Genomic DNA, 62,098 nt, shown 5'->3' with positions numbered 1-62,098 from the left:
AAATGGATCAATGTAATTATTTTGATACCTAACTCAGTCCAAATATTTAACTGTGTTGTTCAATCTAACTTAACTTAATGTCATTTAACACTTGTCAAATTGACGGGCTTGTACTCAATTATCCAGTCTCACTTGTGTCTAATTAATATTTCGAATCAACGATGGCTCCCCCCCCCTTTCAATAGCAATTCCTCTAGAGAGGGATGGTTTTTATTCTCTACAGTTACAAAAATAATATTATACAAGGAATGTGCACCTTTGAAAGAGAATATATCTTTAATTTGATATAGTTTGATACTCTATCATAGTTTTAATTTCTACCCATACAACTTCTCAATATCTTAAATTCTGAAAGTGACTCAAGACAGCCAATATATTAAAAATATTCATCAAAACTTAAGAACATTTTGAGATTAATCTCAAAAATTTCAATTTATCACAAGTCATTTAAATTTCTAGGATTCATATAATAATTTGATATTCTAAGAAACGTCTAAATCTAATATTTAATGTCTGATTGTGTTTCGAACAATATTGCATTAGACAAGATAATGCTTGTAAGAAATAAAATAGAAAAATCAAAAAAAATCTTAGGATGATATCTAAGACTTTTTAATCTTCACACAACATAAATAAATGAGAGTGGTGCTAAGGCAACCCCCAAATTCATGTGCCTTTTCATGACGTGCATGTCTTATATGTATCAAAATGGTAAATGATATTTATCTATCAGTATTTTGAAAACTGAAAAAATAGCTTGATCCAATCAGTTGGACCAATCTAGCAGTTGAATTTGATTAAACCAAACGATTTTGAAAGAATCAAATCTGGCCTAAAAATCATAATGGGTCAACCCGGTTTAAAGGGGAAAAAAAATTAGACTCAATCTTTGATCTCTCATCCAACTCTAGTGATCCAGTATTTGGCATCGGAATCGAAAGTCCGTGAGTTGTGACATAATGGCATGCCTCCAGCTCCAACATTTTACTTTAAGATCGCAAGTTTGTGCCAACATGTCTCTGTCTGTAGCTCCAACGGTTCGGATGTCTAGCCTTTGACATTAAAATCCCAAGCACCATCAACAAATTAATATTTTATTTTTATATTTGTGTATATAAATATAATTTTTATTTAATTTTTATGTCAATGTTTCAACAATTGGTTTAATCGATTAAACTATAAAAATCATAACCTGTGGTTCTTTTTAGTTCAATGTCCGACTCTGATTTTAAAACATTGCCATCTATCTATCTACGAAGTCAGAAAAAATTGGCCTTTCCACTCGACAGCGAGAGGAGGAAAAAGGTCGCACCAGTAGTAACAACACCACGTTACGTACGATATACAATCTATATATTCTCGACTTCAGAGTTAAACGTAAACTTTATTCAATAAACAACTTGTATATATCTTCAAGCAACACAATATAATAAATCACACCAGTGACGAAACAATATTAGCGTGACAATCCCACAACCAAAGATGAAAAACTACAAGGAAGACAAAATCATGATAGGAATGACAAGTTATATATGTGAACCAGTTTAAGAGTTAACAACCCAACATTTCTTCCTAACTTCTCCACTGGTGCCGGTGAGAACCTCAATGTTTCCGAGCCTCTTCATGGCCTGCGCGAACTCGGTGAAGAAACCGCTTTGGTCAATCAGTTCATTGACAGTCTTCCTGGCCTGCTTGTCGGTCAGAAGCGCAGCATCAGACTGGAACAATCCCTTGTTCTGAACAAGGTTGGAGTAATAGCTAGAGTCAAACGAGGTAGAGCTGTTGGGGTCCATTTCCACGGTGGTGGTAGTGTCACTGATGCTCTTGCATTTGGACTTGAGGAACTCCGCGTAGGTAGGGTCCAGAGAAGGGTCCTGGTCGCCTTTTCCGGTGAAGTTGAAGAGCCTCGTGCTGAAGGAGTTGCAGTGAGCTATTCCGATGGTGTGAGAGCCCGACAACACCACCAGCTCGTGCAACGTCAGGCCTTTTCTGGCGAAGCTGGCTCTGAGTTGAGTGAAGTTGAAGAACGGTGCCGGAATGTTGACCAATGCTTCTTGGCTTATCGACACCCTCCCATCTCTCCTACCAGTAAGCACTTCCCATAGAGGTTTCTTAAACTGCGCAAACAGAGAGAAAGAGACAGATATTACACATCACAGAACTAATTAAACCAACTTCAGCATTTCTTTACCGAATGGATCAGAAGGTTGAGATTATTTAGTTACTTACTGGGATGGAAACGGAGTCCCTAGCGGCCAAAGCGAGAATGTCAGCGCAGGAAACAACACCTGGGCATTGAGCCTCGACGGTGGATTTTAAGTTATCGATGGCATCAAAGCCTTTCAAAGTTAGGTTCGGGATGGAGTCCCTTTCTGCAGTATTATCAGCAGTGGAGTTCAACAAGACTGATGCATCACAACCCTGAAATTGTACATGTTTTACAAACAGGTTATATATAGCTAAAAGCAAACCATAAGAGAACACAGAACAGTAGTGAATAGTACTCATATATACACACAAAAAGTTGTTAGAGATAATATATGATACGTGCCCTGACAAAGCAGTCATGAAAGTGCATTCTCAGCAACTGGGCGGGCAAACCAGGATTAGCAGAGACAAGTTGAGAGGTTCTCGTTTTAATGATGTCCTCTGCTTTAGGGCAAGAACTTCGGTAGAAGTTCTTCCTGAGGCTGTCTCCTTGTCCAACCACAAGAGAAGCAAAGATTACCACACAACCTAGCAAGAGGAATAATGCAGACCTCATATTGGAAAACCCTCCAAATAACGATCTATCTTAGCTTCTCTCCTTCACTAGATAGACTTTTTGACTGTCACAAAATGGAGAGAACTTGATCAGGATGCACTGGCTGATTGGCCAATTGTGATCTCCTTTTATAGGCATTATTGTCTTCTTTTCTAAGTCAAATACAGTTCAGCATTGCATATTTGATTGTCCAGTTAGACAGATTCAATACTGTTATTTTACTTTACCGTGTTAAGTACTACGTGCCATAATCATGTATACGTAATTATACATCTCCAGTTAAGCTGCAATTGATAATTGGACGGAAAAGAGGTGATCAGATTTGGAATAACACTAGAAAATGGGTATTACTATCTAAAGAATAATCACCGATTATGTACAAGAAAATTGCAACCAACTTATGGGATGAATATATATTTTTTATATGCATACAAAATAAAGGTTGTTTGAAATGAATTAATGAGTTGCTGATCTGGATAGTTGTTAGAATGACCTTGCTTCCTTCGGTCATAACCTCAGCAGGCCACACTTCTTTTAGAGTTTTATATATGTCTTTAATTTTGACTTGGTAATTCCTCTGCCAGCTAATTATTAATTGATTATGAATTAATGCTATATATATATATATATATCTTGGTAAGATGCAAATGCGATCGATAGACCAGTCTAAGAGCCTATAGGTTAGTTAATAACTTAATACTAAACGTTAATATTTTTTTTTTAGCAAATTAAAAGCAAGCTTGAACGTGTACATATTCAAAGTTACTGCCTAGGTAGTAACTTTTCTTGCCTAGGCCCAGTTATATTCCAGCGTTAGTTGTTACTAGTGCAATTTATATCATGATATTTTCATCCATATTTAGCTCCTTAATTATAATGAAAATAACAAATGTAAAATGATAATGAGAGGTTCGAATTTGGAGCCGAGTGCTCTTCTATTACCTAAAACATAAGTCACTTTGATAAATTGACCGATCATTAAATATATTTTCCTTACCATTGATCATTAAATTGTTTGACATTACGAAACAATTTTTTAGAAATATGTGTTTCAACAGAAATTTAATTAGTTAACCATCTTTAACTAATTTGTTTAATATGTATGATGAGGTAAAGATATTGGTAACTTATAAGGGACTGATTGCAAACCAAAAAGAAATTAAAATACCATATATAGAAGAACAAGAACCAATGACGCTTTTGTGTGCGCTTAAAGCATCGCAATGGCCTCCCAAGTTGTGTTATAGTAAAGGTACTTTGACCCAACGTGTTGCCCGGATCCCTGTTGAAAATGTATATATTAATGGCGTTACTTTAATTGACCAATTATATATAGTATATAAATATTTTCGCCGTTAATTGATTAATTAAATTAAAGTAATTTTAATGTATAAACATGTTGCTGAAGGAGGGCATGTGTAAGGTGGGCGGTGAATTACTTAGACAAGAAGATGCGTTGATAATCGCCTGCACACATGCATGTGAAATACGGACAAAAATCGGAACAAAGTCATTGGTGGTAGCTAGGGCTTCTTCTGAACGCCATCTGGATAATCAAATTCTCCATAATTGGTGCCATGTTCCATTGCTTCGGATAATAATTATTACTCTAATACTTTTACCAGATACAACTATAATAATCATAATTGTGTAGGTTACGCTAATGGCTACCTTGAGGTATGAAGAGGCAAGTTCCTGCGCTAGCTGAGTAAAACTAGGAAATGTGATGAATTTTTGAATTGACTGGCCTTTAATTAGCAATATCGTCAATGGTTCTTGTAGGGTAATAAAATATTCAATTACTACTCATCGTCAACAATATTAATGAAGGACAAATAAACTCCACAACGTGTCAACAAATGTTGATTCGATATAATAACAATATTCAACTCTTGCACATCTCATAAGCATGGATATGAATTTGAATCCGTGGACCACGAGCAAAAACTTTTTTATACCTAGAGTGCCCAGAAAAAAAAAGGGAGAAGGAGAAGAAGAAGAATTCAAGAGTCATGGAATTATACTTGATGGAGAAGAGGGTGCTTCCATTTATGCGCCTACTCATCATGCGGGTTTGTTTGCTATACATACATGATGCATATATGCATATGATTTTGTCGTATATTTTGAATGAAATAAACACCCCCTATAATCACCCAGACATACATGAACTTTAAAATAATAAGATTGTTTAATATCAGTTGTAGAGCCATGCTAGAGTGAAAATCTACAAATGCACCCCTCACTTAAAAAAAAAAATTTAAGTAAAATGTATTGTATCATCATTTGGACTAGATAAAACATATTTGGATTCAAAAGCTAATTAGATACATAATATTTTGATGATATATCAAAAATAAAATAGAGATCATACTTACATGAAATAACATATCAACATGTTGAATATAATTTTCCAAAAATTGGTGTTCAATCTAGTAATAAAAATTCTAGTCCCAGTATAATTAATTAATTATTATTATATTAAATTATTATTTTTTAAAAAATATTAATTTTTAAATTAAATCATCTTGCATCCCTAGCTTTAGTTCTTTGCCGCACCACTGATTCATATAATCTATCCATGATTCTTGAGCTTGAGCTATGAGAGATATATGAGCATTTTTCTGATGATTTTGTCCAACGGGATGAAACACTTATTCCCCCCATTCCCCCAGTCCCCTACCACACAAAGGAAAAACATGTTTTTAACTTTGAAATAACTATATTTTGAGTTAATATTCGAGCTAATTAGTCGTGGCCTCATACAACACAAAATTTGTATAAATATGTCCAAAGCAAGAGCAATTAATCTCGTCGGCATCCAAACAACGTCATTATCCTTGTTCTTTACGAATTCCGCTGTATTCCTCGGTATAGGTCCATCCAGCAGCATATATGCTTCCTGAATCACCAACCAAGACAATTCAAACCAGTAACTACTATCCAACCTTGCATCCAATACCATTCCTCTGAATCGATTCACACGAGATTACAAACCTGCGAAATGTGGCCTCGGTGAAGTACTCTATTTGCAATGTAACGGTATGTTTGGTATATTTAAATGATTAATGACACAGACATATTGTATGTAGGATTTAAAAGCATATACCTCTCTTTTCCTAGCACCGAATCACTCCGGACTTGATTTGGGTTTTCACAGCAAATGGTATGAGAGAGGAGAGAGAAAACCGTATGAAAATTCTTTGCATAAAATGATCTGAGTGTTGAGTTATTCTCCAGTGCACATCCTACATATATACCCCCACTGTCGTTCTCGTGCACGCAACATGTGGGAATAACTGTACCCAAGACATTTAATGTGGGTTTGGACCAATATAATCCACCAAGATGGACAAAATTCTACAACCCAACAAAACATTATGTGAATATTTTTGTATTGCTATATATTTGGAAGAATATAAAAATGATAGAGATGGAAAAGTTATGATGGAAAATTATTTATTACTACTTTCATTAAATATTCAATATATACACGTTGCCCCCTAAACTCCATACCTAAATTAATATATAGTGCATTAACTTTAATACGCACACACATGTGAGACGTGGTACCAACAAGACAATTTACTTTTTTTTTTTTAAAAAAAGTTGACTTCTCGCATACTAATACATAATTATTATTTGATTTGTGAAAAATGAAGTAGCTAGAACGTGATGCATGGTCGTCCAAACATACAGTATATATATATATATATATATATAAGACGTTGAGAGTTCCCATGCAATATAATCGATCATACGGGTAATTTGGACTTTATGCAATCCATTCCAAAGATCCACGGTACCATTCCTTGTGCTTTTAGAGAGAATGCGATATATGATCTAGAATTATGATAGAAAAGGAATGAGCAAAGTTATAAAACTCCTGCAAACTTAACATGGATGCATATATATGAGATGCTAAACATGTTGTTAGTGTTGAAATAATTATAAGCTGCTAGCTCACAACGATTGACCATTGATATATGCACCTTATTCCGCTTGTGTTTCACTTGGTCTTCATGACGAGCCCTCTGTCTTTGAGATGTGTTTCCTCACCATCTGGCTGCCATATTGGGCACTAAACCTCTGAGATGCAGTAGGTATTCACCCAACACTTAGGGCGTGAGACCCACAGTACAACATTTTATCAGGATTGATTTAAGATGGCAATAGACTACAGGGAACGTTTTCAAAATCACAATGCAATCAATGAAGACTCGCTAAAACGTTAGTTTTCTTTCAATAAACAAGATATCGTAGATGCCCAAAAAGTAAACAACATGTCTCTTCGAGCAAAGATGATAGATCTATGTATTATCCGCTTTTGGGTCAAGCACGGACTTTATTCGATAAACAACGACCATAAATGACTCTCCGAGCAACACGATAAATCAAATCAGCGACACAATAATAGTTTGACAATCCCACCTTTTCAACCGAAGGTTGAAAACAAAAAAGCAAAGACAAAATCATCAAGGAATAAAATAAAAGAATTTTAAGAGTTAACAACCCAGCATTTCTTCCTAATTTCTCCACTGGTGCCGGCGAGGACCTCAATGTTTCCGAGCCTCTTCATGGCCTGCGCGAACTCGGTGAAGAAATCCTCTTGGTCAACCAGTTCATGGACAGTCTTTCTGGCCTGCTTGTCGGTCAGAAGCGCAGCATCAGATTCGAACAATCCCTTGTTCTGAACAAGGTTGGAGTAATAGCTAGAGTCAAACGAGGTAGAGCTGTTTGGGTCCATTTCCACGGTGGTGGTAGTGTCACTGAGGCTCTTGCATTTGGACTTGAGGAACTTGGCGTAGGTGGGGTCCAGAGAAGGGTCCTGGTCGCCTTTTCCAGTGAAGTTGAAGAGCCTCGTGCTGAAGGAGTTGCAGTGAGCTATTCCGATGGTGTGAGAGCCTGACAACACCACTAGCTCGTGCAACGTCAGGCCTTTTCTGGCGAAGCTGGCTCTGAGTTGAGTGAAGTTGAAGAACGGTGCCGGAATGTTGACCAATGCTTCTTGGCTTATCGACACCCTCCCATCTCTCCTACCAGTAAGCACTTCCCATAGAGGTTTCTTAAACTGCGCAAACAGAGAGAAAGAGACGGATATTACTCATCACAGAACTAAACCGATCGACTTCATCATTTTCCCTCCTTAAACGTACTGTGTGTGTGTGTGTGCGCGCGCGCGCGCGCGCATCACTTTTGTGGATGGATCAGTAGGTCGAGATTGTTTAGTTACTTACAGGGATAGAAACGGCGTCCCTAGCGGCCAATGCGAGGATGTCAGCGCAGGAAACAACACCTGGGCATTGGGCCTCGACGGTGGCTTTTATATCATCGATGGCATCAAAGCCTTTCAAAGTTAGGTTTGGGATTGAGTCCTTTTCTGCAGCATTATTAGCAGTGGAGTTCAGCAGGACTGATGCATCACAACCCTGAAATGTGTTTAGCAAACATGATTATAGCCAAAAAAAATGGGGGGGGGGGGGAAGCCATGAAGAGAACACTGAGGATATATACTGTATATATACAAGATGTTACAAATAATATGATAAGTACCCTAACAAAGCAGTCATGAAAGTGCATTCTCAGCAACTGGGCTGGCAAACCAGGAATAGAAGAGACAAGCTGAGTAGTTCTTATTTTGATGATGTCCTCAGCTTTAGGGCAAGAAGTTCTTCGGTAGAAGTTCTTCCTGAGTTTGCCACCTTGTCCAACATTAAGAGAAGCAAAAAGGACCACGCAACACAGTAAGAAGAATGCAGGCCTCATACTGGAAACTGATGGAAAACTGATTATAGGAATGCATTGCAGCAAGGCCATTGATCTCTTTTTTATAGCCACTATTGTCTTCTTTGCCAAGTCAGATACAGTTCAGCATTTGCATATATTAATTGTCCAACACAGACTCAATGCTGTTATTTACCGCGTTACACATCCTCATATATCTTCTTCAATTCAGTTGCTATGATTGGATGAAGAGAGACATACATTTGGAATAACAATTTAATATGGAAATTTCCATCTGAAGAAGAATCAATATAATCATTTAAGAAAACTCCCACCAGAGCTATTCGGAGTGAATATATATTATGTGTATATTTGTGTATGAATATAGACGGTGATACATATAGACACACACACTATTGTATACGAAACTATATCGAAAAAGTTGAATAATTATGTGGCTAATCTGGTTAGTGGCTTGAACAGACCTTGCTTCCTTCGGCCATAACCTTGTAACAGGCCATTGATCCCTCTTTTAAAGTTCTATATGTATTTAATTTGACCTGGCAATTCCTGTGCCAGCTAATTGATTGATAAATATATCATTAATGTAAGATGCATATGCGATAAACCAGTCTTAATAAAGCCTTTTGGTTAATAATTAGTCTCGAACATATGTATATATATTCAAAGCTACATTTTTATATTGGGTTCAGTTTTTTCTTGCCTAGCTTAGCTAGCTATTCCAGAGTGTTATATATATATATATATATATATGTAGATATCAGAATACTTTCCTCCATTTGGCACCTTGTCCATATATAATTACCATCACTGCATTACAAATGATTAAAGCACGAAAAGTTTATAATACGGGTAAAGAATGATTTGAAAGGGTTATTATAATTAAAATATCAAATGTCTGCACACAAAGAGATCCGAAGTTACACTTAATTTAGAGGTTTGGCTTTGGAGCCTAATGCTCGTCTACTACCTACAATGAATTGAAAGCCTATAAATAAGTGATCAATTACAGCTGTACGTAACTTTTTCTAGGTTGACATATACATAGTGATTGAAGGCAAGGGTGTTCAACTTGCAGCCATATCAATTGCTGTAATATCATCTCAATTATATTGAAATAGATCTTGTCCTAACTCAAAAATAATTAGGATGAGATTTTATAGGACAGGATAGAAAAGGGATCGGAATAAGACGGGACACTGAATTACCATCAAGACGTCCCTCCTGAATATTATATATATTAATTTTTATTTTAAAAATATATATTAAATATATTAATTATATTAATATAATTTATACTTTATTAATTATATCAATTATAATTTCAATACTTGCAATTCTTATATAAAATTAAAGTTTTTTTATATTGATAATTTTAATGGCATAGAGTAAATAGGACGATATCTTTCTTTATAATATATTAATTATATTAATATAATTTATTTTTTTATCCATCTATTTTAAAAATTTTATTTATATCATATTTCTTGTTTTATTTTCAAAAGAGTCATTAGCCTAGCACATCTTAGCTAAAATAAAAGAACAATGATTTGATATTGTACTTGGCTTGTCTATTCTTGTTGCTTTTATAACCTAGAGATCACTTGTAATTGCTATCATAATGTGTAGTTGTGATTAATGTAATTTAATTATTAACTTTAAATTGTTATGATTTATGTAATCGCATTGTTTTGATTCAAAATTTAATAAATTATATTATTTAAAATTTTAAAGAATATTATTATCTAATTTTTTCTGACATTGCCTGATTTATCGGGACAACATGACGTCTCGATTCATAATAGGATAGGACGAAACACGGGACAAAAATTTAGTCCCAATCTCTTTTCAAAATGGAACAGGGAACAGAGGGATCCTAGTCCCGTCCCGTAAACACTCCTAATTGAAGGTCACCAAAAATATTTGCAAATAGGAAAGGGAGAATGGTTATTAATGAAAGAAGAATAAGAGGGCTAGGAGCCACTAATGTGCCCTTCTCCAATACCTCTTACAATGTCCCAACTTTTCAATTTTATTTTTATTTTTTTAGATCATTGGCTTCTACATAAAATAAGAGACACTTGGATATCTTGATGTCTCAAAATGGTGAATATTTGTATTTTTTATGATTTTTTAAAGAAAAATATCACAAATACACTCTTTTATTTTTGAAAATCATAAAAAATATAAATCTTCACCATTTTGGGATGTCAAGATATTTAAATGTCTCTTACTTTATGTAGAAGCTAATGATTCAAAAAAATAAAAAATAAAATTGAGATATTAGAGAATTACAAGAGATAATGAAGAAGGGTATATTAGATGTCTCTAACCCAGAATAAGAACCCAATGACAAAAGTCAATGCTTCTATACGCGCGCGTAAAGCATCGCAAACGCCTCCTGAATAATGGATATGTTTATTCATGGAGCTAGTTACGTTAATTAATTTAATATCAATAATCAATAATTTAATTATTAATTGACTGTTATATAGATAATGATAAAGAAAACTTCAAACATGATCCGGAATGCCAGCTGTGCCGGTGCGCGTTGAAACTTAGACATGAAGATGCTTGATCGCTTGCTGACAAAAAATGGAAGAATGTTATTGGTGTGGCAGGGCCTGATGAGAGCACGATCTGGAGAATCAAATTTCTCCATAACTAGTGCCCATGTTCTTTGCTACTTCGGATAATTTCTAATATTACTCGTACTAATATTATAATCATAGTATAATTATTAAATGGATGCGTTATTCTAACGAGGTACGCAAGAGGCAAAACGAAGTTTGATTTCCTGCATGTGTTAAGTAGAACTGAAGGAGTCGTGATCATAGTTAATTCCCTAATGGTCGCAGCAGTATGTGAAATTTTATATCACCTGGTAATTAAATTTTTAACAATTTTGGTTGCGAGATCGGTTCAGTTAATTGCTCACAATTTGTAAGGGATAAATATCTTTTATAATGCTTCAATGAATAGTAGTCGGGTTTATAAGAATGTGAATCGTGTAAAACTGTAAAGTAATCCGCCAGAACTTTTATACTATACCTGTAAATAAATGAATTCCACAGCATATGGAATAATTGACAGAGGGTATACGTAGTTCCATTTATACTGATCATCATGGCACAATGCATAGGTCTGTTTGATGTATAAATATGTAGCATTTTTCTGATAATTTTGTCCAAATGGATGAAATTAACACTTCCCTCCAAATATACACAAATATAAAAGGAAAAATAGCATCCAAAAATTACTGTGTATAATTTATATCACACAAGGATCAAATAATTTGCTATTTACTCTATAATCCCCTAGTTCTTCTTTTATATTAATTCTATAAGCAAAATAACAAAACTGCCCCTCAAGTAATTAAAGAAAAAAGAAAAAAAAATCCCACCAACGCCAGCAAGGTTGGCAAAGCCCTTGCTGTCGGCAAGGGTCGTCAGAGACAAGTCACCGGAGCTCTGGTTGATATTTTATTTGAAAAATAAGCTTCTTAAATGGTTAAGGGAGGGTTTGATTCCATGACCTTTGGCCACGTAAAAAGCTTCTTTAATAACACGTAGAATAAAAAATATAAGTAGTAAATCAAGCTTATAACAACATTCATGTAATAACATAATGGTGTGTTGTTATACAAATGTTACTTGCTAATCTGACATGAACAATTACAAATTGAAAGCTTTAAAACTCATGCATTTTACTTGTTAAACATTCTAATGTATTATTGTCAATCACAAATAGGTTGTTGTCAAAATCAAATGAATATTTATTAATGAATGACTAATGTGTACAACTAAACTCTTCTTATTGTTTTTTTAACTCGTTAAAACCATAATAAATTATTGTTAATTTTAAATGAATTGTTGTTATTTTATAAATATTATTTATTAATCTGACATGGACAATTACAAATTAAAGGCTTTAAAACTTCATGCATTTTAACACCAATCTATTCGTGATTGATTAATATTTGTAAAATAACAACAATTTATTATAATTTTAACAAGTTAAAAAAATTAATAAGAAGTAGTTAGAAGCTTGGTTTATTACTTATGTTTTTTTTTGCTATATATTAGTAAAAGGCTTGGTGGCCAAGCCACTAAGTTTTTTAGGTGGCTAAGTGTCATGAGATCAAATTCTCTCTTAACTACCTAAAAAGCTTATTTTTTAAATAAAATGTCGCCGGTGTTGGAGCTCCAGTGACCTGCCGCTGAAGACCCCTGCTAGTAGCAAGGGCTTCGGCAACCTCACTGTCAATGTGGTTTGACGGCCGAGCGATAGTGAGATTTCTTTTCTTTTTTGTTTCTTAACTACATAGAAGGCAATTTTGTCGTTTTGCTTACAAAATTAATTTAAAAAGAAGGACCAAAGGACTGTAGGGTAAATAGCAAATCATTTGTCTCTTGTATACTATAAATTTTACACAATAGTCCTTCGATGCTATTTTCCCAATATAAAATCAACAATCATGTTCTTAATTTCAGATAACCAAGCCTTTTGTGTAAATTGCACACAATTTAAAATGAATCGCATGGTTTAATGTTGATGAAAGATTGACTGATTGAGTATGGTAAAATGGCAACTAAAATGTCCAGTTGTTAGTGATATTTAATTGTGTTGTGGAGATTTGGATGTTATTTTCTTTGAAGTTTATAGATTTCTATAATATAATTTTTTTTGGTAATATTCTATAATATAAATTGATATTAATGCTAATGTTAAAAGAAATTGAGTGTTTTGGGTTAAGGCCCAACTTGTTAAGCACTATGAACAAACTGTAAGGCTCGAGTTTTGATGTAAATTATAGTCCACATGACTGCAAGCCTGTCTTTGTTAAACAAAACAACAGATGACTACCCCTTGCGATCCTCTCGTGTCTCAATAATCTATACCCACTCACAAACATGAGATAAAATCCAAAATTATTTAACCATGTTTGCCCACAAAAAAAGCAACTCATTCTAGGATTTAAATTTACTAATGTTGGAATTGGTAAATTTAGGTAAAATTTTCTTTTTAATGAAAATTTTACAGAAATTCACCATTCTCAACTTCAAAAAAGATTCAAATTCGTCATTCAGATTTAAACCTGTGCAAGATGTGAGATACATATTTAGGGCATGTTTAGTTTTTATTCTAATTTTTTATTTTTAAAAATTATTTTGTAATATAGTTTTTTTAAAAAAATTCAAAACAAAATAAAATGAAAATTTGTTTGGTTATATTAATTCAAAAATAATTTTAAAATTAAAAAATAAGTTGATAAAGATGATTACAGGCAATTAATGGTTATGATTTATGATAAAAATTGATCAAGTTAATTATAATTTACAATAATCAAATGAAATGTATCTTGAAAACAAAAAAAAATTAAAATTGTTTCTATTTTTTGTTTTTAAAACAAAAAATAAAACGGTTTTAAAAATAATTAAATTAAAAATACTTATCCAAATATATTTTTTATTTTTTTTACTTTCAAAAACAAAAAATAATTTTTAAAAATAAAAAACAAATAAGCCCTTGATAATTATATTATAGCTACATTGATAGTTCCCAGTAGTTGTATGATGGGATGGTATAAAGTTTTATACTTTTATATACTTGTCCCGAGTTTTTTAAGAAATATCAAGTGATATATAATCGATCTGATCTTAAATTGTTTTTACCCAAAAAATTATGACCAAGTCTTAATACGGTAAATTATCGTTTTAAGTTGTAGCCAGAATTTGCAAAAATCTTTGTTGCATGAAAGACTGGAGTTAGCCTCGTTTTGTATTTATAGTTTGAGAGAGTTTGTTGGGAATTTTATTATTCTAAGGTCCTTAATTACATCTCTTGTGATGATAGTGTTAACATACAAAACTGAACAGAAGTAAAAAAAAAAAAGAAGATAAATAACATCCAAGAATGATAATGATTGAAGGTTACAAGAAGATGATTCTTTACTTGAAGGATTTACAACACACTATTCATCCCTTAACTCAAGGGTGAGGAAAACTAACTCCACATGAGGTGAGATGAGGTTACACGCAATATACCTTCTTACTTCAACACAATGATACATGACCTTTTTATATAGATTTTAGGGATGTCAATTAACAAATGTATGATTAACACTGATCACACGCCAGTACTAAAATATACCAACAAACAGGATTAGCAAAGGGAGGCTCCTAGGCCTAGAAGGAGTGGAGGGGCAACTTGTTTGAATGTTGAATAAATCCAAGTTGAATTTGAGGTTTTAATTTTGGAATGGGGCCGTGGGGGATATACGAGGTTGTGAAGATTGCAAGAGCTCATTAATTAATGAAAAATTTTCACTTGACAACTAGAAGTGACATTGTTTGTAAGTGATGAAATGAGGGGGAAAGGCTTGTTAATTACACAGGGGCAGAGCTAAAACCCAGAAAAATATTCCAGATAAGAAAACTTTGTAGAAGTTGTGGGCAACAATTAATAATTAATGGAATATAATATGAAAACCGTGAGACGCTGGACAAGTCATGAATGATAGGATATTTGTTTCTTAAATCAACGCAGGAAAGTGGATGGGGGAACAACAGAATCCTGAAAAGTGAAAGGAAAAAATACTATAAAACAGTTAACGTTTGGGCCATAGATGGGCCTGTGTGTTGATTTTGGAGGAAATGGGTCCACCTCAGCAGACAACCTCCTCTCCACAGATTCTCGCTTTTCTTCTGGGAATTCATGTCAAACTGATGATTCGATTCTCTCAAGCCACGCTGTGAGAGGGAGAGAGCCACTCGTACGATCCACACATTTGAAATCTGCAATAGAGAGACACAACAATTGAAGTGAACGGAAATGTGGTTGAGCCAGGAGCACGTACCCGATCTCTTATTGGATTCCTCCAGTGTGGTCCCTGCATCAAAAAACATCCAACATAATGTCCATTTAGCCCTCCCTGTTTTTCGTTTCTAACTTTCTATTCAATCCGGACGCTCATTTCACATGATGTACAGCCCCTCCTCACCCCTCAGGTTCTTGCTTCCGCATCGTCTCATGCTATTCCCCCCATGTTCCCTATTCTACCCTTATCCCCTTTGTCTACATATAATATTTAACAACACACGCTCCCTCCGCTCATGTTTGTGAACTGGAGAGGAAACAATTTTGTTGTCTTATTTATACAAGTCACGTCAATGACTTTTGATCATAAAAATAATAACAATAAAATTTCAAAAAAAATAAATTAATGACAACTAAATTTTTAATTAGACTTTTTGTGAAAAAATTGTAACTATCAATTCAAGTAATTATAAATAAAAATTTAAATTATAAATTAATTGTTATATTTAAAATTTAAATATCATATTTACAATTAAAACTTTTAAATTTATAATTAATTATTTTAAAAAATTATTAGAACCTAACCAATGATGAATTTAAGAGGGTGCTAGCAAGGGATGTGGCTCCCCACACTCCAAATTTTTTTAAAAAAATATAATTTTATTTATAAAAAATGTAAAAATTATTGTTAGCTCTTTACATTTGAATAAAATTTTAGTTGTGGCTTCTCACATTTAAAAAAAAATTCAATTTTAGCCCACCCATTTGATGAATTCTAGATTCATCTTTGGACCTAATTGGCATTAATTTTTTCTTTTAGAACTTAACAGTCATCCCCCCTTTATCATAAGTTTTTTGTACTCAGATTTAAAATGAGAATCTATCTCAAATGACTATTTTGTTGGATGTAAAAGTTTCTTAAACTTATTAATTTCACTTCATTTACGAGGTTCCTTAATATAAGACTCATAACATTTTTCTTTTTATTTTCTATTAAATATTAGGAAAAAAAATATATTATTAAAATATTATACTTAATAAGAACATGTTGAAAATTATTAAATTTTTAGATAATATATGTTAATGTTTTTTTTTTGTTGTAATATGATGAAATATATTGAAAGATTGGAGTATAATAATTCTCAGACCTCGCAAGACACTCCTACGCTGCACATAGCCATGAAACCTCAACATCAAAAGCTTGATTTTTTGAACATAGAGTTTAGTCATCGTAATAGTTGGAATAGGACTGCTCTCTGGATAATTCTAAGCACGAATTTGCAGACATTTATGTCGAAGTCAAAATTCAGAAAACATGATTTTGGAGTGACAAACACGTCCTCACGTGCCCCATCCCACTGGGAAGTAGCCTGAGACGGGGCTAAAAAGAATAAAATTGTATTGGACTTCTAGACAGTAGTAGACCGAGATTGTGTTCGGTCGAGCCGTAATGGTATGTTTAATATAATCTCATTTAATTTGACGCTGAATTCCAATCCGCCTCCACTCTCCTGCTATGGCATGTTCATAATTTGTCTCTAAAAATATTTGAAGAACACGAAATTATGATATAGTTGACTAATGGCGATTAACAACATCGGAGACAAATAGGGAAAATTGTGCGATGAGGGAAGGGGCATGGGATCCGAATGGCGACGGGATACAAGACAATAAAAAAGGGATAAAATAAGAAGGGAGCGGTATTTCCTATCATCACGCGAATGACATAAAAGGGACCCACAGTTGTTGGGGTCGGGGCTCAAAAGATGTCTCCATTCTCAGACCCTAACCAGAAAAAGCATTGCTCACAGTGATGAGGGACTTCCATCAACATCGTCCTGTTTATTGGTCAACCACACCTTCGCCTTTTCCCAACGGTCTTCCTCCATTTCGATTCCTAATCCCTTTTTCCAACCAACCTTCTTTTTTCTTGGAATTTGTTTTTACTCCTTATTTAGTTCTTCTCCTCCTCCATCCCTCCCCAAATGAACCAAAGCAGTCCATGTCACCCCCCTGTTTTCATTTTAACTCATTCAAATATTGTGTATCGGTGTCCGGTGAGGCAATCTGTTGAACAGATTTTTTACGAATGATAATGACAGGATGATAGTTAAATCTTTACAAGGAACGCACTTGAGCTTGACATTTTCGCCTGAGAGGACGAAAACTGACATATTTCCCTGCATGCCGCCATGCAAGACTCATAAAAACGCTAATCCATGGATCTTAGCGTACAAGATCACATGCCTGAGTAAATTATAATTATAATGACACTGCGGGGCAAAATCACATGTAATCTTTTTCCTCCATTGTAATTATACTTGCTGTATTGGCTATGAATCATGTGCAGTGACAATGATAAAGTGAATGGAAAGTGGGCTCTATCTTGTTGTCTTATCCCATCTAATAGTTAGGACGGGAGATGTACACAAAAAACTTTATTATCTACAAAGCATACAATTTTTTTTTCCTTACAATAAAAAGTTAATTCATGATTTAAATACTAAAGATATGAAAAATCTTAACAATTTATTTTAATAATTCTGCAAAAATCGTACATATATTCTGCCTAATACAAAATCGTTTTCATTTTTCTATTTTAACAGCCAAAAACTTACTTCTCAATTTAAATCCTAAAAAATTATCATAAATCTAAAAAATTTTATTTTAAATAATTTGAAAAAATCATACCATGTAAAATTATTTTTTGAATTTTTTGAATTATTAAAAGTTTACTTTACAATTTAAATCCTAAAAAATTATGAAAAATCTATAAAATTCATTGTAAATATTTTGCAAAAATCGTACCTATTCTAATTAATGAAATAATCTTTTTAGAAAAATATCATAAGCCCATTATCAAGAATTATAGGGGCAAGAACCTTTTTTATTGAATTTTGTCAAGGGTCACCAACATCAATGATTTATATATAAAAAAAGCTTGAGATAATCTCTTTAATTTTATGATTAAAAAAAGGGAAGTATAGTGCGAGATGGCAAAACTGAATTTTGTCAAGAGTCACAAACATCAATGAGTTACGTAAATAAAAAAACTTGAGATCATTCCTTCTATACTCTATAGAATTACTTTGTGTCTACAAACATACCTTTTCTAGAGATGGTGGAACTAAACTTTCCATGTCGACTAGAATTGAGGCATAATTTCCAGCAACAATTGCAGCTATTTCAACTTTAGCTTTCCTCCTAGGCGTGATGGTGAAGTGTTTTGAATGCCCAACAACTAGGGTCTGGATGCTCCATCCAGTTGCAGTGAAGTATAGAGAAAAAGAAGAGGTTGCAGAACATGCAAGAAGAAGATGAAACAAATGAAATAGCATCAAAAAAAGTTTGTGCGCCTTGCAGATGATAAAGTTTTATGTGCACTACTCTCTTCTCATTTCTCAAACATTAGATAGAATGAATGAATGGATAAGATGAACTGACTTTCCATCTACTTTACCATAATCACTGCACATGATCTACATCCTCCCATAGCATAAATTAATACATGGCACATGATAATATATATTTTTTCGAACAGTTAACCTCCAAGACGTGGAATAATCTTAAGATAAAAACGCACTCGTAGGTTCCGGCAAGTCATCCATAACATTCTGCTCCACAAATTTGACAAAATTTACTAAATGAACGTGTTATAAAACACTGGGATAATAATTGTTAATTAATTATGGAAACAAAGACCATCCATGATTGGTTTATGAATTTATGAAGAGCCAACCTTTCTTTCACCTGAGATAATAAATTATCATGCTTTTTACGGGCAGCAATCATAACACACTTGCTGTGGTCCATATTCAAGAATAAAGAATTCCTGTTTTGTAAATTAAAATGCCATCCGTTCAAATTCAAAATTATAAAATAAACAACATTATAGGGGTAAAGCGTATCCATTGAGCGTTAGCTAAGGCTAATCGAATCCTTGATTTTTTACTTTGGGGCCAATATTCTAGCACCAGAAACAGTAATGACAATTTGTGAAAGACAGTTTGAGTTAGTTGGAACTAGTTGAGTGGCAATTTGGTAATTCAGGCCTGCGCCAAAGGACATGAGTGTCAAGACACGGCACACTGTAGATAAAGTTGAGCCCTGAAGGAGAATTTGAAATGAATGGCCGTTTGAAGTTCAAAACTCTCGAATGCAACCCAACAAAACTCATAAATCCTCACCCATCCCTCAAATTTAAAATCTCTGCAGTTCTCACTCCTGAAGAAGAGAGAGAGAGAGAAAGAGAGAGAGAGGAATGACGGGGCTCGTGATGGTGACGAAGGGCGGAGGGTGCGGCGGAGGGAAGGGAGCCAAGAGAGGAAGAACTGCCACCGAAGAAGAGCAGAACCAGCTGTCCCTCGTCGCATTCCTTCTGGCGGCTCTGAGGAAGTCCATGGTGGCGTGTCGGGTGGATCGACCCGACGAGGTTATCCCCTCTGTTCATCACATGGAAATAGGTTGGCCCACCGATGTTCAGCACATCACTCATGTCACTTTCGATCGCTTCAATGGTTTTCTGGGTCTTCCCGTTGAGTTCGAGATCGAGATCCCGGGTCGGGTTCCCAGCGCTAGGTACTTCAGCTAGTTCGGTTTGCTTCATTTTATTCAAAGATTACACATGGGTTTTGCCTCACATCCTTTGTAAGTTCAGCTCTTTGGCGTGGAAAAAGGAAAGCTTTGGTTATTGGTGGGTTTGAATGTGTGAGTTAGAGGGAGGAAGAAGGTGACTTTCGTACTTCAAGGAACTTTAGGGCTTGTAAAGAACGCACCTCAGTGGTTAGAAATACAAGCTCTACCAGATTCTTAATGGCCTAACAGGATAATGCGTCAAATGACATTAGGCTGTGCATTATGCCATTATCCTTCAATGCTATTGCTTATATTAAAAAAAATAAAGGTTTGGAATGTGTTCTAAAGGAGGAAGCTTGCACCGGTTTTGGGTTTGAGGCATATGTCCATTATGTGCTTCATTGTTTTTTCCCCCCTCTTCCCGCTGTGTGTATAAAAGAGAAGGCTTCATTAATCAATTAATCAATTACACATGTCTGAGGACATTGTCCCCTAGTGCTTCGTTGCTTTTTGATAGCCGCAAAATTAGCTTATCATGAATGTCTGGGCAGTATTAACATTACACATTGTCTTGCATAAATTCAAGTGTGTACTGATCAATGCCATTTACTGTTTCCCATCAGGAACTTGCTTTTGCATTTTCTAAATTGAATTGCAGTCTTTTTCTAATTTATGATTTCAACCATCAAAACTTGCAGTGTAAGTGTGTTTGGCGTGTCAGCAGATTCTATGCAGTGTTCTTATGATTCAAAAGGAAACAGTGTGCCCACTATTCTCTTACATATGCAGGAGCGTTTATACTCACAGGGAGGCCTAAAGGTACGAATTTCATAATACATATTGGCTATTCATAGCACTAAAATGTTTCAATTGCAAGCATTCAACATGAGATAAAGTATCTCTATTTGACTTCAATGATTTTTCAGCGGGAAGGAATATTTCGCATAAACCCAGAAAATAGTCAAGAAGAACATGTGAGAGACCAGTTGAATCGGGGGATTGTGCCGGATGACATTGATGTCCACTGTTTGGCGGGCTTAATTAAAGCCTGGTTTCGAGAGCTTCCTTCAGGAGTACTGGATGGACTTTCACCTGAACAGGTTCTTCAGTGCAACACAGAAGAAGAATCTGTTGAGCTCGTGAAACAGCTCAAACCAACTGAGGCTGCCTTGCTCAACTGGGCTATTGATCTCATGGCTGATGTTGTAGAGGAGGAAGAATTCAACAAAATGAATGCAAGAAATATTGCAATGGTCTTTGCTCCAAACATGACGCAGGTATGTCTGTGCACGCACACCTTTGTCTTCCTAATCAATAAAACACACTCCCCTCCTTCTACATACTAGCAGACTTGTGATTCTTCTCCTACATGCATGTTTGAACTACTATGAAGCATGAACACTTGGAAATCACCTGTTCTTAATTTGCCTGTTTGATTTTGACCATCTGTGACAGATGTCTGATCCATTAACTGCTCTGATGCACGCGGTCCAAGTGATGAACTTGCTGAAGACCTTGATAATGAAAGCACTTAGAGAGCGTGAAGAAACAACAACAGGAGGATATTCACCCATGTCATTCCGTTCATCAGAGCGCCAGTCTGAGGATGGATATGACAGCCAGCAAGAAATGGAGACCAGCGGAGAATTAAGAGGAACCAAGTCAGATTATGATGAACATGCTCACTACAGCCACAGCAGCGAAGAAGAAGAAGGTGGTGCCGAATCTTTAAGTGACATAGAGGAATGCTTCTTGAAGCAGTTGGATGAGCACCCAAAAGAATACTCAGAAGAACCTGCAGGAGATGTGCTGGAGGACTGTGCTAGCCCCATAAGTCACTCTGGCAGTAACATAGGAACTGCTATGTCATTTAGTGATACCAAAACCGAGAATTCTTGCTTGAGTTGCTTTCATGGTGAAAAATCAAGGACAACCCAGACTGCCGGGGGATCAAAAGTTACAAACAGTCCATCACTAGGATGTACAGGCAGCAATGATGTGGAGATTATGGTTACATTTACAGGTTCTGTTTCACCTGTGCCAATGTTTACCTCCAATTAGGAACTTTAAATTTTTGTTTAGTAGTGTCTGAGGACCTTGTTTCAGATTTTGTCTTTACAAGCAGCAGGGCTTGCTTGTGTAAATTAATACAAGGGGGTAGGAAATGTCTGGTTGATGTGGATTGTGTGAAGGGTCGTGTTCAGTTCAGGGCTGAACCTGACTTCTGTATGTTCCAGTTCTCAAGTATTCTAACCATGACAGATTAAGTTGAGATGGGGATAGGCTGCACTATTTAAGGGGTAGCAACATCTTCATATTTGAGAAAGGTGAAAGCTGGGTTTCAGCCTGAGATGGATGTGCTATGTACGCTACGTATAATTATAATTTAATGGATTCCACTTCATGTTTAAGCATACCACGGTTAGAATTTGGGAATCATATACCATCCCTCCCTTTCTCCTAAGTAAATTTATCGTTTGGGGCATCCCCACTTTTATTCCCATTAAAAAGATCCTGTATTTTAATACAAGTCCAACCAAACCATAAGTCGTCATAGCTCCCTAATTTTCTTCTCAATAATCAAGCAGTGGCATGTGAGACCTACATGGCTAGTAGGAACTGACTTGCTGTTTCAATCGTACCATCTGCGACTGGTAGGAACTAACTTGACTGAAACACGTAATTTCTTCCCATATTTTCTTTTTAATTGGCAGCGACAAATTCGACTCGATGCCTTACGAGAGAGCCGAAAAGGGAGAAAAGGATAAGGAGTTGGAAAGAAAAATAGAAATTACACACTATTCTTTCCCCTACTCCAATCCTTTGAACAGATCATCTATATTTCATTTGAACAATTTGAATAAAATATAGGGTAAAGTAGTAAATTTAGTCACAAATTATTTTTCGACGAGCATTTGGTAGCCTAAACTATCAAATGATACAAAATAAATTATGAACTTTTAAAAACGGAATATCCAGTAGTCTGCCATTAACTTAAGCTAACGGACGTTATGTGAGACCTACAATAACATGTGGCATGACACGGGCGCGACACATCAGCATGGTAAAGGTTCAAATTTAGCCACGAACTATGTTTTTAGGAGCATGGGTAGCCTTTACTATAAAAAATGAATTATCCAACATTTCTCCCTCAATTTTGATTAAACACCATTTATTTTCATACTTATGAGGCCCATAAAGCATTAATCTCTCCAACATTCTTGCCTTCGTTCTCAATATAAACTCCAGAAGAAGAGGTTTAATGAGTTTTTATCTGAAGACATTTACAAGGACGATGTCAATGAAGTAGAAGCTTGATTTTACTATGCATGAGAAAAGCTTGATTTTAGCTTAATTTAGTTATGAATTATTTTTTCTACTTTGTTAGCGTCGTTTTTGTGAATATCTTCAAATAAGAACTCTTTAAACATTTTCTTCTCAAGTTGAAATTGAGAACGAAGGCAAGAAGATGAAGAGATTAATGCTTTGAGAGTCTCATTAATATGAAAATAAATAGGGTTTGGTCAAAATTGAGAGGAAGGTGTTAGATGATCTGCTTTTTTATAATAGAGGTTAGCTAGCGTTCCTCGAAAAATAATTCGTAACTAAATTTGCACATTTACCATGCTGACGTGCGCGCCCATATTGTGTCACGTGTCATTGTGAGTCCCACATAACGTCCGTTAGTTGAAATTAACGGTGGGCTACTGAATGCTCTATTTTTTAAAATTCGTAATTTATTTTGCATCATTTAATAGTTTAGGTTACCAGATACTTCTCAAAAAATAATTTATAACTAAATTTACACTTTTATTCTAAAATATGTCACCTATGCAGAATTTAAAATATTAGCACGTTTTACTTTACTGGCTTGGGATACAAATTTCTAAAGTTGTACCTCCATTTAAGTTGGTGTCGGTGGGTGGTCGGACACTCGGAGGTTGTAATTTCTGATGTGGAAACTCCTGGGGCCATTGAAGTGAACACACACACAGTATTTATCTTTTTAAATGCTTAAATTATAAAATATAAAAACGTTAAATCAAAAAACAATCGACATACTTCTACAATTATGTATGTTTAATAAAAAATTCATTATCAGATAGTGCGAGGTACAAATTACAAATATACCCTTTTAAACTCAAAAAAGTCATTTCTTTAAATATATATATATATATATAATCTATTAGGCCAAACAATTTATCAAAATAAATCATATTCAAAACAAAGTCAGACACTAAATATAAATTCAAGCAGGATTTAAATTTTAATTCATCACTTTGTAAGGGGCTGATCCTTCCATAAACTCAATCTCCATTAATTATATAGGGAGAATAATAAATAAGTCTAAGGGGATCAATTAATTTAAATTAAGTTTTAATCAATTTTAAAGTGTCAAACTTTAAGAATTTATAAGTTCAACTCTCAATTTTAAAATTTTTTTGTGATAAATTTGAAAATTGTATTTTAAATTTTAACAAGAAAAATAAATTTATTTATTCTTCAACCATGTTAAAATTTAAAAAATAAATTAAAAATTCATCATAATAAAGTTACAAAATTAAGAGCTAAACTTGCAAATCTCTAAAATTTGACTCTTTGAAATTGATTGTAACTTAATTTAAATTAATTCATCCCCTTGGAAACTATAGGTCATCCTCGCAATTATATAAAGTAAAAATTACATATAGGTATCATGGAAATAACTTATTTAAAAATAAGTCTCGCAAAATTCAAAAAATACAGCTAAGTTTTTTAAGATTTAAGTGTAATTCATAATTATAATTGAAAGACAACATTGCCTTTATTAAAATAATCAAACTGTTTCAGGAAAAAACTCTATCTCTCCCTCTCCCGTTATTACTCTGCCCTAGCCATCGCACATTGTTCGCTCATTACTGAAGGTGGAGTCACGAACCTCAAATGAGAGGAAGATGAACGGTGCGTGATGAACCTTGCAAGCAACAGAGGCGAAGGTGATGAAAGTGAAGGCAAGCGAGGAATCTTGCAGAACAAGGACGAACTGATGAACGAGAAGAACAATAGCAATGAACAAAGTAGAACAGATGGACTAATGAAGGAGAAGAACGATAGCAACAGAGCAATCATGGATGGGAGAGAGTGAGCATAATGTTTAATTAAGTAGAGGGATATCTTTGTTATTGTAATCTAATAAGCATGGATAATATTGTATTTGCACGTAAATTGCAAATTACACTTAGGTTTCAAAAAATTTAACTGTAATTTCAAAAATTTTTAAGATTTATCTTTAAATAAGTTTTTTTTATGGGATCTATGTGTAATTTTCCCTTATATCAATAGCTTTTTTTAAAAAAAATTTTTGAAGGATAGTATAAATTTCTGGTGCGATTGAGTAAATCAGAGACATCTGAATTAAAAAAATAAAAGAAACATCCTTAATCTTAATTTTTTTTTTGCTAAAGTTGTCTGGACAAGAAAAAAAATAATTAAAAATAAACTAAGCCAATAAAAAATAGTAAAAAACCTGTTTAACATATAATTGATAAAAAATCAACCAAATGAAAGAAGCCCAGGGCTGTTATTAATTATCTCCATCAAATATATACAGTTGGGTTGCATTTGTTCAGAAAATTACATAAAATTGAGGGATCTTACCGATTACTCCCATAGATTCAATCCACCAAACGCCTTCTTGAAAGAGCCCATGAACCAATTATACAATACAAGCCACAAACACGTGTCAGATGATCGGGTGGAGTTTAAGATGCCAAGCAAGCTTCCCAGAAGAGTCTGTTCTTTTCCATCTCATCCACCTTCTCTGCACCTGAATCCACACACACGCTTACCTTTTTCTGTTCTTGCATCTCACTATCTTCATCATCATCTTCTTCTTCACGTGTTGCTTCATGAACACAAACCTCCAACTCATCTTCATGTTCATCTTCTTTCTTCACTTCATCATTGAAGAGTTCGTCAGAACTGAGACTCTCAGATGCATCGTAGCAGCAAGACTGAGCATCATCATCATCATCATAATCATCATCACATATGGGAATTCGACAAGCAATATTAGGATCCTTGATGGGGTCACTGGGGGCTTCAGAATCCCCTGTGGCTTCAAAACACAGGTAACAAGATACATCTACCGTGCCGTTCATGCCCATCTTGCACAAGACTTAGAAATGGAAGGGAACGAGAACGATTATGCAGAGTTCTGCAGATTTTGTATGCACATAAAGTGCATCGTAAGGGGACGCTTTTAGCGAAAGAGACGAAGCTGTGTCGAAACGAGACTTTCCGTTGTTAAAAGGAGGAGATACGCCTCAAGATTGTTGTGGGCGTCTTCTAGAAGGATAATCATATGATTAGCTCATGCCATGCCCATTTGCGATACGGATTTTTACCCACCCTTCTAGAAGATCATCCATCCCCACCCATCAAACGGAACGAGTTATTTTACTATCTTGAGGGAAAAATACGGAGACAAACTTAGACACGCTGATGAATAGACGTGTGACAATAAATCAAATCTATCTTTACTTTTAAACCATGGAAAAAAGAATTTTTTTATTCCCGAAAAAAAAAATTAAAAAAGAATCAGCTAGTACAACCTTATCTCAACCAGGGAGTTTCAAGTAGCCGGTGAACTTCGTTTACGTCGTTACACATAAGGCGCCCACGAAATATTCTCACGTAGTTTTTGACTTAAATTTTTTTATTGCTTGTGCACATGATACTTAATTACTTATGCCTATCCCACATTAAGTTGAGAGAATTTAATAGAGATCTAGACTAATTTAGATCGAGCATTGCAGGCCCTATCATAAGGCTCGAATTTAAGATCACTTACTAAGTTAAAACAATTCCTTACCAGTTTGATAGGCACTGGGTTGTTTTTTTTTTTTTTTACTTGAATTTATGAGTCACTTTTACAGCTGAAGCCTCCAATTCGAAGAGGCCAAAAAAGTCCGATAAGCCAAAACTTCAAGTAATGAATAATGACGAAAGCCAATAAAACAAAATACAGAGAACACGTTAAGGGCATGTCTTGGACAAGTATGCGCCCACATATAATTGAGCAGAGAGTAGGTAAATTGTAAGAAGCAAATTGATGGGATAAGAAATGGGCCCACCATAACGCCGGTGGGGGCCCCTATATTCTTCACAAATATTTGGTTTTGTGATAATAATACTAACCGCACGCCTCACTTTTTTGCTCCCAAAAAAAAAAAAAAACAGCACGCCTTACTTTTGTTAGTGGCAGGCTTCATTTCTGAATGTGTGGGATTGCCAATTGCATAAACCTAACTTTTTTGAAACAAGTTACTTATGATTATGATGTTAGAATGTGTAGTGTTCTTTCTCAAAAAGAAATTATATTAATGGCTTATATTCTATTATAAAGATGCAAAATTGCAGTAATACATCTGATCTCACGATGAATTGTAACCTTTGTTTGGCCGAATCATGATGAACTGTGTCGACCAAAACAGAATAATGATGAATTGTGGTCAGCGCTTGGCCAACGAAACCTTAGGCCTCACGTGACCCGTCCAACGGAACATTAGGGTGCCAATAGGCCATTTGACAAAACATTGAAACCTCGACCTCCTTTTAACTAAAAGCGAAATTCCAACTCAACCCTGGGTCGTGTATTGTGAAAAGTTCAATTTTCTTTTTGAACATTTAGAAATCTATTCGTAAAATTTCAACTTTTTACATAAGGATGATAATAGGATGGCTAGCCACCTTGCTAAGTTAGGCCATAAATTATTCAATAACTTTAGTATTTTTGATACCCCACCCTTTAACTGATTAAGGGTGGTTGGTTTGTTTTTCTTTTTGTTTGTTTTAACTTCTGTATTTGTTTTCACATTCTGTTGAATGAGTATTTCATGTTCATATTAAAAAAAAAAAATCTATTCGTAAGATATTTTAACATTAAGCTATGACACTTCAACATCCACGCTTTTTCACTCGTCCTCTACCACGTGAAAGTTAGGCTTTCCTGATATGCTTAAACCATGGGAATCACGTTTTTTTGTCGTAAATGTAATACCCCGGACTAGCTTCAACCCAATGCCTTGAACGAAAATACATATATTTCTTTAAAAAAAACAAATTATATTGGAAAAATATAGCTCAAGACAAATGAAATTCAGAGTTACGACTTATGTCAATGATTTATAAAATAATAATATTTACTGATTACTCATCTTGTACAAAAATATGAAAAATAAATTACCCTATTATTATCATTTATGCTGTGAACATACACTTGACTAAAATTTCTATATATTAATATATTGACATTGATGATCAGGACTACACCGAACAGTCTTGAACCACATTACTAATCACAAAAATCCAATGTCCACTAAACCCACTTGCAAGAAAGCATCCTATCCCCTCTCCCATGATCCTGCTGAGAAATAATTGCTTGCGTCAATCTGACCAAGAAAAATGGTCCCAGGCTCATTGCATCAATTGAGACCACGCAGAGGCTAAAACGTTCAACAGGTGGCACTAGCAGAAGCAAGTAAGTGGATAACAATTTCTCACAACTACATGTAAGCAATGAGAAAGGAAACAGCAAAACTGTAATATAAATTCAAAAACTAACTATTCGGTGGCTGAACCATTGGTGCCAAAGAAAGAAGTGCCATCCTTTTTCATGGTTGGAACCATGCAACTTAAAAATACAATAAATAGGCGTGGAGGGAAAAATCAATCAATTAATAATCAATGTCTAAATGAACTTTCATGTTACAGAAATTACAAATCGTATAAACATCAGATGGATCATGAATTACAATGTGGATTCTACAATGTTTTGCTTCAGTAGGGCTTATTCTGCTTGTTGTCCCTCTTAAGTTGAACCTTTAATTTCTTACCACTTAATTGGAATCCATTCATCATATTTATGGCGCCTTGAGCAGCGTCTGGAGAGTCATAACTTACAAACCCTGTAAATTGTAGTACATAAGACACCAAAATCTCCGTGCAAACAAATTCATTAATAAACCGTACTGGGCTTACCAAAACATTTGCTTACACCAGTTGCTTTATCAACAAACACTTTAGCACTCAAAACCCTACCAAACGGTTGAAACGCATTTGCCAGCTCTTGATCTCCATATTCAGGAGGTATGTGATAAATAAAGAGATTAGCCCCAGGTGGTCCTGAGTCCGAGAAAGACAACGAAACAATGGACAGACTTGTCACCAAGTAAATATTCAAGTCTTTTCAGAAATAAAGAATATAACGGAAGAACGTAGGTGGTAGATGCATAAACACAGAGACAACAGACCTTCAACCTGACTACTGGAATTTTTATTGGCACCTGAAGATGTAGCAGAGTTGCTACTCCCACCTGCAGGTGAAACTGAACCAGGAGAGCTGCTCACAGGCCTAGGACTTACCACTCCTCCAGGATATGCCATTGGATGCTGCATACCTGGAACTGCAGGATAAGAGCCATAATAACTTCCAGAAGGCACGGGATAATTTCTAGGGTTCATATTTAGACCAAGTTCAGGTCCCAATGCATTTCCTTGGTTTATGTGAGGCATCATATTATGGAAACCAGGTTGATTCTGCAATGGTGGCAAGCGGTAAGGCATGAGCCCATAACCCCCAGGAGCCTATCAAGAGAAAGTTATCAGTCAAAAACATGACCACTTGAAGATAACAAACTGATGAAGGTAAAGATTTATGACAGGATGATGTGATAATGCTAAAGAAAAATTGCCTTGAAGTGTCATTAAGGGTAAACATTGCATTACAGAAGATGTATATAATTTACCTGATAGCCATATCCATTATATTGTGGAACATAGCCCATTGGCAAGGCTCCAAACAATGACTGATGCTGAGAATCGTTATGTGGCACATTAGAAGCTTGGGACTGTGCTTTCTGAGCCCTCCGCGCTTGTCTTTCCTTTTCTGTATCTGCCCATTTGACCACCAAAGGAACACTTGAACCCTATAGAAGGATAATCAGATAGCAATTTAATGGATTAACCTAAATGTCAATTTATCAACATTATTGGCAATTATAATATGCATCAGTTCATCTCAACAGAAATAGATCAATTATATATGCATATATTGTATAAAGAAAAGGGCATGAGGATGAAGTCCAGTGTTTGGTCAATCACTTTATTTGACTATTGACGGCTAGAAGGAGATGTAATTCAAAGTAAATCCATGATCCAATAGATTGTGTATGACAGAGATGTGCGTATAACTCCACAATAGGTTCGTTTTTTCACATTCACAGATGTTTATGCCAGTGCCAAGTGTATTCTTGCGTAGTAACCCCAAGCTCAAGTTTTGTTCAACTTGGGCCCACTTAATGCAAACAGTAAAATAAGGCTCACGGGCCAGAGTAATTTCTTGCCCAGACTTGGGTTCGATTTGAGTCTATCATATAAATAATGAGTCAGGCTCAAACATGAAAAATCATCTTGCATATATTAGTTAAGGACACAAAGCTAGGTTTAAATTTCCAAATTCAGACAAGGTCTACAATTAGAATAATATACTAAGTATTTGCGCTTCTGCAATTACATTCAACACACAAGATTGAATGTTGATGTCCCTCACCAACAGGATTTTGTGGCTGAATGCCGCTTGAAGGTCCAAAATGCTGCAAGCACAATTTACAACTAAAATTGTAATTGTGTTTAAAAGCAGGCTCTCTCCATTCTATTACACATGCACACAGCTAAAAATTTTATGAATCAACACCAATGAATAATGTGCAAGGACAAAGAAGTTTGCCATGTGTGTTTGTCAGTAGTGTAGTTTAAATCCACGTCTTACTCACCAAAAAGAAAATAAAAACATGCCTTTGCACCCATCTTGCCAGTAAAATTGGATACCACTATTAGAGTTTGTTTGGTTCAGTAGATGGGAGAAATTTTAATTGGGGGGGGGGGAGATTTTAATGTTAAATTCTTTGGTTTGGTTAGAGGGAAGGAAAAGAAAGGGATTCTTTTTTTTTTTTCCCTATTTTTCTTGGGTTTGGTTTAGACCACCTGAGGGATAAAAAATTGACTATTATACCCCTTTCAAATTTAAGTTCTTATTTTTCTCTGTACAAAAAACAAAATGTTTATATGCTTATCATTTATCTTGTTTTAGAAATGTAACAACTTTCATCTTGCTTATTATACAAATCTCATATATTATTTACTAAATTTTTTTTATTAATATATTTTTTAAAAAAATATTTAATTAATTTTATTGAAATATCTCATTATACAGCTTGACATCAGTTAAAGAAGGGAAAAGAGGATGAGGAGAAGCTGTGGAGAGAGAGGCATGGGAAGAGACAGATTATTTTTTGGATATCATAAGGGTAATCTTGAAATTAAGAAAAAAAGAGAGAACAACTCCGTCGTTATAAAAATTAAGTTCTTCCCTCTTCCAAATCCCCCATAGGAAGGGCCCCTCCCCTTCCCTCCAACTAAACATATGTTTGTACCATTGTGTTGGCAAGTATTTTGAATCAGCTACTACGGTTGCAGCATGTACTTCAGATCAATTTTTTTCCCCTTTGCTTACAGTGGAAAAGTACAATAGCAGATGGAAACATTTCAGCTCAGATTCATAGTGTAACGATTGATTCCATACAACTAACAAACCATGTAACGTCCAGAATTCAAGAGATAGTTCGATTAAATTAACCTCCATCTTATGTTTTCCATTGATTGCTTCCAGAGCAGCAAGGGCCTGTTCTTTGGTTTCATACTTCAAAAACGCACAACCTACCACCAAGGAGAACATGTAATAAGCCTTTGTAGTTCGCAAAAACAAACGCCCAGGACAAAAAAGATATCTTTAAATTCTAAAGTAGTACCTTTACTAGTTTGCTGAGAACCTCTCAAAATCTGTAAATCCTTTATAGTTCCATACTTAGAGAAAAGAGCTGAAACTTCAGCTTCAGAAACGTTCTTTGGAAGCATGCCAATAAAGAGTTTGTGTTCTGGAAAGGAAGCCAAAATTTATTTATCAAGGCACATGTGCACATTTAAAAAATGCATCAAAAAAGAAAGCATAACAAAAGGAAAACTCGCTTCCAAAATTTTAAATGATTCTCAGAACATATTTGCAAAACAAAATCTTCAACTAACTAATGAAATTATATTACACCTAGTCTTTCCAACTCGCCATCTGCATACTTTACTTGCAATGGACTCGATGCCTGAATTGAAAACAAAGAACAGGATGTTTTCAAGTTAAAATTTAGAATTATAAGAACATATGATATCATATACAATAATGTCAGCAAAGACATTCATAAAGTTATCACTATGGGTGCTGAAGGTAGGAATAAGACTAGTCAAGAAAATAAAATAATCCAAAGCCTGCTAAATGTTCTTATAAATCTACAAATCACATCTCACAAGATTAAATTAGCAACCACCAGGAGGTCAAGATGCATAAAAGTCAAAACAGACATTCTAAAAGAACAGTTCACTGATAATTCCATAATGATAATTTATAGCGAGGAAATGATCTTAAAGATTGGATAATGAAAAATAAACCTTCTCCTATCCTCAAGGACTTTTAGGGCAGTAAGATTGGCGGTCAGCTTGAAAAAAATTATCAAACTACGATTTTTTATCTTAGTTCTACATATCTAGTTTAAAAATGAAATACTATTGTGCCCGCATGTCTCATGCAAGTTAGACTAAAACTAGCTGAACTAAATAAAATGATGTTCCGTTTCCCTCAAAATCACCACAGTTGGGCTCCACGTCGATTCTTCCCCTTCTCCGGGATTTTAAAGTAAATTCACATCCTTTATCGGCTTCCAATATTAATACTTACGGTTAGCATGCAATTGGTATCAAACTATACTACATTATAGATGCATATTTATCGAAAAAAAAACCTAAAATAGGTTTCAGTTAAAGTTGCGGTTGCGGTTGCGGTAGCGAGTTCGGTACCCAAAAATAGCAAGTGCTATGCATTATACTAAAATTAGATCGTTCTTGAACACTAATGCTAATCCAAGGGGAGAAGAAGAAAACAAAAACCGAACACATAATAAAGTATCAAGACATGAAAGTTGAATCAACCCCAGGTAGCGTCTTCTTGTTATGACACGCATTGACCGCCTTGTCCGCCTCTTGCCTCGACGGACAAATCACGAAGCAACACCCTGCAGCGGAACACAACAAAACACCACGAAATTAGGGTTGGGAGGAGACGCAGAGGAGCAACAAGTCTATGAATCTGACCAATCTTGAGAATTAAGAAGAGAAGCACATTTGACCGAATCAAAGACAGAGAAATGCCAGATTTGAACTGAAAGAAGGAAGAGAACCTCGAGAGAAGCGAGTGACTTTGTCCTTGATGATGTTGACCTCGTCCACCAGAGCGAACTCCTTGAACATTGTAAGAAGCTCGGCCTCCGTCATATGCTTGGGCACTTGACCCACGAACAATTTCACACTCTCCTCGCTAGATTTTCTCTCTTCCTTCCCCTCCGCCATTAATGCCGAAACTCTCTCCCCGCAGCCTCACTGTCGTTCCCGTGCTTCTCTCTGTCGCGCGTACCAGTGTTTCCGGCTCTCAAATTCTGGTCCGAGCTATCACAATTTTCCGTATCTCGCTCTCCCGAGTCTGGTTTTTTCTCTCAAAGAGTGCGAAATTCGGAGTCGTCGCAGGGAAATTGGGGACTTTGTGAATGGCAAAGTTGGATCTTCGATGGATATAATTATTATAAAATATTGCAGTAAGGGCTTCTTTCACACCGTTTTTACGAAACTGCCATTACAGCTGTTCAAGAACCTCGTCTTTTCTGGCGCTCTGGTGTATACGACGGTTCAGTGTTTTCCTGTCCTTCATATTTCCAAGTGATAACTGCAACTACAAATTCAACGAGAATATTTGGTCTTCATTTTTATTTGTGTCCGAATAAATTATCCAAACTTGATTTATTATCGGATCTTTTCCACTTAATTAATAATTAGTATCTTTTTTTTTCCTAATAAAGAAACCGTAGGTACGTATTCCCTGAACATTTGTGTCGGTTGAACTGAAAGTCGGGAACGTTATAGCCTCTTCGTCTTTTTTTTTTTTTTTCTAATACAAATAAGAGTATATATTATATATCGGCGTAACAGTACAATGGTGTGACAACGACAAGGTGTGGGGTGTGTTCTGTGTAAGATGATCCGCGACAAAGGATTCGACTTGGAAATGAAGGAAGAACAGGATTAAAGTAGAACCCAAGTCCTTTAACAACTTTAACATCACGTTCGAACTCGTTGTTCTTACATTCGTAGCAATACTCTGGGAATACGGTTGAAAGTATATTTAATAAGATGACCTTCGTTCTAACGAAATTGCCCATATGTAAACAAAAATAGTGAATTTCAGGAGTAATGTCTCGCTCGATATAACAATATATTACTGTCTAAATATCTTGCAGCGATTTTTTTTTTCTATGTTTGACTTTCAACATTGCTTGAAGCGAAATAATACCAGCTCCCATTGACTGATAATAGAAAGAGTAAATAAAAGTTTAATTTCCCTCAACTTGCCAACAAAAAAATGTGTTTAATTTGGGGCAACTATGTAGAGTTAGTTTTAATTTAACGTTTTTATCCCAAAAAAAAAACTAATTGGGCACGACCCCCCTTAAAAATATAGTAATCTGTGCACAAAAACTTAGTCATATATGGGTGCGCGCGCGCTATTAAATTTAAAAATTGATCAATATTTTCTTCCTGCCTCTTTGTCGGGGGATCGTGAAACAAATAATTATAAGGTCTACCATCAATATTTTCTTTTTATATAATTATTTTGTTCTTTTTTTTTGGCCAAATTATTCTCTTGTTCTTAAATTTTCACGTGAGGCACTGAGACATGTATGTCAGTTTGATTCAACTAATCGCATTTCCCATACATATAATCTGTTTGTTTACATTTCATTGTTTAAGATAAATATATTTTTTAATGTTAAACTCGTGAGTATCCTTTCTATTTCACCCACGAAATTTCTAAATAGATAAACTCCAACTCTTGTGCGCAAATAATGGCAATTATAAATTATTGCATTTGTAATGTGAAACTATGGAAACTTTTTTTTTTTTGGCCAATTGAAACTATGGAACTTGCTTCCAACAAATTAAAACAAGAACAAATTGATTAGGGCTGTGCAAAATTCTAGTAATTCAGTGCAACCCTATCCAACACAAGAAAAAAAGGTTCGGTTTGAGTCATGAAAAATTGACCCAAAGGACAAAAAATTCAAATAGACCAGCAAGGCAATACTTTATTTTTTTAGTTAAGCTGGACAATAGACATAGCTTCTAGATCACCTGGTCTAGTCTAATTCTATAAATTTATTTTAATATGATCATAATTAAGTAATTAGCTATAACAATAACTTATGGTAGAAAAAGAAATTGAAGGACATTATGTGCGTGTATAATGATTTAAATTTTTGTCTCCCGATATAAATTTATATATTGTATTGTCATTAATCACTTCTTTATATATGTGTGTATAATTTATTTTCAACAGATATACTTGACGTTAGAGGAGATAATTATATAAAGATCGGTTGAAATTTGTTTTTAACTTGTTTTGATGTAGTTTAAACATGTTGAATTTCGTTGAGTGTTATTATAAATTTGAATTATTTTGATTGAAATTGAAATACTTTTTGTTATTATTGAAGTTTGTTGTGAATTTATTATAATTAACTTTTAATATTTTGTAATAAATTTTATATAATTATAAGTATTTTTGTCATCTTAATTGAGTTTATTATATTGAAATATATTGGTGCTTTTCATAAAGGAAAAAGGGGGGGAAAAAGAGGTATTGATTAGTGAACCATTGAGACCGATCTTCCAATCTTGCTCAACCTTATATTCTGTGGAGACTAGATTAAATCACAAATTGCTTAACCCAGTCATTTTTATGAAAAAGACTAAATTTTGGGTTAGGTTAAAGTTAGGGGTGTCTATCCAGTCTGGTTGCCCAAGATTCCTACTTGAGCTCGGTGAAATTTCACCTAGCTTGATCCTAAAAAAAGCAGCTTGGCATAATTAGGGCATATTCAGGTAGGGTTGATGTTTGAGTAGGGTATGTTACGCTACCTAGAGTCATGTATTTTTGTTTAATTTTTTTAAGGGTTTAAAGGAACTAAAGAGGGAGATTTTAGTCATTTTATTTGTGTTTGGTGTTTCTGATGATGAAATAAAGTTTATTAATTATTTATACTTGAGGTAACATTAATTTTTTATCCTGTTTTAGTGCGGACAAAATTTTGTGCAATAGCCTGTTTATTTACATTCATGTAATTGACTTACAATTTTCTTATTCAATCACTGTATTTGATTTGTCCAATCACAATGATCAACATTGCTTATATATTTTATTATTCATTTTTCTTAATTATATAAATAATTTGTGGTTCTATAATTTTGTTATGCTTATTTTATTGCCAGTGTGGAAGATCAAGCTTTGGTTGTTATGTATTTATAAATGTTGTTTTGAGCCAATGGGCAAGGCGATTATTATTAATTTATGATAGTATTATACATGCTCCTTAGAACGATAGGCAAAGTACTATCTGTTGGTTGCTCGGGCCAGCCTGAGTTGATAGGACTTTTTGTCGTTGGGTTGGCTATTAGACTGCAAACATCCTTCAGGTTGGGCATCGAGTAGCGACTTGTCTCAGTTTAGCCTTGCTCTTGTCTGCTCCTAGTTGAAATTTCATCCTATCAATTTTTCGTGTGTATGGAGAAGAGAGAGGCAAATGAATTGGAAATTCAGAGGATAACAATATGATATTTGACAATAAAAAAAGATTAAAACACGATAAAAAAATATAACTAGTGATAGAGTAAAAAGTTGCCTAATGTTACTCGTCAAGTTATTTTTTAATAATTAAGAAAGTTGGATTCCGACTTCAAAAAGTTTAATATTGTTCACTGAACCGAATAAGAGAAGTTTTATTAACTTTAATTTTCACACACACACACCATGTATAATATATCAATGCTAATTCGTATGTATAAGTATTTACATATAATATAAACATTTAAATAAACGGCATCATTATAGTTATAGATTGTTATCTAAAATATTCTCCAGATATCTTTTATTATTATTGTGTATGTATCTCAATTATTATTATTTGATATTATTATATAGGTATTAGTTATTATTGTATTTTCTATGTTCTTTATGTATATAATGTAACCTTCCTCTCAATAATAGATACAATATTTTTCAATCCTTCTCTAGTTTCTCTCTCTTGTCTCTAATAGCTCTTATGGTATCAAAGCCATATAATATTTTTCCCAAGATAAGTCAGGTTTTGAAGAGCGTTAGCTTTCCTTCGCAGCAGTGTTGCCATCTTTCGTCACAAGTTCAGATCTATCTTAAATTTATTTTCGCATATCCACATGCAGCTTTGGTAAATTGACATTTTCAGATGCGTTAACCGTTGGATTGTGCTAAAATTTGGTCAAAAAGTAAAGAACATCCAACATGCCATTATGAACGGTCAAATTGTTGACTAGTTTCCTGGTGTGAGCGCTATGCCATTCACACTACAGTCTTCAGTTTAGATATTTTTAATTCTTCATTCTCTTTTATAAGCCTTTTTTTCCCTTAAAAAAAAATCAGATGTTGCTCAATCTGTATTAGTTACTTTGAATGGTTGCAATTATCATCTTTGGTTGGAAAAATGTGATCTTGCTCAGCTTACTTTAGGATCCTCTCCGATTAAACTTGAAACTTTATTGTGCACATTCATCTCCAGTTCCTCTAGCCCATCTGCTGCCTTATCTACTCTCACTGATAAATTCACTAGGTATTTTGACTCTGCTTGCTGCAATCATATGACAGGTCAAGAAAATTTCTTCTCCTCTATGACACCTAACTCTACTACCTATCCTATACACACTACTGATAATTCTCAAATGCCTGTTAGTCATATTGGTACTGTCTCCTTGCCTTCCCTATCCATTCATAATACATATTTTGTTCCTACCATTAACTTTAACCTTCTTTCTGTTAGACAACTTATTGATATGGGTTATGACATGTTATTTAATAAATGTGGTTGTGTTGTGATGGATTCTCAAACAGGACATGTTTTCAGGACTGGGCGTAAAGTTGGTCGCATGTTCGAGCTCACTTCAATTCACCTACCTAAGATCATTGTTCCTACATTGTGTGCTGCCTTCATATCCTCTTCTCCTAATTCTTCTCTTGACCTATGACATTGTCGTCTTGCTTACCCTTCTTTGAGTAAATTATGTCCTTTAATTTCTAGTGGTCATTTAGGTCATGTTCATAATCATTCTTTGCAATGCATTTCTTGTCAGACTGCCAAACAACCCGCTTTGTCTTTTCATAAAAATAATTCTATTGCTGCTTCTCCATTTGATTTGATTTATTCTTATGTTTAGAGCCCTGCACCTACTCCCTCTATAGGAGGATCCCGATATTTTGTGATTTTTATTGATGATTTTTCTCGTTTTACCTGGATTTATATGATGAAACATTAATATGAGTTACCTGAACTTTATATCAAATTTGTTACTATGGTTCACACTTAGTATTCTAAAGTCATCAAAATTTTTCGTCGTGATAATATTTTGAAATATCATGACTCTAAATTACTCACCTTCCTTGATTCTCAAGGTACTATTTTCCAATATTCTTGTCCTTATACTTCTCAACAAAATGGTCGTGCTGAGCGTAAACATCGTCATATTCTTGATTCTATTAGAGCATTGCTCATTTCCTCTTCTTGTCCTAAATGGTTTTGGGGTGAAGCAGCCTTAACCTCTATCTTTTGTATCAATCAACTCTTATCTCCTATTATCGATAACATTTCTCCTTTTGAGCATCTCTATGGTTATCCTCCTGATTATAGTCTTTTGAAAGTCTTTGTTTGTGCCTGTTTTGTTCTTCTTCCGTCTCATGAGACAAACAAATTTCAAGCTCGTTCTCGTGTTTGTTGTTTTCTTGGTTATGATTCTAAGCATAAGGGTTATCGTTGTTAGGATCCTCTCTCTCACTACATTCATATTTCTCGATATGTTGTCTTTTGGGAAAATATCAAGTTTTTATCTCTAACCGATCTCTCGTCATTCTCATCTTCTTCACCTCTCATTTTTATAGATATTCCTATTGATCTTTTTCCCAATGACTTGAGTACAGATTCTTCTGTTGAGCTTGTTTCCACAACCGACACTACGCCCGCTCCAGATATACCTACTGTCATACCTATTGCTCATCCAGTGCAAGTCACGCCTACTGAGCCTATATCATCTATAGAATCTCAACCCAATCGTGTAAGAAATCCTTCCTCTTACCTTAATGATTAACATTTTTTTCACCATTCTCCAATTTCAAGAACCCAAATCCTTCAAGGAAGCCTCTCGTGATCCCCTTTGGCAGCAAGCTATAGATGATGAATTGTAAGCCCTAGAGAAAATGCATACTTAGGATCTTATTGATCTTCCTCCTAGTAAAAATTTGGTTGGGTACCGATGGGTCTACAAGAACAAGACTCATTCTGATGGCTCTTTGAAGTAAGGTAAGGCCCGCTTGGTGGCCTAAGGATTCACTCAGGAGTATGGTGTTGACGATGAGAAAACTTTTGCACCTGTAGCCCATATGACTTATGTTCACAGCCTTCTAGCCATTGCTGCTATTAAGCACTGGCCTCTTCACCAGATAGATGTTAAAAATGCCTTTCTAAATGGAGATTTAGAAGAAGAAGTGTATATGAAACCTCCACCTGGGTATCAACATCCAAAAGACAAGGTTTGTCGTTTTCGTCGAGCTCTATATGGGCTCAAGCAGGCTCCACGTGCATAGTTTCCTAAGTTTAATAATACTATGAATCAATTAAATTTCTCTTATAGTCCTCACGACTTGGCTCTTTTTGTTCTCTCTTCTGCACATGGTTTTGTTTTGTTACTACTGTATGTTGATGACATGATTATCACAGGAAGTGATGATACAGGAGTTCATAAGCTCAAGACATGTAATAGCCCTCCGCTTACCCCGCATCTCCGAGGTCTTTTGAGAAGCTGGACACTCTCCCCCCAGGCCCCACAACAGGGCAACCCCACCCCTTACGGTGAGCATCAGGAGACAAAGGCTTCCCCGCAGTAGTATGCAGGATTATTCCCCTTGCGGAGAGCCTCCCCAGGTTCGATCCTCCAACCTCTCCTACATAACAAAGTTGAGACTGAACTCGGTACCATTAAGTCAAGTTCAGGATGTTGGGTGGTGCTCGACTCTGGTGGCTGAAGGATGGGGTTTATATAAGGGATTAATTTTAGCTTGGGAGTATGGATTTCGAAAAGTATAAATAGAGGTTGACTCACTGGAATTAGTGAATCAATTAAAGGGGAAGATGAAAGTTGGTGCCTTGGTTGACTGACACATGGTAGAGATTGAAAGGTTGTTGAGTAGAAGTTGGGAGGTGCGCTTGAATCATATCTCTTGAGCTGGAAATCTCTGTGCGAACGTTCTCGCAAGGGGAAATTTGAATTTGCAAATCTCACATTGTGTATGGGATGAGGTGCTTTCATGGGTTGAAAAGACGATGTGGTTAGAGAAGGAAAGGTCGAAGATAGTTTTTGATCCTGGCTGAGTTCACTTAGGTGTTTGGTTTTCTATTTTTTTCTGTTCCTTTTTGATTTTTGCTTTGTTTTGGGCTTGACTTTTGTCTAGCCTTGTGTGAGCTGTAGGCCTTAGGCCTCCTTTTCTTATCCAAAAAAAAAAAAAGAATTTAGCAACTCATTCTAAGTAGACCCAGAGGCAGTGGGTGAAGGATAATTTAATAATTAAAATTAATAATTATTCTAAGACTAAAATTATAATAATGTAAATAGATTGATTATTTTTTAAGAAAAAAATTTATTAAATAGATATAATTTTTTATTGTAAATATACCCTTCATGTCTCATATTAATCATTAAAATATTATATATTTAATAAATTTGTTAGCCTAAATATTTTTTACTTGGTCCCTGGGCGTAAAAAATCAAGAATAGAAAATGTAAAGTTATAAAATTCATATATTCCACTTATAAATTTTTTTCAAAAACAAAAAAAGGTATTTGCACAACTGCACCCCTCAATATAATGTGGCTTGCCACTGCTCGTTCTTTTATGAGTATAGTTCGCCATTACAACTTGCTCAAGTTATATTGATTTGATACTCTAACAATATTAGTGAATGTAAGAAAAAATAAAATGAAGATTAAATTTCTCTAAATAAGTCCCAATTTTGAACTTTAAAAATTTTAAAGAAAATGTGATAAGAATTAAGATTATTACTTATAGAGTTAATGAACATTCTAAAACTTAAATTATTATATAAATAACATCTTGGATCCTAAATTTTTAAAATATGTAAAAAATTTTATCAACTTTTAAATTTTGAATGCCTTAAATCTCATGATTAAATTTTAAAAAATGATTATTACTTTTGTAGTTATAAATCTTAATCACACGTTGACATGACACTCATATTGAGCTTTAAAAATAATGGTCATTTTCTTCAATTTAATGATGAGATTTTAGATAGTCAAAATTTAAAAGTTGAGAAATTTTTTTACACATTTTAAGAGTTTAGTGTGCAGAATATTAGTTGAATAATAATTTAAAGTTTAAAATATTTATTAATCCTTATTTATATTTATTATAATACCCAACACATATCCCATTCACGGAGTTTTTTTTTTTTTTGTTTCTTTTGGCCAAAGAACAATATTGCGATTCTAAAAATTATTAGTACTTCCTTGCACTGAAGTTTTTCAAACAAAAAAACAAAAGTCAAATACCAACCATGATGCCAAATAAAAAGTATCTACCTTCGTGGAGCATTAAATTAAATTTCACAATCTTAAATCTGCTAAAGTAAAATTTGTATGAAAAGTACCAACACACCCTTTTTTTTTTTGTGACAGAAAAATCACCAACGCATTCATGGCAACTAACCAGGGCCATGTGTGCTTTAAGGCAATTAAAGCCCATAGCTTTAGGTTGATGAAAGTTCGCCTGTACCTTTTATACATCATTTTTTTCATTAAATATTAATATTAGTTATATATTTTTATTTAAAATTTATTACTTGCTTATGTTTAATTATGTAACTAGTCATTTAAAAAAATAAAACGAAAATATATATAAATAACACTTTCTCCTATCTTTATTACAAATTGCTTTCAATAATTTCACCAAAATTTGAGAATGACAATTAATTTATTTAATACGTCTTAAAATAAAAAAATAACTTTACTCCTATTAAAAATAAAAAAGTAAGAGATACATATTATATGATGAGCCGTATAATTAATTTTATAATAAAATAAAATTAAAAAATGATAATAAATGACCTTTCATGTACCTTTATAAGGATCAAAGTATTCTTTAAAAAAATATCTTACAATAAAAATTGAAAAGAGTAATATATCAAGCCTATTAAATAATTTTGTCTTAGATCCTAAAATTCCTTCGCACGCCCTGCAACAAACATTCAATCCCAAAATTCCCATGCACACATTACCATATGAATTATGAGGAGAAGCATCATATGAAATGAGCTAATATTTGGCATGAAAGTCATTGTCATGATGACGCGATAAATTTTACGAAAACATATATATAATTCACATTGGATATTACAAATTTAAAATCCACTATACCCTGTGCTATTAAAGCCAAGTTTTTTTTATTTTTTTATTTCATCATCTGATATCATGTCATTATCACTTGTTGAGACTAGTTTAAATCTTTATTGTGTGAGATTATTATTACACACGATGATTTTATTGGTATCTCAAAGATATATTTGACATTTTCAATTAACGTCACTGCATATTTCAAGTCTCAAATTCAAGACTACAAGATAATTTAACTCAACTTTTTTAACCAATTGAATGAAGCACTTCTTTGATAGGTCTCTTTTTATTTTATTACTTATTACTTATTTATTTATATGCTTTCTTTTTTTTGGAATAAAAATGGTAAGCTTAAAGCCTGGGGAGAATTACATTAAAATAAAGTCCTATATTTATACGCTTTCTTTAATTGTTTCTATTCACAATTTATTGTTTCAGTTTTTTTAAAAATTAATGTATTCTTCAATTTAAAAAATTTCTATCGTATTAATATTTACTGTTTCCTGTGTTATAAGAAAAAAAAAAAGGTGTAATTAAATTGATAGGTTGGCACGTGTGTGAGGTGTCCGCTGGGAAGATACATCGGCGAAGGAATGATTCGACTTTCGCAGACAAGCGGAGGGGGAGAAGGGCGGAATAGTAAATAAAGAAGGCGGAGAGGGTATTTTGGTAGTTTAGTGGAGTAAACGAGGTACAAAGATAAGGACGCCAGACTGTCCCGCCAAGATCCTTGCCAAATTGTTCAGCTGTGGCCATGTTCTTTCTCAGCCTCTCTCTCATATTATTTATTGTTGTAATTTATTATTATATTTATTTTCTACCAATAATAACAAATTCACTATTCTCCTTTTTGCAAGCTGGATGACCCCCCCTCCCCCTCCGTTGGCCAACCTAATGAAGACAAAATCACAGTGCATCCCTTCAATCTCTTTTTTAACATTTTTTTTCTCAGGTTTCAGCTATTTTTATTTCAAAACAGTGAAACACCTGAACTTTTAAATTGAATCTAGAGGATCTAAATCGAAAGTGAATTTACATGTTTATATATTATTATTTTTATTTGTCTTTCTCTCCTCACAAGTTAAAGTTTGAGCCTCTTGATCTAAAAGGAGGGGTTAGTGGTCATGTCATGATCCAGATAGGATTGAAGTTTGCGTTGCTTTATTGTCTCATTTCTCGACTGTTTGACTTCTTTTTTGTGTGCTTGTCTACTTTTTCTATTTCGTATTGATAATAACCTTGCAGAGGGGAGAGGCACATAAACATCAATAATAATTAATATCACACATTCACACTACATGAAAGTACTTGTGAGCTTTATAAAAATAATCATGAGATATACAAATATGTACATCTTTATAACTCTATTTCATATCTCATCCCCACCGTTTAAATTCAATTCGTACACTCTAGATAATATATTTTTTAATTATATTTTAATATCTTCATCTCAAATTAAATATGATATTCAATATTATGATCTTGAACTTATTAAAAATAATGATTTGATTACTTAAATAGAGAGAGAGAGTGTTTGAGAGACGTGTTTTGATCAAGAAGAGTAGGTCATATCATGTAATGTACAAGTTATAGAATAAGAGGTTTTGAAAGTATTAGGCCTATCTGATGATACCACAGAATGAGAGAGTAATTGAATGATAAGGAGAGAATGAATGTAAATGGCCCATTATCTCATCAGCAAACCATGGGAATGGGTCTATTTATTGAGAAAGAATTTTTTTCAACTCAGAATGTCCATGACTAAAAATTGTATTGACGACAATCCTCTTTTCTTCTTCCCTCTCTTAATGGCAAACCTCTTTATTCTTCTTATCAATCACCCTTCTTTTGCCCCTTTCATTACTTGACTAGATCTACCAATGACAGCAACAATGAGACTAGTCTTTGATTTGGGGGTTTCATTATATTCCTTTACCATTGCTGGTTTGGTGAGGCTTTAAATTTGGTTCCGACACTGGTTCAAAGAAAGATGAAGTTCTCTCACGATGAACATGACAAAGGTGTTTATGTAACTTTTGTTCTTGCCAGCAATGGATTTGATAATGATGTTGGTCGTACTATGGTGATCCTTGGACTGGTGCACTTCTGCTGTCCGCACGATGTTGCACTATTAGGGTTTTTTTCCCCAATTGATAAGAGCAAGGATATTGTGGTATTTTGTTATTATAATAACATATATCAAGTAAAAATTATTTCATCTTATTGACATACCAAACATCTTTTTAGTCTATATTCTTATTCACATTCTCATTCCATCAAACTTCAAAAATCATTTCATTTTACCAAAGGGCCATATTGCTAGCAAAAGCTATACAATATTTGTTGTAGGGGTATTTACCTTGGACCCATCCCAATTAGTCTGATATCATCCTGATCACATCAACATGGGTCTTATTTTGACCTAAAAATAATCAAGATGGGACTTTACGGGATGGAACAAGAAAGGAGTTCACGTTCCATCCCGTCTCGAATATTATATATGTTATTTTTTATTTTAAATATATCAATTATATTAATATAATTTATACTTATATTTATTATATCAATTATAATTTTAATACTTACAATTCTTATTTAAAACTAAATTTTTTTATATTTATAATTTTAATGACATGGAGTAAGCATGGTGATATTTTTCTTATAATACATTAATTATATTAATATAGTTTATTCTTATATCTATCTATTTAATAACTTTTATTTATAACGTATTTCTTGCTTTATTTTCAGAAGAGTAATTAGCTTAGTATATTTTCATTAAAGTAGAAGAATAATTATTTAATATTGTGCTTGACTTGCTTGTTGTTGCTACTTTTATAGCATAAGGATCACTTGTATTTGCTATTATAATGTGTAGTTGTGATTAATATAATTCAATAATTGACTTTAAATTATTGTGATTTATGTACTTGTGTTGTTTTGATTTTAAACTTAATAAATTATATGATTTAAAATTTTAATGAACGTTATTATCTAAATCTTTCTCGATATCATCCCATTTATTGGGATGGTGGGATATCTCGATCTTATCTATGTGCCGTCCTGACTTCTAACAGGACGGGACAGGATGGGACACGAGATCAAAATTTAGTTTTAATTTTTTTCGGGACGGGACACAGGACAGGGGTGTCTTGATCCCGTCTCGTCTCATGAACACCCTTAATTTGTTGTCACTTAACAAGTGAATTGGAAGGAAGGGTTTTAATACTAGTCCCACCTTCGACTTTCGAGCATGTTTGTCTTAAACATTCCATGATGTTGCGGGTTCTAGACTGTATATTCGCAGATATATACATATATACACACATATGGGAAGGAGGGGTTTTATTTATTTATTTATCTTTACAGTGAGTTTCATATCTGGAAGAGATCTTTTTTTAAAAAAGAAAAGGAGATAGTGTTTGTACTGTATTTAGTATAGGTTGAAAAATTACTTTATCCAAAAATAGGGTTAATGAGAATTCTGAACCTTGAAGTATTGCATGAAAAGTGCTCTAAATTATGAACTTTTAAAATATGCAAAATGGACCATAAACTTTTAAATTCATAACAAATTAAATCCATCGTTAACCCACCACTAACACCATTACTGTTCATCAAGTGGAGCCCAGCCAAAATGTTGATTTGGCAATTCTTTGCTGATGTGTTATTTTTAATGAGCGTCATAGATCCTAAACTATTGCACGAGTAGCATTGTAGACCTTGAACTTTGAAATTCAGAGTAAATTATCCCCACCATTTATGTGTGGAATGCTAACTATTATGTAAAACAAATTAACCTCAACGTGATCCGTCATTGTGAATGCATCGTTGGTCATAGTGAACAACTCATAATTTTGTGAAATGACATTTCCCCCCTTCTTGTAATATTTTTCAAACGATTAGTATCTCATGCTTCCATATATTTTATAACTCTAATTTAGTTTTATTTTCAATAATATTTTTTATTTTATGGTAAAAACTCAAGATCCCATTTGAAAAGAAATTTAAATATCAAAGGATTTTACAGATGATGATACGAAAGCTGACAATTTTATTAACGGATTTCAAACCCAAATTAACCAATGAATTAAAATCTTAAACTTTTTTTCAAATAAGCCCAAGTTTTCACAATTAAATAAATAAAAATTAATTAAAATAAGACTAAATCATACATATAAGTTATATGAAAGCGTGAAATACCAAACGTTTGAAAAACATTGCAAAAAAGGGACAAAAGTATCATTTCACAAAATTATGAGTCATTCTGTAACACACCTAAATTTTTTTTAAATAATTTAACTCAACCATAGTTGGGTTACAGCCACCCAACACATTTTTATATTAATAATTTTAATATAAAATATTTTATAATTGGCTTCAACTCACACAATATAACATTTCAGATAAATTTTTACCTCCCACATGCCATTAGGCTAAATCACATTTGTCCATCCTTATACTCCCAACAAGTAAACTAAATCACATTCGTCCATCCTTATACTCCAACAAGAAAAATATCCATCCTTATACTCCCAACAAGTAAAATAAACAATTTAGTCAATTTTCAACACAAGCCAGTTTGAAAGGCATGATTACATTTATATATTCATATAATTGATAATAAATAAAAAGCCCTAATATTGGCAATATAACACATTATAAATCATAAATCAAATACCCAAAAGAGATAGTAGATCTATACCACTAAGCCTCTGGGACTCCTCCACGTGTCACTCGTGGCTCTTCTCCTGAAAATTGTTAACCACATAATGAGACTCAAAAGTCCAGTAACCAAAGCCAATTTATGATAGTGTATACAAACAGTTAAGTGTGGTGCTTATTAAGTGAGAATTAAAAATAATATAATTTTAACAAATATAAGAAATATTACAATACACACAAACAACCATCCTTATATCCCTCCATTAACTTCGAGCCGTAGCCCTCACTCGGTGTTAAATTATCCGGCCAAAGGTAGATTAGCCGAGCCCTTACAAGCCACCTATTGAGCTCCAATAGAGGCGTACGACGTGGCACATAAATACAATAACAATAGCAAGTCTCCCAACACCTCCCACAATAATCAAACAAATTCATAATAATATTGCACAATTTTACAATATTACAAAATTCATAATTTTCTCAATAATCACCCAATTAACATGAAGTAACACTAATCATAAATTAAAAGCATGGTTACCTTGTGCTTTTTCAATAAATTATTCCTTACAATTTCTCTCCCACCATAATCTTCACAATAATACAATCTACAAATAACATATTATTTACAAATATTAGTTTCAATTTTTGAAACTGATAAAATAATTCTAATAACAGAATTAAAAATATAACATAATTTCTAATCTCAATCTTAATACAAATCAAGAGTTAATACTATTAAGTAAAATTTTTAACTCCTCTTTTACTCATCAATAAACATTTATAATCTAAAAATCAACTTCTAAACTAATTTCTATTATCAAAATTTTCTTTTTATTTTATAAATTCGCACCTAAAATATCCAAAAATTAAAAATTGAGTCTCTAGCTTAGAATCATAATCCTATGGCCATAATAATTCATTTCTCATCCCAAGTAATTATCTAAACCTCAATAAATCAACATATATTTTCAGATCTAGTTTAAATTTGATCCATAAGCCACAAATTCAAAGATCACCAATAAATTTATACTCTATAATATTTATTATACTACCAACAACCTCAAAAACTATATTTATTCAACATAATTCATCCTCTTTCAGATCCTAAATTTTCTACCACTACAAAATCAGAAACCAAAGAGGAAGGATGACTAAAAAATTTTTTTAAACACTTACTTACTCTTGAAAAGCTTGAAATCACACCCTAAATATACTATTAAAAACTCTTACCTTAAAAATTAAGATCTTTCACACCGACAAAACTAGACGCTCTCTCACCTCAGCTCGCGCATAGGGAAGAATGAAGAAACGAAGGAAACAGGTGAGTTTTTATAAAAATTCAGTGAGTCTCACATCTTTTTTTTTATTATTTCTTCTTTCCTCTCCTTCTTTTTTTTATTATATAAACATAATTATTGCATCGAAAGCACTCACGTTTTCTTCTTTCTTTCCTTCCTCTTTCTCATACCTTATCTCTTTCTTTCTTTTTTTATAATAATAATAATAATAATTTAATAATATTTTATTTATTTTATTTTTTAATTAATTAATTTTTTTATTTTAATTTAAATTATATCCTAAATTAGATTTAATAATCATTTTCTACTAATTTGCTTACCTCTAAATATTTTTCAAAATTTCTATTAACCAAAAATTAACTATTAAAATTTAAATTGGAATGTTACACATTCACTATAGCTAACGATGCATTCACCATAGTAGACCACGCTGTAGCTAATTTGCCCTGAATTTTAAAGTTTAGGATCTACGATCACCCAATAATTTAGAGTCCGTGACGCTCATTAAAAAATGACACATTAGCAAGGAAATGTCACATTAGCATTTTGACTAGGCCCCACTTGATGAACAATAATGACGTTAATGGTGAGTTAATGGTGAGGTTTAATTTACTATGAATTTAAAAGTTTAGAATTTATTTTATACATTTTAAAGGTTCAAGGTTCAAAGCACTTTTTGCGTAATATTTTAGGATTCAAGATGTTTATTAACCTTAAAAAATATGAAAAAAAATATATCAGTAGGTTCTTGCAATTTTACTTAATTTTGAATTAGGTTTCTGTAGTTTATTTTATTTTAATTGAGTCTTTAGAGTTTGATTAATTGAATTTTTCAATCACTGAAAGTTAAAACTCTTAAATTTTTCTTAAAAAAAAACAAAATTAAGAACTTTCATATTTTTATTAAATGATTATATGACTTTATAATTAATCACATAATTTTTATAACTCAAATTTTATATAGTTAGCTTGTCCACTAAATATTTTATATATATATATATATAATTTTCATAAAAATTAATAAAAATAAAAAAATGTGCCAAATAATTTACTTAATTTTGGCTAAAAGTGTTAAATTAATTTTTTGTAAACTCTAAGAGTATTTTTATTTTATGAAATTTAATTATTCATTGTTAATTTTAATATTTAAAGGTTAACATATACAATAGATCAAACTATGAGAATTTGATTAAAATAAAATATACTGTAGAAATCTGCTAGTTACTCCGTGTCCTTGTGGTTTACTTGAGTGTTTCTAAACTGCAGCACACGAGTTCGAACTGGCATCTCCCAAAATATATATATATATATATATATACTGTAAAAGTCTGATTTAAAATTAAGTGAAATGGTAAGGATTAGCAGCTATATTTTTCCCAAAAATACTTACATATTTATTTAAAAAAATTCTCATTTTCATATCCTTTCGTTGTTTCATTTGATACCAAGTAGGTTTTTAAAAGCAAAATATGATGTGAACGTGATTAAGGAAGGATTCTGTTTTTTGAGGGAGCAAAGCATGGAAGTGGAGTGGATGAGCACAGGATGAGAGCTCCCATAATGCAAAAATGACAAACGCCTCATCACCTTTTTTCTAAGACAAGAACAAGGGAATTCCCTTTCAACAAAAAGGACAAGCCTTTTCTTTTCTTTCGGTCCATTCAAACTCCAATAAACATTCAAGCATACTTACTTTTTTTTTTTTATGTTTAGTGATTTCCCATATACTCCCTCTAGTTCATAATGTAAGATGTTTTTCATAAGTTATTGTTAGTCTAAAATGTAAGATATTTTGTAGTTTGAAAAAAAAAATCTTTACATTTTTATTCTTGTGCTGGTTCATGTAAGATGAATAATAATACATGGAAAACTGCATATATTTGCGAGTATTAGCTGCGGGTAAATTCAAAATTGAAAAACTAAAGTAACTTTTCATCAGATTTAGAAAGGAATTGAAATTTCATAATATGCATGATGTATTTCGGAAGGGTTTTGCATTGCGGACCCACCTCAGAATCTAGTAGGCCCCACTTCTTTTGATCGCCCTTTCATTTCAGTCAAGCCACACTCACCGACTTTATTCTTACATCAAACCAATTACCGGTTTATACTTTTTTTTTTGTTATTTTTTTTTTAACGTTCGTGCCTTGCGTGAGGAGTCAAAGGGCACTCTTTTTCTGTTTGGGGTCAATATCCTAAAAAAAATTTATAAGTAGTCACAGAAAATTTAATATCAATAATTAGATATATAAAATATTAAAACTCTAATTAGCTGTTAGCTGTCATCTATATGATTCACTTGCCAGATTTTATATCACACAGGATACTCCCATCTAACTATAACAAAACTAGGAGCACGGGATTTCAATATTACAGTTTAGTGACGCATCAAACAAGACAAAATGAACAATCTATTATTACCGGACCATAGTTTCGGAATCAAAAGCTAAATATTTGTTTAAAATTAGATTATACATTTTTACTATCTAACGAACATGTTCTTTCCTTTTTATTACGTATGAATATTTTCTTATTGAAAATAATTATGTCTGAGACACAGTTAGTATTAAACGTGAGCAACTTCTTTAATTGGGGTTTAAATTTTAATTTATCATGTTATGAAAAACAAGTCTTTTCTGCTGGATCCAGTCCTCACTAGTTATCAGACATGTTAATTCAACATATAAACAATTAATGGGATAAAACTGAACAATGTATGGCTACCTCAATGTAGTTTTAGGATAACGATGTTGCCATTAGATAGCAAAACTGACAGGAGAATGGGACAATTAAACCCTTAACGTTGTCTCCATGACAAGATGCCAGCTCAATGCTTGAATCATTCTTACATTTAGATATAATTAGATTTAGAGTTGAAAATTCGAGCCATGCTCAAACTGACCCGAAAAAAGTTGAGGTCAGATTTATCTATATGTGTTATTTAAGAAAGGGAGGATATTTTAAGTCCGGCCCAAATTGAGCCTGACAACTAGAATTTATAACTCTATATGTATATAGAATTAATAATTTTGGCCAAGCTTGACAAGTTAGCCCAAACCTGCCGAAAAAAATTAAAGTTGAGTTTGGCTATACGAACTTTTTTAAGAGGATATGATATTTTAAGCTGGCCTAAATAAGCCCGGCTCGCTTGAATTACCAACTTCGATTAAACTACTAAAAAAATACTTGTTCAATATGATGTAGTAACCAAAATATAAGGCTTTAATTGATTTGGGAAACATATAGTTAAAAAAATTGAAGATTGAGTAGTACTGTTGTAAAAGTTATATGTATTAGTTATTAGAATATAAAAAAAGTCTTACATTTAAACATTAAAAGATAGATGATAAAAATATAAACTTAAAAAGTATCTAACTAAAAGATTTTTAAGTTATTTTAATGAAATATACTATTTTTAGATGAACTTAATATAAAAATTTAACATAGTATCATGAGTCATTCGATCGAGGACCAAAAAAAAAACAAAAAAGAGAGAAAACATTAAAAAAGAAAGAAAGAATGAAATATGACAAAAAACAAGAGATTAAAAAAGAAAAAGAGAAGGAGAAGAAATTAAATAGACTTGAGAGCTTTGAGACTAAAAAAAATATAAGTTCAGGTAAGAAGAAGAAGAAAATGCAAAAAAAAAAACTGAAGAAGGAGAAAATGAAAAAAAAATAAAAAACTGAAGAAGAAGAAAATGAAAAAAAGAGAAAAAAAAGTAGTGGAGGAAATATTAAAATATAAAAAAGTCTCACATCTAAATATTAGAAGATAAATAATAAATATATAAATTTAAAAAATATCTAATTAAAAGGCTTAAGTTATTTTAGCATAATATATTTTTCTTAATGTCCCATTTGGTATGTTGGAAATAGAAACATGAAAATGAAAATAAAATTGCAATTCACATTTTTTTTTGTTTGGTATGCATAAAGTGAATTTCCATATTGAAATGAAATCCATCAAAATAAGTTAAATTAAGTTTGCTAATAAGGCCCATGAAAATGAGATGGGTTCCATGAAAGTGATTTTTTTGGACAAAAGTAACATTAGTTATGAAATTGTTTGACAGATTTGCCTCTTTATCAATCATTGAAGTAAATTGAAAGCTTTTTAGTGAATTGATTATATAAATGTATATATTAAATAAAAAATATATCATAATTAAAAAATTACAGGGGTATTTTAGTAAATTGATTATATTGGTACATATATTAAATAGAAAAGTATATCATAATTAAAAAAAATAGATAGGGGTATTTTAGTAAATTGATTATATAAGTGCATATATTAAATAAAAAATATATCATAATTAAAAAATTGATAGGGGCATTTTAGTAAATTGATTATATAGATGCACATATTAAATAAAAAAGTATATCATAATTAAAAAAATAGATAGGGGTATTTTAATAAATTGATTATATAAATGCATATATTAAATAAAAAATATATCATAATTTAAAAAATAGATAGGGGTATTTTAGTAAATTGATTATATAAATATATATATTAAATAAAAATTATATCATAATTAAAAAAATTGACAGGAATATTTTAGTATATTAATTATATAAATATATATATTAAATAAAAAATATATTATAATTTTATATACATATCAAATATACTTTCAAAACTCATTTTTATTTTTAATTTTATTTTCATCAAAAAAATTTTCAGAATACTAAATGAGGCATAGGTGTACTTAATATAAAAGATATAACATTAGTCATGTTTAGTTAAAACGGACACATACCTGTTAATTTCTTTCAGGTTAGCCTGTGGAAAGATTGCACAATTACAAAACTAGTTGAGTTCTAAAACCGTAATCATATCTGTCATTGCAATTGGGTGCAAATGCATGTTCAAGTTGGACTTTTGTGAGGAATGAACCGATTACATTGTGTATAGTGTTTACTGTTTAGCCGAAAGCATGGGCGAAGTGGATTCTACATAGAAAATATTAAAGAAATTCAAAGTCTTAAAACAATAATTGGATGATAAAGACTAGAATCTTTTATCCTTTATCTTTTTTTTTTGTAGGAAGAGTCTTTTATCTTTAAATAGGAAGAGCCTTTTATCTTTAAATAGAGAGAATCTAGACTCTTGGACCATCTCTTGAAAACGAAGGTTGAAGCTGGATTTTTTTTTCCCACTTTTATTAATTTTTCCAATTATTTTAAGACTCATCCAATAAGCAGAATGGAATGAATTGAAACAAATAGTGGAATAAAAAATGATTTTATAGATAAAATGATCTCTATGCATCTATTTTAAAAAATAAAAAACTACAAAAATACAATTATAATTATGCAGGGCACAATTTTCCTAGACCTTCCTTTTTCCATCACGACACCAAGAATGGTCTTTGTTAAATAAATTGTTAAAGCACCTGACCCGGGGGGGGGGGGGAATGAAATTGTTAAAGCATAAATAGCTTGGTATTCAAGATGTCCTCAATAGCAACCGCATAATTAAAGAGGCGCAGGAAGATCGAATGTGCTTGTCCTATTTTGGGCGATTGTTCAAGGTATAAAAAAAAAGGCACTACCAATATAGATATAATGAGGTCTCAACGGGCGGAGAAGAGATTATAATGATGATGAGGAGGAGGAGGATTAAGCAGGAGCGTGATTAAAGAGAGGGGGATGAATAAATTATTGGGGTTTTTGGTAATTTCAGGTCTGAGGGGATTGGATTTAGATAGACGTAACGTAACGGAAAGAGGAAAGCATCATTGTGGAATCACTACGGCTGAATCCTGACGGCAGAAACTTCCTCAACCTTCAAATGGCGGAAGTTGGTTGTACCTAATACTTTTATGTCAAAACTCAAGATCCTCCCAGTTTCTCCAACATTTACTTGTTGGGTCAAGAACACAGCCATTTACAATATGATCCAATAACATCATCATCTTTACATTAAATTGCGGGTGTATTCAAGTTTGGCTTTCTTTTGATTCTAATTCAAAACTAAATCAAACTGTACTAGTCTATTTTGCTCAAGAAATTTTACATTTGATTTAAAATTGTCAGTCCTACTCGATTTTAATTCCACCGTATTATTATTATTATTATTATTATTATTATTATTATTATTATTGCCATGGTTTATTTTTTCGGGTTGTCTTTTTCATGCAATACTTGTGTGATGATAAAAACTTTACATGACCTGAAATCAATCTCTCTCTCTCCTTACAACAAGTTATTTCCTCATCCAATCACTCATCCACCAACTATTTATAAACATCAAATTAAATGTTATGCAAAGAGTTGGATAGCAAAATTTGATTCATTGCATAATTCTTCATGAGATCCACCAAAGTGGTAATCGTGACAACAACACCAACCCCACCAAAAAAAAAAAAAAACCAAACCCTTTTTTCCTGGGTGGGTAATCCAAAATCACCATATATTATATTTGTACCTCCTTTTCCCCTTATACAATGAACACGGTCCTACTCTGATTGGGCAGGAGCAGGACTATACCCCCCGAAATGGGGAACATGGAGACAATATGATAAAATTGAATTGAGGGGCTCTTTATGAATTGCGAATATTAGGTGTGAAACTAAAGAGAATAACTAACTAAAATAATCTTCCCGAACTGGGACTCGTCTGCTTTGGCACTTCAAAAATCATCAGAGGCAACCTGGTTGCTAGATTGCCTTCAATCCAGCAAGCTTCCGTAGCTCCTCGCATAACATTAAGCTAAGTGTGGTTTGTGGCCCTAGTCTTGCGAATATCGCAAATCCCCTGACAAACATATCTTGTAAACAAACTTGATATGCATGAAGTCATGAAGAAATTCCCCAACCAACCCCCCCCCCAAAAAAAAGGAGATGGTTCCAAGTTCATAGGTCGCGCGTGATAGGTAATATTACTTCTCCATAAAGTGGCAATGGAGGTGTTTGAGCAGTTATCTGAAAGAGTCAGCATATAATATTACATCTATAGATTGAATGTAACCTCACCCTTTATACAGTGCTCTTGGGCCTTCTGTGAGCAGGACCTGAAACCACACATCATAAATGCATAGCACAAGGGATTATGACATTGCAGGCACGGAAAGAGAATGACGTTCGTAATTAGTGTGCACAAAAAAAAAAAAAAATATGCTTATATTTTGAGTAAGTTCATCGCTTCATTCTTCTGTATCTGATTTTAATAAAGTAAAAAACATAACGTGGAGCCAGTTAAATTCAAATTCAAATGCTGCTAGTTTGAGGACAGAGAGAAAAATGCCATACCTGGTATGCGCAATGAAATCCGTTTTTATAGCCCCCAGCAGTTTTGAATCCTCGTTGCAACATGAGACGAGTTTTGATCATATCCATAGGAGTAGTTATTAGGGTGCTCACTATCCCTGCCACAGTACTTGAGCTTCATAAGGTACAGAGTGTAATTAGTTTTCATTTATATCAAAATAAATTTAAGACCAGATTCGATAAATATTAAATCAGGGGCACTAATTTGAATTCATACAAATGTATTCTGAACACGCACCAAGTGTTTTAGTTCACCAATTTCTGAGTAAATTCGTGTTTAATACTTGTTACATTAACTAAGTAATAAATATAAAGGCGATGTAATAAAAGAAAATGTGTAATTGTAGGTTACTTATGTTGTAAGAGACGTCAGTGTACAGTTCATTTTTTGATTTCAGGTAGAGGAGTGTTATTTTTCAAAACTGAAAGGAAGAAAATGTATTCGGTGTACCCCTCTAGAGAAGAAAGAATAATTAAGCCTAAATATAACATTATAATGAAATTTTATCATATCAAAAATATTTTTTTATATTACTTTTCCTTCAAGCTCCTAAACTTTCTTTTCAGTCAAGAATTTAGTCAATTTCAGCTTTAACAGTATATGATTATCGCTATTCAGTTAGCGCACTAACGGGAGAAAAGATTGCAAGAAGAAATAGAATCGAAAAGAGAGTCATACAACAGGTGCAGATGAAATCCTTCTTCAAGAGGTGTCCGCTTGATTAAGATCTGCATCAATGAAAAGGAAACTGGATAACATGGGGGAAAATGATAGGATAGATAGTGTATATCAAGTGGTCATGGAATGACATAATACAATTCACGCTTTAAGAGACAGCCAAGTAGCAATAGTATATAAGTAGTAGTTTGATCATAATTTTACTTGCTTGGTTTCGTCATATGCAGCCAGCTGTGATGCAGTCAAGGAAGCTGCTCTGACCATAGCAGGGCCCACTCCCTTCCAAAGGCCTTTGATTCCCTCCTCAGATATAGTCCTCCGAAGCTCTAGAAGAGGTCCTCCCTTTCTCTTGTCTGGATTCATTTGCAAACGCACCTGATTGTGGGAATATGATCTTGAAGAAAAACAGAATATAGAAAAACAAATGTTTGAATGAAAATGGAATATTACACTACTTTACCTTCAGAACTTCCATTGGATTGGTCAGTGCGGTTGCAAAAGCACCAGAAAATGCTCCAGATGCAATTTTAACTAAAACATTGGTGGAGCCAAAAGCAAGATCACAGGCATGCTTAGAGGGTTCATACAAGCCCAAGCGGAGGCCTCCATAAACAACTGACCTTGTTAATGAAGGTGTCAAACCCAGATACAAAGACCTTGGTCCTTCATTTTTCAATACTCGCAAAAACAGTTGCCCCTGAATAAATTATTTAAATAGAAATTCTGTAATACATATGACAAGTAAGTACATTTCGAGGACTGATTTAAGAAAGCAAAATACCATTCCACTCAAAGGACCTCTCTGGCCAATTAGTTGCATTTGCAGCCTGACTTTCAGTACATCTGCAAAGGATGTAGAACAAAGGTAAAAAAATTTTTTTAATGATTTGTTTTTTGTATTTCCAAAACCTAAAAATTCAATTTCTTTCTTTGTTTTTTCCCTTTTCAATAAGAACATTCGATTTCTTCTTAGTATAGCCCAATGATAGGTAACATTCACCAACTTAAAAGTTAACATATTTTCAAAAGCTTAACAAAATTTCTGGCGTAACTTCTACTGTCAAAATTGTCAACCCGAAAACTACATCCAAAAAATCCAAAACTAATATACACCAGTGAATCTTCTCCTTTAGCATTCATATCAAATCTTTGATCCAAAGCATAGATGACTCCTTAGAAACAGAGCACAAATTTTCATTTGCTCTAACTAATATACCTAGCTGACTATAAACGTACAGTTTCATAATAAATAAAAACTTTCCTCTGGATGAAAATCTAAACACAAGAACAGCATCAATCCTTACAATGTGAGCAGAACAGGTCCAACAATCTTGAGAATGTAATATCTATTCCTTGTCAAATTCAACCTACAACAATATTTTCTTTCTTTCAGCTACACTAAACCCAGGAAAGGTTGCCTGTGCTTTTCATGTGCTACATATATATATATATATATAAGTTAATAATATTTACAACTACCACGAGTAAATTCTATTTCAGGATCTAATTTTAGTAAATCTATCATTTCTAAGTAGCTTATTAATACATGGTTTAATCCTGAAAAGTGTCCCTTCCCCTTAGGCACCATCCTCAGCTTCTCTTTCTTCTTTCACTTTGTCATGCATCATCTATCAATGAACTGCGTTCTCTGTTGACGCTACAAAGTATTGAGCATCCAATTTATTCTTTAAAATAAAATTTGTGGCATCAAATGCAAAATGACATAAATCAATGAAATGCGTCTGAACTCTTTATTCCTGTACAAGAAATGGTAATCCTTCGACTTGCACGTGCCTTGACAAAATAGGCAAACAGCTGATGAGTTTCAATCATGAACAAGCATGCGTGTACATTACCCAAACTGAGGTTCTGTAAACCAAAATCCAAGTTAGTAAAAGGGGAAGAGAAAGAGAGAAAAACCTAGAGGATGAGTAATTGCAGTTGCTACTGCGACGGAAACTCCACTGGCACCAAAGTGGTTGAAAGCAGTGGAAGGGGAAACAGCCCAACTCAACTTCTCGCCATTCACGGGTCCTGAAAATTTTCCACCATTACAGCAAACGCAATTGCAAAATTTGTAATACAAAAGAAATGACAATGGTTGCAGAAAGAAAACTTAATAGACGCTAATATAACGGATCAAGGAGTTTTGAGCAGCAATTGTAAGGTAGAGTTTCAACATCTTTTCGTGAAGGTAGTAAACCCGCTGACTGCTTAGCAAGTTAAGCTCTCACCCTAACGTTGTAATTCATCATTTGGAGCATCCACATGCGACCTTTAGTCAAGTCTTAGAGAATATATTGTGAGGTTTTCTCAAAGAAAAATAAAAAATGTACCCTTTGAGCTCTGACTTTCTTTTTGCATCGTTTTATTTCCATTAAAAAAAATACAAGGTAAGGATACCGAACGCTAGCTCAGAATAAAGCTGACGAAAACAACAAGCCAAGCCTGAACCTCAAAATACGAATAAAAAGAAATGATGACAGTTCTGGGAAATAAAATCATTTATTCAACTGCATTCAATTATACGAAATAGGTCTAGGAAGGTCCCCTTGGCCTTCAGCGGATGAAACCCATATCGGGGGCATTTGCCGCAATATCTCACAAGTGAAATAATGAAGATTAAAGAATAGTCCAACGAAAGAGAACCTAACATAACCTGAAGGTCCCAAATTGTTGGAGACGGAATTTCCAGCCATTTCTGCTTTCTCCTGTTTCCTGCTTCAGCGGTAGACGTAATAAAAGGCAAACGGACCTCTCCTCCCTCCAAACGGTATGCCGGCATGCTACAGGAGAAGAAAATAAGGAGGAAAGATTTTGGAAGGATGACAGATATACCGAGATCCAATTAATTCTATTTCAAGTCAAGTCTTAATCAATTTGAGATTGTTAACAAAATCTCTTGATGCTTAATAATAAAATATTAAGTTTAACTATATCAAACCAAAAAATAAGTTTAATAATTTCATAAATTTATAAGTTTATCTTTTAAATTTATAACTTTATTATCATAAATTTGTAATTTTTTTTTTAAATTTTAATTGAAAACACAAATATTCAGTTTTAATATTAAAAAATATTAAGCCTAATAGTTCTAAGGATTTGTAAGTTGAGTTCCTAAATTTGTAATCTTATTATGATGTGTTTATAATTTATTTTTTAAATTTTAATAGAGAACAAAAATATTTATATTTAATGTTGAAAAATAAAAGGCTTGATGAAAATATTGTTTATTCTTCAAACCTATTAAATTTCGAAAAACTGGTTATAAATTCATAACAATGATATTGCAAAATTAATATCCAAACTTGCAAGTCCATAAAGGTGTTAGATTTTATATTTTAGTAAGAAACAACTAAACAAGTGACTTTATTAGTACTCTAAATTGGTTAAAATTTAACTTAAATTAATTAATTTTCTTATAACCTAACTCTCATTTTCCTAAAGATTTTGAATTAAAGAAATATTACCTTTGGGACACTTTTAGTCGTTTCCCACATCTTAAAAAATATTAGTTTTTTAATGATATTATAAAAAAATGAGATATACTTCTATTTTTATTTTTAACTTTAAATAATGATATAATTACATTAAATACTTTCATGTTAATTAAGAAAGAGTAAAAGTGATAAAAGCAGTTAAATATTACAAGATGTCATACATTTTTAATAAAAAAATATTTTTAAAAGGTATCGTACAAATAAAATTGGAGGGAGTACTCTTGTTCAATAATAGGTTGCATGTTAGGGAACTGAATCCTCTCAATACCGATATTCCTTAACGACAACCAAATTTGATCTATTCAAGTGATCAAGATCTCATTAATACACACATCACAGGCTTTTAAAAGTATTTGTAAATGGTTTATTTTTAAATATTAAAAAGTATATTTTGAAAGACAAACTTTGGTTAAATAAGCCTAACTTATTTATACAAATATGCTTAATCATAAATTTAAGTTTGGCCTTTTTGTTAAATAAGTTAGGCCAAATTTTAAATAGATCATATTGTATGTTTCTACAGGCTTATTTATTAATTTTAATATAATCAACTTTTTTGTTAAATATGCTGGCTTGCAAATATATAGAGCTTATCTTGTTTAAATTTTGGCATGCTAAGCTTAAATTTATAATTATGCCTATTTACATAAATATGCTGGGCTTGTCTAGTCAAAATTTGGATTAGACCAAACTTATTTTCTTCCCTTCATCATCTTTCAAATATATTTGTTTACAATTTAAAAATAAAAAAAAGGTTCACGTACATTTTTAAATACCATGTAATATGTGTATTAACGAGATTTCCATCATTTGAATGATCAAATTTGGCCATTGACGTAACATCCTGATTTCTATTTCTTGATTTATTAAGCTTGATTACGATAATTAAGTAAGTGATGTGGTGTGTGGTCAGAGAAGAATAATAAGTGTTTTTAATTGGAATTTCAAGTATAAGTTTGGCCCAAAGTAAAATTGGGTCACTTGAGGACCAAAAGGTTGAAAAAACAAGCTAAAAAGCCTTTGTGTCATATGTCGTGACACATGTGTGATGCACCGCAACACACAGGGCCATCAGGTGAGAGCTGTCTTTTTTATACCACATGCCACAGTGCGTAGGGATAGGTGCCGTAACGCACAATGCAGAGTTTGTAGAATTTAGTTAAGATTTGATATGAAAACATAAAGGAAAGGGAAGGAAGTGGAGAAACTCGCATTTTCTCTGCTAGAGCACAATCTAGGAGAGGATTTGAGAAGGTTTAAAGCTTCAAATCATCCAAGATAAGATTTTAAACCCTTTTTCTGCTTTTCTCTTTCATTTTCTTAAGGATCTGAGTTAGGGTTTAGATGAGGATGGTGATTTCAGTCCATATAGAGTATGGGTTAGAACCCATTGACTCAAATAGAGTTAATGGGAGTTGTTTAGAGTATTTAAACCTAATATTAATGATATTGGTAGTTGTTGGATGATGATCTCTATTAATGTCTAAAAATTGACATTTAATCTATCATTATTGTGGTTATTGAGGTATTAATGGCAATGTGGGTATTCAATGATGCTATATGATGTTAAAGATAATTAATAAACCCAATGGGTAGGCCAAATATAAATAATATGGGCATTGAGTAATCTAGAATGGAAAAATTATAGTTGAAATGTATGAGATTAACAATGCTAATGAAAGTTAACCTAGTAAATTATAAATTGAGCTTTTGGTCACCCATTTGGCTTGGCAATTCAAGCTTGAAACTATAACGTTAAGAGGTAAACCTTTAACCTCTCAAAGATTTGAGGTAACCGAGGAACTCTGCTTTAGATAGTTATATATTAATTATAATGTGAATTGTGTGTTTATCATGAGGATTATTATAACATCTAAAAAATTTTAGCCCTGATTTATTAACTTAATGAGAGTAGTTAGTGAGTTAATGAGGCGTGTGGCTAGAGGAACTTAACTTGGCATAAATTGTTATGATTTCAGCCCTAAAAGTGGGTTTGAATCGATGGCGGGCCACCTGAGCAAGGAAAGAGGAGGAAAAAGTGAAGAGTTGTGTTCTGTGTCACACATCGCAGTGCATGGTTGGTCCATCGTGGCACACGAACACAAT

The 62,098-nt window shown here is 33.2% G+C and overlaps 5 protein-coding genes across 5 annotated transcripts; 1 reads left to right on the top strand and 4 right to left on the bottom strand.

The window, feature by feature from the left end:
- Positions 1 to 1,364: 1,364 nt before the first annotated feature.
- Positions 1,365 to 8,533, bottom strand: LOC129301853 (uncharacterized). Its single transcript, XM_054940468.1, has 7 exons — positions 8,318 to 8,533; positions 8,002 to 8,193; positions 7,266 to 7,835; positions 5,531 to 5,666; positions 2,552 to 2,793; positions 2,230 to 2,421; positions 1,365 to 2,117 (listed from the first exon to the last, which is right to left on the bottom strand). Exons 1-7 carry the CDS (start codon positions 8,528 to 8,530, stop codon positions 1,545 to 1,547), a joined length of 2,118 nt encoding a protein of 705 aa, XP_054796443.1. The 5' UTR covers positions 8,531 to 8,533; the 3' UTR covers positions 1,365 to 1,544.
- Positions 8,534 to 19,469: 10,936 nt separating this feature from the next.
- Positions 19,470 to 22,317, top strand: LOC129292832 (rho GTPase-activating protein 2). The gene is made up of 4 exons (XM_054930491.1): positions 19,470 to 19,906; positions 20,602 to 20,722; positions 20,830 to 21,180; positions 21,359 to 22,317. Exons 1-4 carry the CDS (start codon positions 19,590 to 19,592, stop codon positions 21,962 to 21,964), a joined length of 1,395 nt encoding a protein of 464 aa, XP_054786466.1. The 5' UTR covers positions 19,470 to 19,589; the 3' UTR covers positions 21,965 to 22,317.
- A 2,480-nt stretch (positions 22,318 to 24,797) lies between these two features.
- LOC129292840 (protein BFR2) lies at positions 24,798 to 26,288 on the bottom strand. Its single transcript, XM_054930499.1, has 2 exons — positions 25,541 to 26,288; positions 24,798 to 24,926 (listed from the first exon to the last, which is right to left on the bottom strand). Exon 1 carries the CDS (start codon positions 26,047 to 26,049, stop codon positions 25,645 to 25,647), a length of 405 nt encoding a protein of 134 aa, XP_054786474.1. The 5' UTR covers positions 26,050 to 26,288; the 3' UTR covers positions 24,798 to 24,926; positions 25,541 to 25,644.
- Positions 26,289 to 28,600: 2,312 nt separating this feature from the next.
- On the bottom strand, positions 28,601 to 33,703 carry LOC129285558 (RNA-binding protein BRN1). Its single transcript, XM_054921297.1, has 9 exons — positions 33,226 to 33,703; positions 32,978 to 33,060; positions 32,046 to 32,097; positions 31,753 to 31,878; positions 31,581 to 31,660; positions 29,692 to 29,871; positions 29,197 to 29,530; positions 28,925 to 29,068; positions 28,601 to 28,851 (listed from the first exon to the last, which is right to left on the bottom strand). Exons 1-9 carry the CDS (start codon positions 33,392 to 33,394, stop codon positions 28,724 to 28,726), a joined length of 1,296 nt encoding a protein of 431 aa, XP_054777272.1. The 5' UTR covers positions 33,395 to 33,703; the 3' UTR covers positions 28,601 to 28,723.
- Positions 33,704 to 54,823: 21,120 nt separating this feature from the next.
- Positions 54,824 to 59,305, bottom strand: LOC129304577 (uncharacterized). Its single transcript, XM_054944289.1, has 9 exons — positions 59,152 to 59,305; positions 58,413 to 58,526; positions 57,274 to 57,335; positions 56,953 to 57,189; positions 56,697 to 56,867; positions 56,493 to 56,542; positions 55,796 to 55,928; positions 55,520 to 55,557; positions 54,824 to 55,301 (listed from the first exon to the last, which is right to left on the bottom strand). The coding sequence occupies exons 1-9, from the start codon at positions 59,189 to 59,191 to the stop codon at positions 55,205 to 55,207; spliced, it is 942 nt and encodes a 313-aa protein (XP_054800264.1). The 5' UTR covers positions 59,192 to 59,305; the 3' UTR covers positions 54,824 to 55,204.
- Between the last annotated feature and the right edge of the window lie 2,793 nt (positions 59,306 to 62,098).

The sequence above is a fragment of the Prosopis cineraria genome, unplaced genomic scaffold, assembly GCF_029017545.1.
Source record: "Prosopis cineraria cultivar Desert tree isolate PC_DT_omini unplaced genomic scaffold, ASM2901754v1 PC1, whole genome shotgun sequence".
Lineage (NCBI taxonomy): Eukaryota > Viridiplantae > Streptophyta > Magnoliopsida > Fabales > Fabaceae > Prosopis > Prosopis cineraria.
The sequence above is the reverse complement of the archived record's forward strand: the minus strand, read 5'-3'. Positions and strand labels throughout refer to the sequence as shown.

Coding starts and splice junctions, on each gene's coding strand:
- LOC129292832 (XM_054930491.1), top strand. CDS start 19,590: ATGACGGGGCTCGTGATGGTGACGAAGGGCGGAGGGTGCGGCGGAGGG. Junction 19,907..20,601: donor GGTCGGGTTCCCAGCGCTAG/GTACTTCAGCTA, acceptor CAAAACTTGCAG/TGTAAGTGTGTTTGGCGTGT. Junction 21,181..21,358: donor TTGCTCCAAACATGACGCAG/GTATGTCTGTGC, acceptor CATCTGTGACAG/ATGTCTGATCCATTAACTGC.
- LOC129301853 (XM_054940468.1), bottom strand. CDS start 8,530: ATGAGGCCTGCATTCTTCTTACTGTGTTGCGTGGTCCTTTTTGCTTCT. Junction 7,836..8,001: donor GGGACGCCGTTTCTATCCCT/GTAAGTAACTAA, acceptor CTGTTTGCGCAG/TTTAAGAAACCTCTATGGGA. Junction 5,667..7,265: donor AATGCTGGGTTGTTAACTCT/TAAAATTCTTTT, acceptor TTGGTGATTCAG/GAAGCATATATGCTGCTGGA.
- LOC129304577 (XM_054944289.1), bottom strand. CDS start 59,191: ATGGCTGGAAATTCCGTCTCCAACAATTTGGGACCTTCAG. Junction 58,527..59,151: donor CAACAATTTGGGACCTTCAG/GTTATGTTAGGT, acceptor GAAAATTTTCAG/GACCCGTGAATGGCGAGAAG. Junction 55,929..56,492: donor GGATTTCATCTGCACCTGTT/GTATGACTCTCT, acceptor TACCTTATGAAG/CTCAAGTACTGTGGCAGGGA.
- LOC129292840 (XM_054930499.1), bottom strand. CDS start 26,049: ATGGGCATGAACGGCACGGTAGATGTATCTTGTTACCTGTGTTTTGAA.
- LOC129285558 (XM_054921297.1), bottom strand. CDS start 33,394: ATGGCGGAGGGGAAGGAAGAGAGAAAATCTAGCGAGGAGAGTGTGAAA. Junction 31,661..31,752: donor TTCTCAGCAAACTAGTAAAG/GTACTACTTTAG, acceptor CCTTGGTGGTAG/GTTGTGCGTTTTTGAAGTAT. Junction 29,872..31,580: donor ATGGAAAACATAAGATGGAG/GTTAATTTAATC, acceptor ATCCTTCTATAG/GGTTCAAGTGTTCCTTTGGT.